Source organism: Triticum aestivum, chromosome 6D (genome assembly GCF_018294505.1).
Source record: "Triticum aestivum cultivar Chinese Spring chromosome 6D, IWGSC CS RefSeq v2.1, whole genome shotgun sequence".
In the NCBI taxonomy this organism is placed as follows: Eukaryota; Viridiplantae; Streptophyta; class Magnoliopsida; order Poales; family Poaceae; genus Triticum; species Triticum aestivum.
Window position 1 is genome coordinate 74,798,477 of NC_057811.1, and position 60,948 is coordinate 74,859,424.

A 60,948-nucleotide genomic window follows, 5' to 3' on the forward strand; every position below is an offset into this window, starting at 1 on the left:
CTTATGAGTGGCGGTCGGGGATGAGCGATGGTATTTTCCTACCAATCTACCCCCTAGGAGCATGCGCGTAGTACTTCGTTTCGATAACTAATAGATTTTTGCAATAAGTATGTGAGTTCTTTATGACTATTGTTGAGTCCATGGATTATACGCACTCTCACCCTTCCACCATTGCTAGCCTCTCTAATACCACGCAACTTTCACCGGTATCATACACCCACCATATACCTTCCTCAAAACAGCCACCATACCTACTATTATGGCATTTCCATAGCCATTCCGAGATATATTGTCATGCAACTTTCCACCGTTCCGTTTATTATGACACGCTTCATCATTGTCATATTGCCTTGCATGATCATGTAGTTGAAATCGTATTTGTGGCAAGCCACCATTCACAATTTTTCATACATGTCACTATTGATTCATTGCACATCCCGGTACACCGTCGGAGGCATTCACATAGAGTCATATTTTGTTCTAAGTATTGAGTTGTAATTCTTGAGTTGTAAGTAAATAAAAGTGTGATGATCTTCATTATTAGAGCATTGTCCCAGTGAGGAAAGGGTGATGGAGACTATGATTCCCCCACAAGTCGGGATGAGACTCCGGACGAAAAAAAGAGGCCATAAAAAAATGAGAGAAAGGCCCAAATAAAAAAATGAGAGAAAAAGAGAGAAGGGACAATGCTCCTATCCTTTTTCCACACTTGTGCTTCAAAGTAGCACCATGATCTTCATGATAGAGAGTCTCCTATGTTGTCACTTTCATATACTAGTGGGAAATTTTTCATTATAGAACTTGGCTTGTATATTCCAATGACGGGCTTCCTCAAATTGCCCTAGGTCTTCGTGAGCAAGCGAGTTGGATGCACACCCACTTAGTTTCTTTTGTTGAGCTTTCATACACTTATAGCTCTAGTGCATCCATTGCATGGCAATCCCTACTCACTGACATTGATATCTATTGATGGGCATCTCCATAGCTCGTTGATACGCCTAGTTGATGTGAGACTATCTTCTCCTTTTTGTCTTCTCCACAACCACCATTCTATTCCACCTATAGTGCTATGTCCATGGCTCACGCTCATGTATTGCGTGAAAGTTGAAAAAGTTTGAGAACATCAAAAGTATGAAACAATTGCTTGGCTTGTCATCAGGGTTGTGCATGATTTAAATATTTTGTGTGATGAAGATAGAGCATAGCCAGACTATATGATTTTGTAGGGATAGCTTTCTTTGGCCATATTATTTTGAGAAGACATGATTGCTTTATTAGTATGCTTGAAGTATTATTATTTTTATGTCAATATTAAACATTTGTTTTGAATCTTATGGATCTGAACATTCATGCCACAATAAATAGAATTACATTGATAATTATGATAGGTAGCATTCCACATCAAAAATTCTGTTTTTATCATTTCCTACTCGAGGACGAGCAGGAATTAAGCTTGGGGATGCTTGATACGTCTCCAACGTATCTATAATTTTTGATTGTTCCATGCTATTATATTATCTGTTTTGGATGCTTAATGGGCTTTAATATGCTCTTTTATATTATTTTTGGGACTAACCTATTAACCAGAGGCCCAGTGCCAGTTTTTGTTTTTTTTTCCTATTTTAGAGTTTTGCGGAAGAGGAATACCAAACGGAGTCCAAACGGAATGAAACCTTCGCGATGATCTTTCTTGGACCGAAAGCAAACCAGAAGACTTGGAGTTGAAGTCTGGAATGCCACGAGGTGGCCACGAGGCAGGAGGGCGCGCCTAGGGGGGTAGGCACGCCCCCACCGTCGTGGGCCCCTCGTAGCTACACTGACGTTCTTCTTTCACCTATATATACTCATATACCCTAGATCGATCAGGGGGAGCCACTAAAGCACTTTTCCACCGCCGCAACCTTCTGTACCCATGAGATCCCATCTTGGGGCCTTTTCCGGCGATCTGCCAGAGGGGGAATCGATCACGGAGGGCTTCTACATCAACACCATAGCCTCTCCGATGAAGCATGAGTAGTTTACCACAGACCTTCGGGTCCATAGTTATTAGCTAGATGGCTTCTTCTCTCTCTTTGATTCTCAATACAAAGTTCTCCTCGATGTTCTTGGAGATCTATTCGATGTAATACTCGTTTGCGGTGTGTTTGTCGAGATCCGATGAATTGTGGATTTATGAACAAGATTATCTATGAATATTATTTGGTTCTTCTCTGAATTCTTATATGCATGATTTGATATCTTTGCAAGTCTCTTCGAATTATCGGTTTAGTTTGGCCTACTAGATTGATCTTTCTTGCAATGGGAGAAGTACTTAGCTTTGGGTTCAATCTTGCAGTGTGCTACCTCTTGAGCACTGCGTTGGTTTTCCCTTGAAGAGGAAAGGGTGATGCAGAAAATGTTGGGAATATGCCCTAGAGGCAATAATAAAATGGTTATTATTATATTTCCTTGTTCATGATAATTGTCTATTGTTCATGCTATAATTGTGTTATCCGGAAATCGTAATACATGTGTGAATACATAGACCACAACATGTCCCTAGTGGGCCTCTAGTTGACTAGCTCGTTGATCAACAGATAGTCATGGTTTCCTAACTATGGACATTGGATGTCATTGATAACGGGATCACATCATTAGGAGAATGATGTGATGGACAAGACCCAATCCTAAGCATAGCACAAGATCGTGTAGTTCGTTTGCTAGAGCTTTTCAAAATGTCAAGTATCATTTCCTTAGACCATGAGATTGTGCAACTCCCGGATACCATAGGAGTGCTTTGGGTGTGCCAAACATCACAACGTAACTGGGTGGCTATAAAGGTGCACTACGGGTATCTCTGAAAGTGTCTGTTGGGTTGGCACGAATCGAGACTGGGATTTGTCACTCCGTATGACGGAGAGGTATCTCTGGGCCCACTCGGTAATGCATCATCATAATGAGCTCAATGTGACCAAGTGTTTGGTCACGGGATCATGCATTACGGTACGAGTAAAGTGACTTGCCGGTAACGAGATTGAACAAGGTATTGGGATACCGACGATCGAATCTTGCGCAAGTAACGTACCGATTGACAAAGGGAATTGTATACGGGATTGATTGAATCCTTGACATCGTGGTTCATCCGATGAGATCATCATGGAACATGTGGGAGCCAACATGGGTATCCAGATCCCGCTGTTGGTTATTGACCGGAGAGTCGTCTCGGTCATGTCTGCATGTCTCCCGAACCCGTAGGGTCTACACACTTAAGGTTCGGTGATGCTAGGGTTGTAGAGATATTAGTATGCGGAAATCCGAAAGTTGTTCGGAGTCCCGGATGACATCCCGGACGTCACGAGGAGTTCCGGAATGGTCCGGAGGTGAAGAATTGTATATAGGAAGTCCAGTTTCGGCCACCGGGAAAGTTTCGGGGGTCACCGGTATTGTACCGGGACCACCGGAAGGGTCCCGGGGGGTCCACCGGGTGGGGCCACCTATCCCGGAGGGCCCCATGGGCTGAAGTGGGAGGGGAACCAGCCCCTGGTGGGGTGGTGCGCCCCCTTGGGCCTCCCCCTGCGCCTAGGGTTGGAAACCCTAGGGGTGGGGTGCGCCCCACTTGGCTTGGGGGGCAAGCCACCCCCTTGGCCGCCGCCCCCCTTGGAGATGGGATCTCCCAGGGCCGGCGCCCCCAGGGGCCCTATATAAAGAGGGGGGAGGGCAGCCGCACCCAAGCCCCTGGCGCCTCCCTCTCCCTCCCGAGATCCCCGCTGCTTCCACCACCACGCCGTCGTGCTGCTGGATCTCCATCAACCTCTCCCTCCCCCTTGCTGGATCAAGAAGGAGGAGACGTCTTCCCCAACCGTACATGTGTTGAACGCGGAGGTCCCGTCCGTTCGGCGCTCGGTCATCGGTGATTTGGATCACGACGAGTACGACTCCATCAACCCCGTTCACTTGAACGCTTCCGCTCGCGATCTACAAGGGTATGTAGATGCACTCCTCTCTCTTGTTGCTAGATGACTCCTTAGATTGATCTTGGTGATGCGTATAAAAATTTTAATTTCTGCTACGATCCCCAACAGCAAAGTAGCGTAAGTATTTCCCTCGGTTTTTCAGAACCAAGGTATCAATCCAGCAGGAGGCAACGCGCGAGTCCCTTGCACCTGCACAAAAAAAATAAATCCTCGCAACCAACGCGATAAGGGGTTGTCAATCCCTACACGGTCACTTACGAGAGTGAGATCTGATAGATATGATAGGATAATATTTTGGTATTTTTATGATAAAGATGCAAAGTAAAATAAAAAGCAAAGGAAATAACTAAGTGTTGGAAGATTAATACGATGAAGATAGACCCGGGGGTCCATAGGTTTCACTAGTGGCTTCTCTCAAGAGCATAAGTATTTTACGGTGGGTGAACAAATTACTGTTGAGCAATTGACAGAATTGAGCATAGTTATGTGAATATCTAGGTATGATCATGTATATAGGCATCACGTCCGAGACAAGTAGACCGACTCCTGCCTGCATCTACTACTATTACTCCACACATCGACCGCTATCCAGCATGCATCTAGAGTATTAAGTTCATAAGAACAGAGTAACGCCTTAAGCAAGATGACATGATGTAGAGGGATAAATTCATGCAATATGATAAAAAACCCATCTTGTTATCCTCGATGGCAACAATACTATACGTGCCTTGCTGCCCCTACTGTCACTAGGAAAGGACACTGCAAGATTGAACCCAAAGCTAAGCACTTCTCCCATTGCAAGAAAGATCAATCTAGTAGGCCAAACCAAACTGATAATTCGAAGAGACTTGCAAAGATAACCAATCATACATTAAAGAATTCAGAGAAGATTCAAATATTGTTCATAGATAAACTTGATCATAAACCCACAATTCATCGGTCTCAACAAACACACCGCAAAAAGAAGATTACATCGAATAGATCTCCACGAGAGAGGGGGAGAACATTGTATTGAGATCCAAAAAGAGAGAGGAAGCCATCTAGCTAATAACTATGGACCCGAAGGTCTGAGGTAAACTACTCACAATTCATCGGAGGGGCTATGGTATTGATGTAGAAGCCCTCCGTGATCGATGCCCCTTCCGGCGGAGCTCCGGAACAGGCCCCAAGATGGGATCTCGTGGGTACAGAAGGTTGCGGCGGTGGAGTTAGGTTTTTGGCTCCGTATTTGATCGCTTGGGGGTACGTAGGTATATATAGGAGGAAGAAGTACCTCGGTGGAGCAACAGGGGGCCCACGAGGGTGGAGGGCGCGCCCTAGGGGGGTAGGCGCGCCCCCCTACCTCGTGGCTTCCCTGTTGGTTGCTTGACGTAGGGTCCAAGTCTCCTGGATCATGTTCGTTCCGAAAATCACGTTCCCGAAGGTTTCATTCCGTTTGGACTCCGTTTGATATTTTTTTTCTACAAAACTCTGAAATAGGCAAAAAAACAGCAATTCTGGGCTGGGCCTCCGGTTAATAGGTTAGTCCCAAAAATAATATAAAAGTGAATAATAAAGCCCAATAATGTCCAAAATAGAAGATAATATAGCATGGAGAAATCAAAAATTATAGATACGTTGGAGACGTATCAAGCATCCCCAAGCTTAATTCCTGCTCGTCCTCGAGTAGGTAAATGATAAAAACAGAATTTTTGATGCGGAGTGCTACTAGGCATACTTTCAATGTAATTCTTCTTAATTGCGGTATGAATATTCAGATCCGAAAGATTCAAGATAAAAGTTCATATTGACATAAAAATAATAATACTTCAAGCATACTAACTAAGCAATTATATCCTCTCAAAATAACATGGCCAAAGAAAGTTCATCCCTACAAAATCATATAGTTTAGTCATGCTCCATTTTCGTCACACAAGAATGCTCTCATCCTGCACAACCCCGATGACAAGCCAAGCAATTGTTTCATACTTTAGTAATCTCAAACTTATAAACCCTCACGCAATACATGAGCGCGAGCCATGGATATAGCACTTTGGGTGGAATAGAATATGATGATGGGGGTTATGTGGAGAAGACAAAAAAGAAGAAAGTCTCACATCAACGAGGCTAATCAATGAGCTATGGAGATGCCCATCGATTGATGTTAATGCAAGGAGTAGGGATTGCCATGCAACGGATGCACTAGAGCTATAAATATATGAGAGCTCAACAAAAGAAACTAAGTGGGTGTGCATCCAACTTGCTTGCTCACGAAGACCTAGGGCACTTGAGGAGGCCCATTGTTGGAATATACAAGCCAAGTTCTACAATGAAAAATTCCCACTAGTATATGAAAGTGACAAAACAAGAGACTCTCTATCATGAAGATTATGGTGCTACTTTGAAGCACAAGTGTGGTAAAAGGATAGTAACATTGTCCCTTCTCTCTTTTTCTCTCATTTTTTTGGGCCTTCTCTTTTTTATGGCCTTTCTCTTTTTTTATTCCTCACTTGGGACAATGCTCTAGAAAATGATGATCATCACACTTCTATTTATTTACAACTCAATGATTACAACTCGATACTAGAACTAGGTATGACTCTATATGAATGCCTCCGGTAGTGTACCGGGATATGCAATGAACCAAGAGTGACATGTATGAAAGAATTATGAATGGTGGCTTTGCCACAAATACTATGTCAACTACATGATCATGCTAAGCAATATGACAATGATGAACGTGTCATGATAAACGGAATGGTGGAAAATTGCATGGCAATATATCTCGGAATGGCTATGGAAATGCCATAATAGGTAGGTATGGTGGCTGTTTTGAGGAAGATATAAGGAGGTTTATGTGTGGAAGAGCGTATCATATCACGGGGTTTGGATGCACCGGCGAAGTTTGCACCAACTCTCAATGTGAGAATGGGCAATGCACGGTACCGAACAGGCTAGCAATGGTGGAAAGGTGAGAGTGCGTATAATCCATGGACTCAACATTAGTCATAAAGAACTCACATACTTATTGCAAAAATCTACAAGTCATCAAAAACCAAGCACTACGCGCATGCTCCTAGGGGGATAGATTGGTAGGAAAAGGCCACCGCTCGTCCCCGACCGCCACTCATGAGGAAGACAATCAAAGAACACCTCATGTTTCAAATTTGTTACATAACGTTTACCATACGTGCATGCTACGGGACTTACAAACTTCAACACAAGTATTTCTCAAATTCACAACTACTCAACTAGCATGACTTTGATATTATTACCTCCATATCTATAAACAATCATCAAGCATCAAACTTCTCTTAGTATTCAACACACTCATAAGAAAGTTTTTACTAATCTTGAATACCTAGCATATTAGGATTATTTTTAAGCAAATTACCATGCTATTTAAGACTCTCAAAATAATCTAAGTGAAGCATGAGAGATCAATAGTTTCTATAAAACAAATCCACCACCGTGCTCTAAAAGATATAAGTGAAGTACTAGAGCAAAAACTATATAACTCAAAAGATATAAGTGAAGCACATAGAGTATTCTAATAATTTCCGAATCATGTGTGTCTCTCTCAAAAGGTGTGTACAGCAAGGATGATTGTGGTAAACTAAAAAGCAAAGACTCAAATCATACAAGACGCTCCAAGCAAAACACATATCATGTGGTGAATAAAAATATAGCTCCAAGTAAAGTTACCGATGGAAGTAGACGAAAGAGGGGATGCCTTCCGGGGCATCCCCAAGCTTTGGCTTTTTGGTGTCCTTAGATTATCTTGGGGGTGCCATGGGAATCCCCAAGCTTAGGCTCTTGCCACTCCTTGTTCCATAATCCATCAAATCTTTCACCCAAAACTTGAAAACTTCACAACACAAAACTTAACAGAAAATCTCGTGAGCTCCGTTAGCGAAAGAAAACAAAAGACCACTTCAAGGTACTGTAATGAACTCATTATTTATTTATATTGGTGTTAAACCTACTTTATTCCAACTTCTCTATGGTTTATAAACTATTTTACTAGCCATAGATTCATCAAAATAAGCAAACAACACACGAAAAACAGAATCTGTCAAAAACAGAACAGTCTGTAGTAATCTATAACTAACGCAAACTTCTGGAACTCCAAAAATCATCCAAAATAGGAAGACCTAGGCAATTTGTTTATTGATCAGCAGCAATTTGAATCAGTATTTTATCACGTTCTGGTGATTTTTAACAATTGTTCTCGTGAACAGAAAGTTTCTGGAAATTACAGCAAGATCAAATAACTATCATCCTAGAAGATCCTATAGGTTTAACTTGGCACAAACACTAATTAAAACATAAAAACACATCTAACCAGAGGCTAGAACAAATATTTATTCCTAAACAGAAGCAAAAAAGCAAAAAAACTAAAAATAAAATTGGGTTGCCTCCCAACAAGCGCTATCGTTTAACGCCCCTAGCTAGGCATAAAAGCAAGGATAGATCTAGGTGTTGCCATCTTTGGTAGGCAATTCTTCAATAATAAATCTATCACCCTTAAGAGTTTCTTTATTTTTATAAGTTATCAAGCTTCTAGGAACAAGATCAAAAAATTCATTTGTAGCAAATGGTTCCTTAATGATAGCAAAAAGATTGGGATGAATACTTATAGATTTAAGATCCGCAGTTTCCTTACTAGAGGATTCACCCTTATTTTTAGGAACATACATAAGCTTGGCAATTTTAGTTGGAGGACTAGGAGCATTTTTTACGGAAGAAAAAGCGGTTCCCAAGTTGGTAATAATACCCTCAAGTTTATCGATTCTAGTAGAATCCTGATTTATCCTTTCATTAACTATGGGTTCCTTCTCCTTAATATTTTTCAAAGTGACTCCTACTTTAGATCCGTATTGGGTAATTTGGTTGTGGATCTTTTTATCCAAATTTTCAATTAGCTCTACGGTAGCAACTTTATTTTCAATGATTTCAAGTCTTTGCATTACATGCTCCAAAGTTAAAATAGTTCCATTAACCAAGAGAGGTGGTGAGCAAAATAAATCTATCATAGCATTATAAGAGTCAAAAGTATGGCTACCCAAGAAATTCCCTCCGGTAATGGTGTCAAGAATATACCTATACCAAGGATTAGCACCTATATAAAAATTGCGGAGAAGAACGGAAGTAGATTGCTTCCTGGTAGATCTATTTTGAGCATTGCAAATTCGATACGAAGCGTCTTTCAGATTTTCTCCCTCCCTTTGTTTAAAATTGAGAACTTCATTTTCGGGAGACAACGGAGAAGATAAAGGACTAGCCATAACGACAAGCAAACGGAAAAGAGGCGAACGAAAAGGAGAGGGCGAATAAAACGGCAAGGGTGAAGTGGGGGAGAGGAAAACGAGAGGCAAATGGCAAATAATGTAATGCGGGAGATAAGGGTTTGTGATGGGTACTTGGTATGTTGACTTTTGCGTAGACCTCCCCGGCAACGGCGCCAGAAATCCTTCTTGCTACCTCTTGAGCACTGCGTTGGTTTTCCCTTGAAGAGGAAAGGGTGATGCAGCAAAGTAGCGTAAGTATTTCCCTCCGTTTTTGAGAACCAAGGTATCAATCCAGTAGGAGGCTACGCGCGAGTCCCTCGCACCTACACAAAACAAATAAATCCTCGCAACCAACGCGATAAGGGGTTGTCAATCCCTACATGGTCACTTACGAGAGTGAGATCTGATAGATATGATAGGATAATTTTTTGGTATTTTTATGATAAAGATGCAAAGTAAAATAAAAAGCAAAGGAAATAACTAAGTGTTGGAAGATTAATATGATGAAGATAGACCCGGGGGCCATAGGTTTCACTAGTGGCTTCTATCAAGAGCATAAGTATTTTACGGTCGGTGAACAAATTACTGTTGAGCAATTGACAGAATTGAGCATAGTTATGAGAATATCTAGGTATGATCATGTATATACGAATCACGTCCGAGACAAGTAGACCGACTCCTGCCTGCATCTACTACTATTACTCCACACATCGACCGCTATCCAGCATGCATCTAGAGTATTGAGTTCATAAGAACAGAGTAACGCCTTAAGCAAGATGACATGATGTAGAGGGATAAATTCATGCAATATGATAAAAAAACCATCTTGTTATCCTCGATGGCAACAATACTATACGTGCCTTGCTGCCCCTACTGTCACTGGGAAAGGACACCGCAAGATTGAACCCAAAGCTAAGCACTTCTCCCATTGCAAGAAAGATCAATCTAGTAGGCCAAACCAAACTGATAATTCGAAGAGACTTGCAAAGATAACCAATCATACATAAAGAATTCAGAGAAGATTCAAATATTGTTCATAGATAAACCTGATCATAAACCCACAATTCATCGGTCTCAACAAACACACCGCAAAAACAAGATTACATCGAATAGATCTCCACGAGAGAGGGGGAGAACATTGTGTTGAGATCCAAAAAGAGAGAGGAAGCCATCTAGCTAATAACTATGGACCCGAAGGTCTGAGGTAAACTACTCACACTTCATCGGAGGGGCTATGGTGTTGATGTAGAAGCCCTCCGTGATCGATGCCCCTTCCGGCGGAGCTCCGGAACAGGCCCCAAGATGGGATCTCATGGGTACAGAAGGTTGTGGCGGTGGAATTAGGTTTTTGGCTCCGTATCTGATCGTTTGGGGGTACGTAGGTATATATAGGAGGAAGAAGTACGTCGGTGGAGCAACAGGGGGCCCACGAGGGTGGAGGGTGCGCCCTAGGGGGGTAGGCGCGCCCCCTACCTCGTGGCTTCCCTGTTGGTTGCTTGACGTAGGGTCCAAGTCTCCTGGATCATGTTCGTTTCGAAAATCAAGTTCCCGAAGGTTTCATTCCGTTTGGACTCCGTTTGATATTCTTTTTCCGCGAAACTCTGAAATAGGCAAAAAAAAGCAATTCTGGGCTGGGCCTCCGGTTAATACGTTAGTCCCAAAAATAATATAAAAGTGAATAATAAAGCCCAATAATGTCCAAAACAGAAGATAATATAGCATTGAGCAATCAAAAATTATAGATACGTTGGAGACGTATCATAGTGTCCTTTCCCAGTGACAGTAGGGGCAGCAAGGCACGTATTGTATTGTTACCATCGAGGATAAATAGATGGGGTTTATATCATATTGCTTGAGTTTATCCCTCTACATCATGTCATCTTGCTTAATGTGTTACTCTGTTCTTATGAACTTAATACTCTAGATGCATGATGGATAACGGTCGATGTGTGGAGTAATAGTAGTAGGTGCAGAATCGTTTCGATCTACTTGACACGAACGTGGTGCCTATATTCATGATCATTGCCTTAGATATTCTTATAACTATGCGCTTTTCTATCAATTGCTCGGCAGTAATTTGTTCACCCACTGTAATACATGCTATCTTGAGAGAAGCCACTAGTGAAACCTATGGCCCCCGGGTCTATTTTACATTATATTAGTTTCCCGTTAACTTGCCAATTTCTGTCGCCGTTCTTTTTATTTTGCAATCTTTACTTTCCAATCTATATAACAAAAATACCAAAAATATTTACTTTACTATCTTTATTAGATCTCACTTTTGTGAGTGACCGTGAAGGGATTGACAACCCCTTTATCGTGTTGGTTGCAAGGTTCTTGATTGTTTGTGCAGGTACTAGGTGACTTGAGCGTTGCCTCCTACTGGATTGATACCTTGGTTCTCAAAACCTGAGAGAAATACTTACGCTACTTGGCTGCATCACCCTTTCCTCTTCAACGGAAAACCAACGCATGCTCAAGAGGTAGCACCCCCTCTAGTCGTCATCTAGATCATTTCACTTGTATCACTTGGAAGACAAATAACTGGATCGATTACGTAAAACACTTTTTTACTAATATTTTTATGCAAAATTATCAGTACTACTATCAAAATTAATCTGGTAGAATATATCATTCTCATGCATATATTACCTTGAGCGAATAATATGTCTTGTGTCATTGTGGGGCTGCTTGCTGGATATGGCCGCCACCATCCATCAATCCTCTTATGTTGGATTAAGCCCCTTTTCTCTCTCAAGCCTATGGGAGATGGGATTACAGAGGACCATAGAAAACAATATGGAATCAAATCGAACCGAATAGAGAGAAAGCAACAACCTTACCTCGTTGAGCCGATGCACGAATCACCGCCGTAGGAAACACACCCGCCTACAAGGCTGCCCACTTCACCACTCCCACGACTGAGGTGAGTTGTAGGCTACCTCTAGTCGCACTGATGGAAGTTCCGCCATGACTTACATCCCCGCTATCGGAACAAGGGCGTGCAACGACATAAAAATAAACCAATGTTGATGCTACCAGTAGTGGTGATGCGCACGCACGCGTGCACGCCCTTTGGCTCATGATCTATATCAAGATCGACGTGACCTAATGGCAATTGAGACGGCAGAGAAAGCAAGAAGAAGCTTGCCGGAAAGAACAAGCAAGGAGATGGTGTGAAGTGGCCCAAAGGTTTCTGGTTTTATCAGAGTTTCGACAAAAGTGCACACAGAGACAAACATGTGTGCATTAGAAATATTACAAAATGGAGAATGCTCCTACCCCTTTTGAAGTTTTGGCTCCTTGTTCGCTGTTGTCTTTTGCTTGTTCCCCGAGTTATCTTCTAAGCTCAACCACACACAAAGTCAAAGAAACAAAAGCTGATGTAAAGACATGTTTTCGAAATACATTCATTGATATTCGCGGGGAAAAGTGTCTTTGACATTACAATTATACATAGTTATTTCGAATTTTCGGAATCCTACAAATCACGCAGGCTCATCACCTCGAAATCCAAAACATTCAACACAAAATCCATGAACATCAGCTCTCACTGCAATAAAAAAACCTACAACCTCTTGGTTACTTTCAAGACAAATTTCCAAGACTTCCAGTAAAACAATATTTTGTCGAGGTCAAACTAAATTAATTACTCAAGTTCATGTTAGGTGAATAAATAATTTGGATAAGAATTACATAGCCGGTTTATTATATGACATTTGGATTTGAAATGAAACTAATTTGCTACTTGGTGTTTGTAGAAACTCAATATGAAATATTAAATTACTATTTTTGGTATAAACTATATCAAATTCATGTTAGGTGAATAAATAACACAACTCCTTTAACATGAAAGTTGAAATAAGAAATAATAGGAAATAAAGATATTTATGTTTTTGTATGAACTCTTCATAAAGTTCGTAAATAGTTATAGTTCTCCCTCTGTCCCAAAATAAGTGTCGTTGACTTGGTACAATTTTATAGGGAGTGTTTTTTTAGTTGTACTGGAAGAGAAAATAACACTTGGCTCATAAATAAAATTCAACCTACGGCGTACCGAGACATATAATAAAAGATAAAACAAAGTTAGCATTTTGATTACCATGTGATGACGTGAAATATGTAAAGAAATGGGCCATGTTAGCATCCTTAAGATATGTGACAACGAAAAAGCTAGGAGATTGTCTAAAGTGGCCTAAGGTTTTTGGTCCCTGTTAGCCAATCCGAATATGTCAGTATATTTGGTTATACCCTGCCATGTTCAGAGCTTGATATCTTGCATGTAATCAGGCCATTATGGTTAGGATTTGTACAGATTGTTTCCCTGTATATCTTGTAATTGTCTATATACTCCCTCCGTTCCTAAATATAAGTCTTTGTAAAGATTCCACTATAAACCACATACGAATGTATATAGATGTATTTTAAATGTAGATTCATTCAATTTGCTTCATATGTAGTCCACCTAGTGAAACCACTAGAAAAACTTATATTTGGGAACGGAGGGAGTATATGACATAGCAGGAAACCCACTGATTGTGTGGTCAATCATTCTCTTCCTCTAATTCTATCATGGTATCAGCCAAGCGATTTGCTTCCGCCCCTCTCCACTACCGCCGCCGCCCCAGGCTCCCACGCCGCCCCTCCTCTCCCGCCTCCGCCGCCGCAGCCATGTCTGGCGCCGGCGATCTTCCTCATCCCCACGCCGCCCTCTGGGCTCAGGCCACTGCCATCCAAAACGTCAAGAGCCTGATCCCAGTCACCCTCGACCTCAAGGCCGCAAACTTCACCAAGTGGCGTCGCTTCCTCGACATCGCCGTCAGCCAATACGCCCTCGCGGATCACCTCGACGCGGCGCCTCCTTCGGTCGACGAGGAATGGCAGCGTATGGACTCCATCGTCCTTCGTTGGCTGTACGGCTTCATCGCTCCCGACATCTCCGACATGGTCATGGCGGCGGGCACAACGGCCTCCGCCATCCCCGGCGCCATCACCGCCCTCTTCCGCGACAACCAGCAAGCCCGTGCCGGCTATCTTGGCCAGAATTTCCGCAACATCGAGCAGTTGGACAAGAGTGTCACCGCCTATTGCCTTGAGTAGAAGACGGTCACCGACGCCCTCGCCGACGTCAACGCCCCCGTCTCCGACGACGCCTTTGTGTGGAACACCATCAAGGGCCTCAACGACCACTACAAGGGCATCGGCAACCTCGCTCCCCTCCTCACGCCGTTTCCTACCTTTCTTCAATTTCGCAACATGCTTCTTCTCCAGGAGCTTAAGCCGTCGAACACGAGATCGTCTTCACCCTCGGCCTTCTACACCGCCCCCCTGCTGGGGGGCTTCACGGCGGCCCTGCTCTCTCGCCGCAGCAGCCTCACGCCGGGCGCTCCAGGTTTGGCGCTCCTGCACCCTTTGGCGCCCCCTCCGGCAATGGTTCAGGCCGCAAGGGCAAGAAGAAGAACAACGGGGGTGGTGGCGCCCCCGCCTTTCCCAGCATGCAGCACCCCTGGACTGGTGCCATCTATGTTAGCAGTTCTCTCCACTCTCCCACGTACTGCATGCATCTACCCACGATCACATGCACGTACTAGCACTACGCGCTCTCTCTCTGTTGTACTGGCGCTCCGCGCCCCTGTTGTACTGGCGCCCCGCGCCTATATATTCTTGGCAATGGCAATGGCAGCACCCAAGGTGCTTTGCTCTCCCTCTCCACCGATCCACATGGTATCAGACGTGGGTTTTTTCCTTCGTCGCTGAACCACTCTTCCGCTGCCTCTCTGACTCCCCATAACCGCCATGGCATCCCACACTCCACCACCTCCCCCCCCCCACCTCCTCCTCCCGGCACCGGCTCTGGAACCGGCGGCGCCCCACGCACACCTGCCACGCCGGTCTCCTCCTCCTCCACCCAGACACTGCTGACGCCGGGTGCGCTCGCTCGCGGGCCGCTCTTCCTGCCGGACCCGACCGCGTCGTCCTCCACGGGTGTCCGCGACCTCTCCCCCCTCGCCGGTGTCTTCATCAACCAGCAGGTCCCACTCGTCCTCGGCCTCAGCCCGCCCAACTTCTCCCAGTGGCGCACTCTGTTTGAGGTCACCTTCCAGAAGTACGCCGTCCTCGACCACATCTCCGGCGCGGCTCGCCCCACTGATCCGGTGTGGCTGCAAGAAGACGCACACCTCGTTTCGTGGCTCTACAACCGCATCAGCCCAGAGGTGTTTGGCCTCGTCCACCAGCGCGGCGCCACCGCCGGCGAGGTCTGGGCCGCCATCTGCAGTCTCTTTCTGGAGAACCGCGAGCATCAGGTGGTTTTCCAGGCCACTGAGTTCCGGCGGATCGAGCAGGGGTCCTCATCGATCCTCACCTACTTCGCCCGGCTCGAGGAGTGCGCCGACCGCCTCGCCGACCTCGGCTCTCCTGTCGACGATCGTGATCAGGTGCTCAACATGATTCGTGGCCTTCACCCCCGTTTCCGCTATGCCGTGCCCATCCTCACCATGCAGAGCCCATTCCCCTCCCTCCTTCGCTGTCGTGCTTTCCTCCTCCTCGAGGAGGGCCGACAGTCCGCCGACCACAACACGGAGACCGCGCTCCACGTCGGGCGCACACCGAGCACCCACAACGGCAGGGGGCAGGGCGGTGGCGGGCGCTACAAAGGAAAAGGCAAGGGCAACTACTCCGGCGGGGGATCCTCCTCGCACTCCGGCGGGGGCTCCGCCCCTCATCCAGGCGGCGGGGCTCCTCCTCGCCCCTCTGCTCCGGCGCCCGCGCCCTGGACTGGCATGGTCCATGCGTGGCCAATGCCATGGCGTCCACACGCCCCTGGTGCGGGCATACTTGGCCCTTGCCCCGGTGGCGCGTCCCCCTTCGCTGGTGTGGCCGCGCATTACGGCCCCAACGCGTCCCCGCCACCCCCATCCATGCCGGCACACTGGACAGCTGGAGCGGTGCCGCCGCACCCGCTGTATGGTGCCCTCGCTGGTGGAGCGCCCAACTCCAACGCGCCTGCCTGGGACCAGAGCGCCCTGGTACAGGCGCTCAACGCCATGACCCTGCAGCAGCAACAACCGCAGCTGTCTGGCTCCGACTGGTACATGGATACCGGCGCCACCACACACATGGCGTCGTCCCCCGGTATGCTCTCCTCCTCTGCTCCCTGTTCTTCTACCTCCATGGTAGTTGGCGACGGATCCTTGCTCCCCGCCACGCACATTGGCCACGCCACCATTCCTACAGCCCAATCACCCCTTTCTCTACAACACGTTCTAGTCTCCCCGCACATCATCAAAAACCTTCTGTCCGTCAAAGCCCTCGCTCGCCACAACCCTGTTAATGTCGAGTTTGATGACATTGGTTTTTCTGTTAAGGACCGAAGAATGAAGAAGGTGATCCTCCGATGTAACTCCGACGACGACGAGCTCTACCCCATGTCCACCACGTCGCCACCGAACCGCACCCACCATGCCCTGACTGCCGTCTCCCGTGATCTATGGCATCAACGCCTTGGGCATCTAGGCGCTGATGCTTTGGACCACACTCTCAAGAGCTCGTCGCTGGATCATGTTGCTAGCCCCAGCACCGTTTGCCAAGCGTGTCAATTAGGCAAAAGTGTTCGTCTACCATTTAGCACTTCCGAACATGTGTCGTATTTTCCTTTCCAGCTTGTACATTGTGATGTGTGGACATCTCCCGTGCTTAGTATATCTGGTTATCAGTATTACCTTGTTCTACTCGATGATTACAGTCACTTTGTATGGACGTTCCCGCTTTGCCGCAAGTCTGATGTGCTACCCACTCTCCGCGTCTTCAATTCATCCACAACCACTTTCGTCTATCCATGCTCACTATCCAAACTGATAATGGCAAGGAGTTCGACAATCATGCATCGCGCCAATTCTTCTCCTCGCTAGGCATAGTGCTCCGCTTATCATGCCCCTACACATCGCCGCAGAACGGACGCGCCGAGCGCATACTCAGGACACTCAATGACATCACCAGATCACTCCTTATACACGCACATATGCCGTTTCCCTACTGGGCCGAAGCCCTCAATACCGCCACCTTCCTCCTCAACCGACGTCCATGCCGGCCGCGCCACAACCAAACACCTTTCTTCCTACTTTACGGTGTTCACCCCACCTACACCACCCTGCGAGTCTTCGGTTGCCTGTGTTTTCCAAACCTAGCAGCCACTGCACCACACAAACTCGCGCCTCGATCGGCCCCCTGCGTCTTCCTAGGGTACACCGCAGACCACAAAGGCTACCGATGTCTCAACCGTGCCACTGGCCGCGTCATCACATCTCGCCATGTCGTCTTCGATGAGCGTAGCTTTCCCTTCCATGCCGAACAACCAAGCCCAGCACCGGTCGCTGATCTCCTCGACGACCTCCCTACCATATCCACACGACCCCGTTCCCAGCCCTCACTAGTGCCCGCATCTGCCCCGGCCACCACCTATACCACGCCTGTATCCCAACCCCCGTCCAACCACACTACGCCAGTCCCTCCCACCCCAGACCATGTCATGCCGGACGCCTCCCCGCCAGCCCAGTCTTCACCACAGTCCGCCACGGTCACCCCCCCCCCCTCGCCACCACAGGCGCCACGACGCCAACCCCCTCCTGCACCTACACACAAAATGCAGACAAGAGCTCAGGCTAGCAAATTCTTCCCCAATCCCAAGTATGAACAGCACCACGTTACTACTGCTCCATCCAACATCTCACCCATCCCTAAAACTGTGCGTGAGGCTATGCGAGATCCTCGTTGGCTTTCTGCTATGCAGGTAGAATACAGGGCTCTCATGGAGAACCGGACGTGGCGCCTCGTCCCTCGACCCCGCGGCGCCAACATCGTCACCGGGAAATGGCTCTTCCGTCACAAACTCAAGTCCGATGGTTCGCTCGAACGCTACAAGGCACGCTGGGTGGTGCGCGGCTTCTCACAGCGCCCCGGCATCGACTTCGACGAGACATTCTCTCCGGTGGTCAAGGCGGCCACAATCCGCGTCGTGCTCACCATCGCCGCCACGCGCCAGTGGCCAGTGCACCAGATGGACATCAACAACGCGTTCCTCCACGGGCATCTCTCCGAGCAGGTCTACTGCCAGCAGCCGGCCGGCTTCGTCGACACGAGTCGCCCTGAGCACGTGTGTCTGCTGGACAAGTCCCTCTATGGGCTCAAGCAGGCGCCGCGGGCGTGGTTTGGTCGATTCGCCACATTCGTCCACAGCCTCGGCTTCACCAGTTCGCGGGCGGATCCGTCGCTCTTCGTGCTCCACTCCGACGCCGGCACTGCCTACCTCCTGTTGTACGTCGACGACATTGTGCTTACTGCCTCGACGACGGCGCTTCTTCGACACCTCCAGCAGCTCCTGTCGACCGAGTTCTCCATGAAAGACCTCGGGCCTCTACACTACTTCCTCGGGATCGCCGTCACTCGCACCGCGGATGGCTTCTTCCTCTCCCAGAGCAAGTACGCCGACGAACTACTCGAGCGCGCCAACATGCAGGGCTGCAAGCCGGCGCCCACGCCGGTCGACACGCGCGCCAAGCTGTCTGCCCATGATGGTGCCCCCGTCTCCGACGCTTCCGAGTACCGCAGCATTGTCGGCGCACTCCAGTACATGACCATGACTCGGCCCGACATCGCCTACGCCGTCCAACAGTGCTGTCTTGTGATGCATGATCCCCGCGACGTCCACCGTGCGCTGGCCAAGCGCATCCTGCGCTACCTACGTGGCACTACATCGCATGGGCTCCATCTCCGGCGGTCCGGCCCCCTCGACCTCGTCGCCTACTCCGACGCGGACTGGGCCGGCTGCCCAGACACGCGCCGGTCGACGTCCGGCTACCCTGTGTACCTCGGCGACTCGCTTGTATCATGGTCGTCCAAACGACAGGCGACGGTGTCTCGCTCGAGCGCCGAGGCAGAATATCGCGCCGTTGCAAACACGGTTGCTGAGTGCTGCTGGATACGTCAACTTCTTGGCGAGCTCGCTGTACCTCTACCTCGCGCCAGCGTCATCTTCTGCGACAACATCTCGTCCGTCTACATTGCGGCCAACCCCGTCCACCATCGCCGGACCAAGCACATCGAGCTCGACATCCACTTTGTACGCGAGAAAGTGGCATTGGGTGAGCTGCGCGTTCTCCATGTGCCAACCTCCCAACAGTTCGCCGACGTGCTCACCAAAGGACTGCCCACGGCGGCGTTCCAAGATTTCCGGTCCAGCTTGTGCGTCCGGCCGCCGGACGCTCAAACTGCGGCGGGGTGTTAGCAGTTCTCTCCACTCTCCCACGTACTGCATGCATCTACCCACGATCCCATGCACGTACTAGCACTACGCGCTCTCTCTCTCTCTGTTGTACTGGCGCTCCGCGCCCCTGTTGTACTGGCGCCCCGCGCCTATATATTCTTGGCAATGGCAATGGCAGCACCCAAGGTGCTTTGCTCTCCCTCTCCACCGATCCACAATCTACATGCACCCGATGATGGGTCACGGAGGACCCGTCTACGACCAAGCTGGCCACACCAACGGCATCCTCGGGCCGCGCCCTGCCGCCCCGCCATCCCGCCCGGCTCATGGCTACATGGCCTTGACTGCCCCGGCGTACGCACCTCCATCGCCACATTCACTTACAGCGGCTACCCTACCTACGGCTCCCCCTCGACACCGACATGGGACCCGTCCGCCCTTGCGAGCTACTTCAACACCATGAGCTTGCAGGCTCCCACGGAGTGGGTCATGGACACCGGAGCAGCCGCTCACATGTCCTGGGACGCCGGTAACCTCAACTCTCTCTCTTCCAATCCTCCACATAAACATATCATGGTCGGAGATGGTTCCTCTATTCCTGTCTCTCACTCCGGTCATGCATCTCTCCCTACTTCCTCTCGTTGTCTTACTCTTTGTGATGTCCTTGTCACTCCCCGCATAGTTAAAAATCTAATTTCTGTTCGTCAGTTTACTATTGACAACTTATGTTCGGTGGAATTTGACCCTTGGGGTTTTTCTGTGAAGGATCTCAGGGCAGGGGTCGTGATTCTCAGGTGCAGTAGCTCGGGTGATCTCTATCCGGTCACCTCCTTGCCGCACGCCCTCACCACCATCACCGCCGACTCCACTCTTTGGCATCGGCGTCTTGGTCACCCCGGCGCTGACGCATTCCGGCGCCTCGTTTCGTCGTCATCGCTCCCCATAAATAAAGTGCTCAAGGACTCTAGTTTATGTCATGCATGTCAACTTGGCCGTCATGTTCGTTTACCATTTTCAGCTTCTACTACTCAAACTCATAGACCTTTTGAATTAATACACTGTGATTTGTGGACTTCACCTATTCCGAGTCTCTCTGGCTATAAATACTTTCTAGTCATTTTAGATGATTTCACTCATTATTTGTGGACGTATCCCCTACGCCAAAAATCTGAAGCTTTCTCTCTTTTATCTAACAGTTTTGCTACGTCTCAGTCGACTTAGACTTCGTTATGTCTCAGTCGATGTTATATTCCATTGATCTTGCATTAAGATTCGTAAAAAATGTCTTTTCAGTTTTTTCTTTTTCTTTTCATATACTATATCACTTGAGTGAGACTTGGTTAAGTCTCAGTCGACTGAGACCTAGACACACCCTTTATCTAACTTTCGTGCTTATGTCGCCACACAGTTTTCCCTTTCTCTTCAAGCCATTCAGTGCGATAACAGACGTGAATTCGACAACCACGCTCTTCAGGAACTCTCCGTCAAACACGGGATTCTCCTACGCTTCTCGTGTCCATACACTTCCCCACAAAATGGTAAAGCTGAACGCATAATTCACACTGTCAACGACATAGTATGCACACTCTTATTTCAAGCGAGCATGCCTGGCAAATTTTGGGTAGAATCTCTTCATGCGGCCACCTATCTTCTCAATAGACTACCCACCAAAGCTCTCGCCGCACCTTGCCCCTACTTCGCTCTTTTTTCCAAAACACCCGACTATACTCTCCTTCGTACGTTCGGTTGTTTATGTTACCCAAACCTCTCCGCCACCATGCCTCACAAACTGTCGCACCGTTCGACAGCGTGCGTGTTCCTCGGTTACCTCTCTAATCATCGTGGTTACTGCTGCATGGATCTCGAGTCTCGTCGCATCATTATTTCTCGGTATGTGATTTTTGACGAAACTCGATTCCCTTTCGCACCAGATTTTTCTGTCTCTAACCTGCAGCAGCCGTCGTCGCCTCCTCCGACCGATGATCCAATTGATGTGCTCGCCCCAGTTCCCGTGCCACCCATGCACGCTGGACCGCGTCGGTTTGCTGGGCCGCGTCGGTCCGCTGGACCGCGCTCAGCCTCCTCAGCGCCTGCTCCAGCGACGCCGCGCACGCCGGTCCATGCACCGGCTTCACCGGCCCATGCCCCGGCTGCGTCGGCCGCCTCCTCGCCGGTCACACCGGCCCACACGCCGGTCTCCCCGGCCTCGCCCGCCTCCTTGGCTGGGCACACGCCAGCCCATGAGGTTTCGCCCACGACCGCGTCTCCCAGCGACGCTAGCGATGACGCAGCCTCTGGCTCTGCGTCTCCCGCGTCCAGCTCGATCACAACCACGCCACGGCCATCGCCCCCGCCTCCTGTCCGTCAGATGATCACCCGCTGTCAGGCTGGAAAGATCATTGGTCCGCGTGAACGCCTCAACCTGCACGTCGCTCCCATCGCCACTCCATCGCTAGTCCCCAAGTCCGTTCATGGTGCTCTCAAAGACCCGAACTGGCTGGCGGCTATGACTGACGAGTACGGGTGCTCTCCCCCCCACCACCACCACCAACCCCCCCCCCCCCGGCAAGTGGGTCTTTCGTCACAAGTTCAAACCCGACGGCAGCCTCGACCGCTACAAAGTGGGTGCTGCGTGGTTTCTCCCAGGAACACGGCATTGATTTCGACGAGACCTTTAGCCCGGTGGTTAAACTAGCTACCATCCGGGTTATCCTCTCTGTCGCTCTCTCTTCCAACTGGAAGATTCGCCAGCTCGATGTCAAGAACACTTTTCTCCATGGGCATCTTGACGAGGTGGTATATTGCCACCAGCCCACTGGCTTCGTCGACTCCGCTCGCCCTGACCATGTGTGCTGCCTCAACCGCGCACTCTATGGTCTGAAGCAAGCCCTTTGTGCGTGGTACCATCGCTTTGCGACCTTCATCACTACTCTCGGCTTCACCTGCTCGAAGTCTGACACCTTGCTCTTCATACTGCATGGTACGCTCGGCATGGCTTACCTGCTTCTCTACGTCGACGACATCATCCTCACGGCGTCTACCTCGGCCTTGCTCGAGCGTGTCATCGCTGCCCTCAGCGCCGAGTTCGCCATGACCGACTTGGGTGAGCTTCATCACTTCCTCGGCCTCGCCGTTCGACGTGATTCTCGGGGGAAGTTTCTCTCACAGACTCAGTACGCTCTCGAGATTCTCGAGTGTGCTGGCATGAGCTCCTGACACTCTGCATCGACTCCCGTGGACACTTCGCCTAAGCTCGCCGCTGCGGCTGGCCCCCCGTTGCTGATCCTTCGGAGTACCAAAGTCTTGCTGGTGCCCTCCAGTACTTGACGTTCACTCGACTGGACATCGCCTACGCCGTGCAGCAAATATGCCTCCACATGCACGACCCGCGCGACCAGCACTTGTCTCTGGTCAAACGAGTTCTTCGGTACGTCAAGGGTACGCTTCACCATGGCCTTCAGCTCGTGCCTTCTTCCATGGATCGTCTCGCCGCCTACACTGACGCAGACTGGGCTGGTTATCCAGACACACGTCGCTCCACCTCCGGCTACTGTGTGTTCTTCGGCGACAACCTCATTTCTTGGTCTTCCAAGCACCAGTACACTGTCTCCCGTTCCAGCGCTGAAGCCGAGTATCGAGTTGTCGCCCACGCCGTCGCTGAAGCCAGTTGGCTCCGCCAACTTCTCCAGGAGCTTCACCGACCTCTGCCCAGTGCTACTGTTGTCTTCTGTGACAATCTTAGTGCTGTCTACATGTCTATGAATCCGGTTCAGCATCAGCGCACCAAACACATCAAGGTCGTGTTGCGTTGGGGCACATTCGAGTTCTTCATGTGCCATCGTCTCGACAATTCGCGGACATATTCACCAAAGGTCTACCATCACCGTTGTTCTTGGACTTTCGATCCAGTCTCAGCGTCCGAGAATCTCCCGTTGCGACTGCAGGGGGATGTTAGGCAATCCGAATATGTCAGTATATTCGGTTATACCCTGCCATGTTCAGAGCTTGATATCTTGCATGTAATCATGCCATTATGGTTAGGATTTGTACAGATTGTTTCCCTGTATATCTTGTACTTGTCTATATATATGAGATAGCAGGAAACCCACCGATTGTGTGGTCAATCATTCTCTTCCTCTAATTCTATCAGTCCCAACATGGAGTTTCGACAATCAGACACACAGACAATGCGCGTGCATTATAAAGAAATCCTACAAAGTGGAGAATGCTCAGCCCCCTTCCAAAGTTCCAGCTCCTTCCTTATTCTACGCTGTCGTTTGTTTCCCGATTTATCTTCAAAGTGCAACCTCACAAGAAAACTTGATGTCAAGGTCTGTTATGGAAGACATCCAGGTCTCTTTGATATTCCCCCTCAAAGAAAAATCTATTTGACATTGCAACTATACATGTATTAATTTCTCGGCGTTTACAAAATCACACCAACTCTCAACCGGAACTAAAAAAAACATGGTTAGAACTTTCAGCACAAAATACCAAGACTTCCACTAGAACAATATCTTTGTAGAGTCAAACTAGATTAACTGGTTAAGTTCCCCCAAATACAAAACACAACAAGTTGCATGGAAAGGGAAGGAAGGGAACAAAGAATGTGATAGATCATGAAAACAATACAACAATGGGCAAAGAGGAGGAAGCCACTTGCGTGGTAGGTTGTGGCTGCCTTCGATGCTCCACGCCGCACCTACTCTCGTTCCCAATTTGGAAAAGCATCATGTTCTTTCTAGAAGAAGGCTTCAAGAGGTGCGAGAAGTAAATATTGAACATAGAACATTCCACCATGTTTGTTACCAAAAACGTCAGTATTTTATATTTAACTTTTTATTATTTTTATTTTATTGTTTATCCGGGTGTATCCGAGCTTGTAACATGTAATCCCCGCCGGTACAAAATTTGCCAGAAGTAACAATTCATCGCAACACAAAAACAAGCTAGTGTCAATGCTATCAGTAATGATGCGCACGCACACACAATCCCTTGGGCTCATGATCGAACTGAGGTTGACCTGGACTCATGGCAGATGAGACAGCAGAGAAAGCAAGAACAAACTCGCCTGAGATACGGAAAACACACACAAGCAACGCGAGTGCATTGGAACTCGTACAAAGTGAAGAATGTGCTCAGACCCCTTCCAAAGGTCGGGCACCTTCCATATTCTACGCCGTCCTGTGCTTTTTCCCCGGATCTATCTTCAAAGTTCAACCTCACAGGAAAACTTAATGTCAAGTTCTGTTATTGAAGACATTCATGCGGATATTCCCTTTTGCTCCTACGTGCATATGCACCCATTGTCGAAACACACATTTTGAAAAGTTGAAAAATTCGGAACAAAAATCCCGCGTGTATATCCGGACATTTTTATGTCCGTTCACAAGGTTTCGGTGAAAAACGACGTTTTTTGTGGCTTGTGTAAAAAAGACAATTTCTGATGCTTCCTATGAGCAAAAAAGCCGCGTCCATTTTGCAACCAAGTTTCCAAGGCTTTCACTAAAACAATATTTTGTCAAGAGTCAAACTAAACTAACTATACTTAAGCCCCCCTAAAAACCAAAACAAAAACAAGTTGCATGGGAAAGGAGGTCATGAAAACAATAGCATGGCACATCGAAGAGAAAGCCATACCACACTCACGGGGTAGGTAACCAAAGCTACGTACTCTCGTTCCTGATTCCGGAAAGTACCACGTTTTAGTCTAGAAGAAAGGCGCCACCGGAAACGGCTTGAACACATGCTCCCCCATATACGTACCGTTCATAAATATACTAGCAAGTAGTACACGTTCGCAGTACGACCTTTCTATCGTTGACCTCATTTTATATGCTGCTGGTGCACAGGAACGGAAAGAACAAGCACGCGTATACGGTGTGAAAACCACAAACCAGCACCAACTCTACCGAAATTTCTTCCCAACAGAACGAAGATAGGAGCATTAACATGGCCCAGCCTGGTCAGGTCCCGGCTCCCTGAATTGCTGGTACAACCTGTGGTCAGGTCTGGTCAATCATCAATGTTGCCAACTCTCAAGAAGGGACGAGGAGGCGGATGCAGAGTTTTTGCTCCCGAGCTCAAATGTGCTCGGTTGAACAGTAAAATCGAAATAAAATAAAATAAAACTCAAAAAAATAGGAAGAAACATTGACAAAAGTTTTATGTAAAAATTCGTCATGAAATCACATTCCTAGAAAGTGGCAAAAAAAATCGATACTCTAAAAATGTTACTTTCAAAAGTATTTGAAGCACTAAATTTGTTTTTTTTGCCACGCCTTACAGGAATGTGATTTCATGACAAATTTTTGCAAGAACTTTTGTCAATGCTTCTCCCAAAAAAATGGATTTTTTGGATTTTTTTGGTTTTACTGTTCACCGAGCTCATTTGAGCTCGGGAGCAGAAAGGCACTTTCGCGAGGAGGCGGCGTTTGCTCGGCAGAGGTAGAGCAAATGTCGTGGACGGCAAGGCCTAGTTACTACTCCCTCCATCCGAAAATACTAATCGGAAAATGTAAAAATGGATGTATCTAAAATTAAAATATGTCTAAATACATTCATTTCTCCGACAAGTATTTCTGGACGAAGCTTCATCCGTGTTTATTATAGGATGCTGTGGAATTTTGTGAGCAGTTTGACTCCAAATTTAATTGATAATTCATGAGCCATAAGACAAAGTTTTGACCATTGAACGCTTCTTTAAAGTACGAATCCAATGATATATGTTTGTTTTAGCATATAATAATTCATATGTTCTTAATCAATTCCTGATCAAATTTTCCCCGCAAACAAAAAAATATTTGATCAAATTTAGGCTCAAATTTCAGATGAATTAATGGAGCTGGAGGAAGTGTTTGCTAGCTGACGCATAGTGGTGCGGAGTGCATGTGTTTGACCAGCTTGAAGCAAATTCCGCTGCTAGCTTTTTTTTCTTTAGAAATACAACACAGATATTTTTTTTCAAAACAGAGGTAAAAGCTTTGCCTCATCTCATTAATAAAGAAGAAGAGAGTTGTCCGGTTAGTTAACAGAAAACCGTTACAACACGTCCACACAGGACACACAAGGCGACCTGGCAACCCACACAAGAACGCACACACATCGCAAAGGAGAGAACACCGTCGAGGTTGCAACCCGGTGCCATCGTCATCACACCTCCACGAGGGCGACTCCGACTCCACCATCGACGACCATCGATGTAGCCCACACCTGAAGCAAACGCCGAGGCCTGCGTCGGCCAAAGCCAAACAGTCAACCACACGCGTCGGCAACCGGCAGCTCCGACTCCGTCGACAAGCATTGCAGGAGAAAAGCACTGAGCCAGCGCCAGAACCGACCACCTGCCTCATGTCATCGTCGCCGCAAGGGCCCCTCCTCAGCAGTTCCGACTCCATAAAGACAATGTGAGGCTCAGCAACGCCTCGAACACGCCGGATAAGACCGACTACCAAAACTCAGCTGAGGGAGTCCTGGATTAGGAGGTCCCCCGGCGTCCGGGCTACATGACGTAGGCCGGACTGATGGGCCGTGAAGATACAAGACGGAAGGCTTTCCCCCGTGTCTGGATGGGACTCTCCTTTGCGTGGATGGCAAGCCTGGCGTTCGGATATGAAGATTCCTTTCTCTGTAAACCGACTATGTACAACCCTAGGCCTCTCCGGTGTCTATATAAACTAGAGGGTTTAGGCCGTAGAGGCAATCATAATCATACAGGCTAGACATCTAGGGTTTAGCCATTACGATCTCGAGGTAGATCAACTCTTGTAAGCCCTATACTAATCAAAGTCAATCAAGCAAGAAGTAGGGTATTACCTCCATTAAGAGGGTAAACATCGTGTCCCTGTCTCTTGTTACCTTCGATCCTTAGATGCATAGTTCGGGACCCCCTACCCAAGATCTGCCGGTTTTGACACTGACATTGGTGCTTTCATTGAGAGTTCCACTGTGCCGTCGTCGAAAGGCTCGATGGCTCCATCGACCATCTACAACAATGCTGTCGTAAAGGAGATTTTTTCCCCGGCCAAATTTTTGTATTCGGCGGCTTCGCACTGCGGACCAACTCGGTTGGCCACCTAGAGCAGATCGACAGCTACGCCCCTGGACGTCAGATCAGTTTTGGAAATCTGAACTATGTCGCTGATATCCGAGGAGACTTGATCTTCCAGGGGTTCGCGGCCCCAACCACCGCTCTGGCCTTAGATCCGGAGCACGTCACCAGGTCCGAAGACGGGAGTCTAGAGCCCGCCGGACTCTCTGCAGCTATAGAGCTTGATACTGGAGAACCAAAGGGGATAGCATCACCGGCAGGCCCGGAGTTACTTCAGGCTCCCTCTATCATCATAAAGCCGGGCTCTTCTCCGGACACTAGCTCCTAACCCTCGAAGTCCGCGTCATGTGAGCTCGGTCAGGGAACTTCTATCCCGCCCAACTCCATGGACTCTCGCTTCCCCGTCCAAACCTCGCTCTTAAACGAGGCTTTGGACTTAATGCAATCCCTTGCCATCACAGAGGAATCGCTTCCGAATTGCGCCCAGCTCGGACTAGGGGCTGAAAGCAGGGAATTTTACTTCCCACCCACCACCCACTTCATAGCCACTGTCGAGGATTTAACCGACATGCTCGATTACGCCTCTGAAGACATCGACGGTATGGACGACGATGCCGGAGAGGAGCAGGCCCAAAACCCGCCGTTCACCGAACGATGGACGACCACTTCCACATATGACGTGTATATGGTGGACACACCTAAAGAAGGCGACGGCGATGATGAGAAGGATCCAGTCGAGGACGAACCTCCAGAGATACCACCAAAGCGTCGACGTCAGCGGCGCCGCTCTAAATCGCGTCGCGGAAAAGATAGCAATACCGGCACCGGAGACAATAATACTCCGGAGAACGCCGAAGACAAAGAAGCCCCCATCGAACCAACATCTGAACAGGATGATCGGGAGGACGGGCAAGTTGACCCTGACGAGCCAGCAGGGAACGAGGACTCGGAGGATAGCAACTATCTACCACTCTCCAAGGACGACGTGAGCCTTGGCGACGAAGATTTCATCGTGCCAGAGGAACCCCTTGAACAAGAGCGCTTTAAGCGGTGGCTAATAGCCACTGCAATAAGCCTGAAAAAGAAGCAGCAGCAGCTTCAAGCTGATCAAGATCTGCTCAATGACAAATGGACTAATGTCCTGGTAGCCGAGGAATACGGCCTCGAACGCCCAACTAAGAGTTACTCGAAGCTCAAGCTGCTACCCCAATTCGACGATGAGGCGCTGGAGCCCATACCACCAGCGCATAACGCTACTAACGGACCTGACCGACCACAACGTGGCCGGGACAGAACGACAACTCAAGCCGAACACCAGCCCGCACCACCTCGCCGTCAGAGAAACAACAGCTCGGGGATACACATATGACCTACGACAGGACCTGGAAAATAGAGCCGATTAGACCAGATCAATCTATGGATCACGGGGGCGTGCCCCGGCGCGAGAAGACGGCTATCAAGCCTGGCGCGACAAGCATAACCACGCTCGGGCCGAAAACCGCATACGGACTTCATCCGAACTGCGTCGCGACATGGCCCGATACAGAGGCGCCGCACACCCCCTATGCTTCACCGATGAGGTAATGGAGCACCAGTTCTCAGAAGGGTTTAAACCCGTGAACATCGAATCGTACGACGGCACAACAGATCCCGCAGTATGGATCGAAGATTTTCTTCTCCACATTCCACTACTAGGGAAAACCCTAGCAGTAGCGCGGGAATAATGCCTATCAGTAGCGCTGGGTGCGGCGCTACTAGTAAGGCGCTACAGCTAAAGGTTAGCAGTAGCGTCTGTCAACCCACGCTACTGCTATATCGACTTAGTAGTAGCGCTTTCACTAAAGTACGCCACTGGTAATTACTAGTAGCGCTTCTCTCAGCCCGCGCTACTACTATTATTCCGTATTTCACTTTTATTTCATGTTGTATTCATACACCTTTTACAAGTTTTCATACAGCAACAATTTAGAGATTGTTTTTACATCATAATGAGTTATTACATCACAGGGTGAAAGAATCGTTGACTAGTTTCAAGTGGATGGACATACACTTGAAACTAATCCGCGGTTCTTTCACCCAATAATATAATAAAAATCATCATCATCATATCATTAACAACTTATCATCATAATACATCATTGTCATATAAAACCTCCTCATGATCATTGTTTTCATCAATGAGACATCACATAGCAAGTTGGTCACTAGTCATAATCACAACTACTCCTCATCATCAACTCTAACACATTGTACCACATAATAAACATATTCTACCTCATATGACCTACTACATTCTCTTAGGACCTACTATATTTTCTAAGGTAAAATATAAAAAACAAGATAGCCCCTGACTCTCCATTATGGAGAATGGAGATTATCCTGTCTCCAATTCTTGCCTTTCGCTTAATGTTGCTTCCAAGAACCTCCTTACGACTGTCCAAACATTTTTTTTCCATTCTTTGATTAGCATGTGTTCACCGGTTTTAGAAATCCGATATGCACAGGTGAGATCCGCAGGATGACCTGGCTGTATGTTCAGAACATCAAGGCGACCATTCTGATACATCAGATGAGGCACACAATCCATCGGGATTTTCTGTTGAAAAACATAGTAATAACTTCGTAGTTAGCAATGATGTACTAGTTTTAGAAGTATGCAAAAGATGCACGGATGTCGTAATAGTAAAAAATCTTTCCAGGGTATCTCCATAGAAGTTACCGTGGTTCCACACGTGCACTAGTGGCACGTATTCACCATAATTTGGAGGAGTTCGATAATAGGTATTGTAATTCTCAAGATCAGTACAAAATGCGATCAGATGATTTTTCTCCTTATAAGTTAGTTCGGAGCCATCGGTGTAGTGGGTTCTGTCTACCATCTTCCGCACATTCTTTGAAGAATGAAAATAAGCTGTCAATGGAAATAAGCTGTCAACTATTTTGAAATAAACAATATAAATTAGTTAATAACTATGTTTGAGAAACTCACATAGCGGTAGAATCGAAAGCGTATCAACAAGGACCCAAATGTCCATATTGCCTTGCTCGATGTCAGGATCACCAAGATCCATGTTGACAATCATATCCTCATAAAAACCATACATTTTGCAAAGTGCTTCCCAATTTTGGCAACCAAAATGGGTTACGCTCTGAGAATTGTACAGATTTATTTCAAAATCTATATCATGATGGATCCTTAGGTGTATTTTCTTTGTTTCAAAATTTTCATGGTCTTCAAAACCCATCCTCTCCAAGACATAGCGTCTTGCATGGCATGGGATAAGCTAGTCGAATTGTAAAAGATGAAAATTAGACGTTGAAATAGTTAAAGTCGTGCTTAATTACGAAAAAAACACTTGTCGTCGTTGCGTACCGTTTCAACATTGAAGGTCTCCTCGAGCTTAATGCTGAAGCGCCGATCTTCATGCAGGTGAGGCCTGTCGCACAGACCTCGATCATCGTGGCACCAGCTGCACTCCCCCGGGAGACTTTCGTCGTCCGAGTACGACATTTCCTAGGTTCATAATTCAAAGATTAAACTTGTACAATTAAATATATGTACTAAAAAACCTAAATTAGATCATTATTATTCATCACGGGTTGACTATCGGTTTGTCGAAATGTCGTTTAATTATTTTTCGAGAAACTCCAGGCCGCTCGATATTTCCTACATATTCTAGCACAAGTCATGCCAGAATTCACGGAAAAAACCGGCATGAACTTTGGTAAAAAAGGACATATCGAGCGCCTGAAATTTGCCGGAACAGAAATTAATCAACACTCCGGCAAAACATAGGCCACTCGGAGGTGTAACCTGAACATGACCGGCCACTTGGGCAACCACATATCCTATTTGAGCAACTCAAGATATACATGTTTTTATCTACATCATATCTTATAGGACTCATATTGACATGGAGATTTGGCTGGTCTCACCTCGAGGTCGGAGGGGGTCGGTGACGGGGACGACGGCGGGGATGATGGAGGGGCTCTTTGATTTCTGAAAAACAAAAACCCTATAAGTTATCACTAATACATCCCGAATAATTGCTTAAACTAAAAAAATAACAACAAATATGACATGTTCAACTAGTTCTATTAATTCAACTAGTTCTTACTAAATATAAACTTACTATAAATATGAAAAAAAACTAGTTCTTTCTAAAAATAAAGGAGTTCAACTAGTTATATTAATTTTCTTACTAAAAATACATTAGTTCTATTAATTCAACTAGTTTATTAATTTACTTACTAAACTAGTTCAACTAAAACTAAACTAGTTCAACTAGTTTATTGTGAACTAGTTTATTAATTTACTTACTAATTATTTTAAACACTTACTAAAAACGGTAAAAAAAACTACATTATACAATAGTAAAAAAAATCTACTATTAACCATACTGCCCTAGTTAACTAGTACCATCACTACTACTAATTAACATCTACTACTAGTAAAAATCATTATCTATGAACCCTAAATTAACATCTACTACTACTAAAAAACATCTACTAACTAAGAAGAGAGAGAGGGGGGGTGGGGGAGGGGTGGGGGGCTTACAGAGAGGGGGGAGACGGTGGCGGGGAGGTGCTCGGCGACGGAGGTAGGGGCGGCGAGGGCGGGCTCGGGATCGGGAGGCGGCGGTCCTGGGCGGGCTCGGGCAGCGGCGGCGAGGTCGAGGGCGGCGGCGGTGAGGTCGAGAGCGGCGGCGGGCGGCGGCGGTGAGGTTGAGGGCGGCCTCGGGCGGCGGCGGTGAGGGCAGGCTCGGGCTCGGGTGGCGGCGACAGAGGAGTAGGGGAGCAGGGGGAAAGGAGGACTTAGCAAAATTTTGAGCCCGCGGGTGGTTAAGTCGAACTAGCAGTAGCGCTCTTAAGGAAACGCGCTATAGCTAATTTAGCTATAGCGCGTTTTAGAGAAAAACGCTACTGCTAAAGGAAGCAGTTATTTCTTTTGTTTATCCCAATATCAAAAATATACATTGGTCATCATTGATCTTTTTGTGTAGAATCTAAATAGTCAACATGAATCTTCACCGTACCTGTATAGGCATAGGCGAAGATTCATATTGCAGCCACAAATCCTACACATATAGTTCAATGAAGACCAAGTGCTCGAGATAGTTTGAGAAGTAACATATTTAAGATGGTAAACACCTTGTTCTCTTAGTAGTATGAGACTAAACTTAATTAGTTGCGGTGATACTTAGTAGCAGCGAGTTTTGAAGAAAATGCTGCTACTGAGTACTTTAGCAGTAGCGCGTCCAGGAGAAGGGTGCTACTACTATATCTAGCCTAGAGGCAACGCCGTGGCAATTATAGTAGTAGCGTTTGTTTCACCTAGGGCGCTATTGCTAACGGGATGTTAGTAGCGCGGTTTCCTGGAGCTCGCTACTGCTAATTAGCAGTAGCGTTTGTTTTTAAACCACGCTGCTGTTAAGATTCTGTATAAGGTTTTTCCTAGTAGTGTTCACATGGCTCGCGGTGATGATCTACATGCCATCAAATACCTCCCACTAAAACTTAAGGGACCAGCTTGGCACTGGTTAAACAGCCTCCCAGAAAACTCTATCGGAAGCCGGGAAGACTTGGAAGACGCCTTTAGAGACAACTTCCAAGGCATGTATATTCGGCCTCCGGACACCGATGACCTCGGTCACATAGTCCAGCAGCCCGGAGAGTCGGCCAGGAAATTCTGGACCAGATTCCTAATCAAAAAGAACCAGATTGTCGATTGTCCGGGCGCCGAAGCCCTAGCGGCCTTTAAACATAGCATCCGCGACGAATGGCTCACCGGACACCTCGGCCAAGAAAAGCCGAAGTCCATGGCAGCCCTTACAGCACTCATGACCCGCTTTTGCGCGGACGAAGATAGCTGGCTAGCTTGTAGCAGTAACAGTACCAGCGACCCTGGCACTTCCGAAGTCAGAAACGGCAACGCCAGGTCCCGACGCAACAAACACAAGTGTCGAAGCAGCAATGACAATACCGAAGATACGGCGGTCAACGCCGGATTCAGTGGCCCCAAGTCCGGTCAACGAAAAAGGCCATTCAAAAGAAACAAGGATGGTCCATCTAGCTTGGACCGAATACTCGATCGACCCTGCCAAATTCACGGCACCCCCGACAAGCCTGCCAATCATACCAACAAAAGTTGTTGGGTCTTTAAACAGGCCGGTAAGTTAAATACCAAACATAAGGAGAAAGGGTCGCTCAGCGAGGATGACGACGAGGAGCCTCATCCACTGAACACAGGCGGACAGAAGAAATTTCCCCCCGAGGTCAAAACGGTGAATATGATATACGTTACTCACATCCCCAAGCGGGAGCGCAAGCGCGCACTAAGGGACGTCTATGCGATAGAGTCAGTCGCCCCAAAATTCAACCCATGGTCAGCCTGTCCGATCACTTTTGATCGCAGAGACCATTCGACCAGCATCCGTCATGGAGGTTCGGCCGCACTGGTCCTCGACCCAATTATTGATGGATTCCACCTTACGCGAGTCCTCATGGACGGCGGCAGAAGCCTTAACCTGCTCTATCAGGACACAGTCCGCAAGATGGGTATTGATTCATCAAGAATCAAGCCCACTAAAACTACCTTTAAAGGAGTAATACCCGGTGTAGAGGCCCGCTGCACGGGCTCAATCACATTGGAGGTCATCTTCGGTTTGTCGGACAACTTCCGAAGCGAAGACTTGATCTTCGACATCGTCTCTTTCCGCAGTGGCTACCATGCACTGCTCGGACGAACCGCGTTCGCTCTCTTCAATGCGGTCCCACACTATGCCTATCTCAAACTCAAGATGCCTGGACCACGCGGTGTCATAACAGTCAATGGAAACATGGAACGCTCCCTCCGTACTGAGGAGCACACCGCGGCCCTGGCAGCGGAGGTACAAGGCGGCCTTATCAAGCCAACTATTACATCGGCGGCCAAGCCCCCGGACACTATCAAACGAGTCCGGACTACCCCGCAGCACGACAGTCCAGCTCATCAGGAGCTCGATTAGCAATTCGGCCTTCGTCTCAACCCCAACCAAATGCGACATATGTACAGCACGTACATAACTACGCACTAAAGATACCATGGGCAAAGATGGAGGCATAGTAAAGATAAAGTCCACAATACGGCTAGACCCTATCCGGACCCTTATATTTCTTTTTTCTCCTATTTTTATTTTTCCAGGTTCCTTGCAACCCACATCACATTTCGACGATACGAAGGGCCCTTTTCTGGGCCCATCATGAAAACCCGCTCGTTGATCCTTTTGAAGGATAACACGCCAAGGAGAAAAGCAGCGTACACGCATGGCAGGGTATCTACAGGGTCTTTAAAGATCACCTCGTCCGTTTTCAGGACCCGTACACAGCTTTCCCTTGTGCTCGGCATGTAAAATAGCCTTGTTGCTTATCGCATTATTTGTACAAATACGTTTTGACGTATCAATCAGACTATAATGGAAACAATTTCTAGCCCAACCTATACGGCACTGGCTTATTTCTTAAATCTGCATTTCCCTGTTTTTCGTCCGATTGCCATGTACACCTCGGTACGACTTAAATCGCCAGGGACTCTATTGAGCCACGTACATTTCTTAAATATAAAATAAGTCCGAACACTTTTATAGTACAATTCGGCGTCCCGAATATAGCATTATATGCATCGGCTCTGAATCATGTCTTTGGTCAATAGTTGGCTTGCCCGGCTCCTGTGGTTACTGCCTTACGTTCCGCTTGTTCGGCTAAGGTAGTAAAGGAAGAACTTCTGTGATTGTGTTTCCGGTTCATCCGGATAAACACCTCAGTAGAGAAAGCCGAAAACTAACTATCACGATGCGGCGAGAGCTGGTCAGCTATTCGGTGACTAAGTATAAATCTTTTGCGATTTTTTCCGCATCACGCGACAGACCGGCCTTCACCCGGTCGGGCATTTACAACACCCAAGTTCGGATAATCGAATAATACTAGAGGCTGTGCCTACACTCCCATTGTCAAACTCCTTTGGCTAAGTGAGAGTGATAAAGCCACACAGTCCGATTGCCTGGTTCGCCGCACTAACACCTCCTTCAAGGACCAAGTCGTTGGGTCAAGTGTGTTTAGATGCTATCTCGAACACCCTCTTACTACCTACGTAGGGGCTGAAGCCGATGACTGGCCAACTCTCAGATACCGTAAACGGCCGCACGGGAGGAAACATTTTAAAGTAAAACAAGCAACATATCATACATAAGCCTTGTTTCATAATACAAAGATTGGACAACATGGATACATTCATTCAAAAATAATGTCCTTTGAACACTAGCCCTCTACAATGCGGGATCCTTCCAGGATGTCCTCGAAATACCGCTCCGGCGTGCGGTGCTCTTTGCCTACGGGCGGTCCCTCGGTTGCAAGCTTGACGACGTTCATCTTCGCCCACTGCACCTTGACACGGGCGAAGGTCATCCGCACCTTCGATACAGACCGACCGCTTCACGGCATCAAGCCGGGGGCAGGCACTGACCAGCCGCTTCACGAGCCCGAAGTAGCTGCTGGGTATGGGTTCGACAGGCCAAAGACGGATTATAAAATCCCTCATGGCCAATCCGGCCACCCTATGCAGTTCGGTCAACTGCTTCAGCTGATCGCTGAGGGGCACGGGATGCTCTGGCGCAAGGTACTGCGACCAGAACAACTTTTCCATCGAGCTCCCCTCCTCGTCTCGGAAGAACTCCGCGGCATCGGCAACACTCCGGGGCAGGTCCGCAAACGCTCCTGGAGAACTCCAAATCCGGGTCAGTAAGATATACTTTCTTCTCACAAATTTGCTCTGCATGTTAAAGGCCTTACCCGCCGCAATCTGCTTTGCCTCTTGGATCTCCCGGCAGGCGCTTTGGGCTTCAGCCCGGGCCTCCTGTGCACTTTGGAGGGCCTTAGCAAGTTCAGAATTTTGATCCGAAATCCTGCGCTCTAAGGACTCACATTTGCTTATAGCATCCTTGAGCTCTTGCTGGACTTCCTCCACCGTTGATTCATGTTTCAGGCGGGCGGCTCGTTCCTCCTCCGCCTCCTTCTTGGCCTCGGCCAGTGCGCTCTTAAGGGTCTCGACCTTAGACGCGTCAGCTATGAGCATAATTATAACACTCATTCAGATAATAAATAATAGTTGATATCATTTCAGACGCGTTTTCGGTATCACATACCTTGCTTTTCCTCTAACTTCCGCCTCAGCTCGGACGCTTCAGCGGCATGGGAAGCTGACGCCTGCATTGCAACCTGTTTGTTCAAATAGATATGTACGTTAATCTCCTGCGCGAGTTATTAGATCCTCTGTTCGGCCTTTCTTTGCGAACACCGAACAGAGTCTCAGGGGCTACTATCTATAAACATGCATTCTTCTTATATAGTTAAAAGGCATTATATCACATTCCTCAAAGCCTCTCAGAAGGCTAGTGTAGGCCTCGTTCAATCCGCTTTTAGCGGACCGAACCTTTTCAACCACCGTACCCATAAGGGTACGATGTTCTTCCACAATGGTGGCACTCTCAAGCGCTCCCACCAGTGTGTCCGGCGCCTCCGGATTGACAGAGGTCGCCGGTGGAGTGGGCGCGCCCCCTTCTTTTGAAGGAGGCTGCTCATCTGACTCCGGAGCCGTGTGGGTCTCCGGAATGACATTTGGTTGGGGGGCAAATTGGACATGGCCCCCGTCTCCAGTCTCCATGGGGGTCGGTTCCCCATGTTCTCGGCAGCAGGGGTATCACCCTTTGGCGCCGTCTTGGCGGCCTCCCGCACCTCTCCCTGTCCCAGAAGGGTCCTTCAGGACAACACCTCGGTGTTATCCGTAGCAGTGGGGGGAGGCTCGCGGCGGTGACTCGCTCTCCATCGTGTTCGGACCCAGCGAATTCCCAGAAGATGAGGATCGCTGGGGTAGGTCACGAGCCAGACTGCAGCACACAATTCAACTTGTTAAAACCATAAGGCGATAAGCCGGATATATATACAGTACCTTTGAATACTTACGATTCGGCCAGGGGCTTCGACCTGGGGCGCCACTCATGGATGTCATCGGCGTTCGTCTCGGAATCATCCATAAGGGAGATTCTCCCTTTCTTGGACGCCTCTGTATCTAGCTCCACGGAAGCCAACCTCTTCTTCTTTCCCCCCTTAAGGGGGGAATTGCGCTCTTCCTCCTCCTCTTCATCTTCATCATGAGAGGAGAGAGTTTTGGTGTCTTCGGACACTACGTCCGAAGCGCCTTTACGGCGGAGGCCACCCTTGGCCGCCTTGCTCTTCTTCTTGGCCTTCTTTTCCAGTGCCTGATACGGCGCCGGAACCAGCATCCTCGTCAATAGAGGAATGGTCGGGTCTTCGGGTAGCGGAGCCGGACAGTGAATCCGCTCCGCCTTCTTTGTCCAGCCCTGCGTGGAGAACGGAAAGCTCAGTATACTCCTTGGATCTATAAATTAAGGCCATCGGAGAACTTACGGGAGTCGCTGTGTGAGTGCAGTCGAGGCCGAGGTCTTCGGTCGTTTTTGGCCACGTCTTTTGGGTCTTGAATAGCAGCTTCCACATGTCTTCGTGCTTCGTGCCGAAGAACCGCTGCAGGGTCCGGGGACTGGCCGGGTCGAACTCCCACATATACTGAGTCTGGCGTTGGCAAGGGAGAATCCGGCGAAAGAGCATTACCTGGATCACGCTGGCGAAACACTAGTGACTATTTTTATAGGAGAGACGTCTAGTTAAACTTCTACCCTACACAAATAAGCACCGGTGCTTAAGAAAAATCTGGTTTATTTTTCCACGCACCTCTCCTAAGCACCTTACATTGTACAAGGCCTTAAACACCGCCAACTTAAGTGCGTAGATTACTTTCCGTAGAATCTGCCCGTAGGTCTAGCAAAGTTCTTGGCAAAAACATCACCTCTCCCTAAAAGAAAGAATATTCCGACTATATGAGACACATATTCATCGAACATGGGGTTTGATCTCTGATCGTCTTGCAATACAACTACCCTCCTAATCGTCGAACCACATGTCGGCTTTCAAGGCCACTTAGATAGATTCCACGAGAGACATGATCCGTGAGTAGAGTTAAACAGTTTTCCTTTTTTAACAATGATATTATCACGCTAGATTATAAATTTATAATCACAGTTCTACAAGGAAAAAACGATAAAAAACAACCGGTTGATTTCTCCTTCACGTAAACCTCATCGTGCTCGAATCACGTGTCCCTCTGTGGACCCACATCGCTCACCTCTTCCCATCTTATCTCTTTCCATAGCCGCACTCTTCCTCACTCGGTCTATCTCTCGCATCTCATTCTCTCCACTGACGAAGCATCCCCATTACCGCCGCAATCCGCCGTCGCCTTGCATCGCAGCACCAGTCGCTTTCGATGCTGCATCACAGCACCCGCCGTAGCTGACGGCGCTGCACCGCGCACATCCGGTGCTGCATCGCAGCTTTTCGCCATGGTCGTCACCGCTGCATCACAACTTTTCGCCATGGTCGCCGCCGTCATCTCGCACTGCGTCGCAATACATGTCTCCGGCAACATTGCATCGCAGCATCCGCCATGGCCACCGGTGCTGCATTGCAATATCCCGCGCTGCATCGCAGCTTTCGCCGTGGTCGCGCGCGCTTTGTTGGAGTTTCCGTCATGAACGTCGTGCTGCGTCGCAGCACCCATCGCCGCCAACGCTGCATGGCAGCATCCGCCATGGTCGCCGGCGCTGCATATCAGATTCTCAGCTTCCGCCGTCTTTGCCGTGCGCTGCGTCGCAGCACCCGTCGCCGCCAATGGAGCTTCGCCGGTCGGTCGCGAAGAAGCTCCGTCGAGGCCGTCGAGTGCTTCAATGTAGCTTCGCCGGAGGGCCAGCAGTGCTGCAATGGAGCTTCGCCGGTGGCCGCCGGAATTGCGATGAAGCATCATCGAAGCGGCCGGTGTTTCAATGGAGCATAGCCGCCGGTGTCGGGTGCTGTGATGGAGCGCCACCGCGCTGATGTTGTCGTTGCAGTGAAGCGTCGCCGGCGCCTCCCCAGGCTCCTGTGCAGCAGCTTGCCAATGACTCCGGGTGCTGCGAGATCGAAGGAGAGAAGGGGGGCTGTTGTGCGATGTGCGGAGAAGATCGTGCGAGCGTAGACCATTCAAACCGGCTGGAGAGGAAGGATCCGACGGTGCGGTGGGAATGATCATACGGTCAGCGAGGTGGCTTAAATCTTCCCGGCATCAGCCGGTTGATTCGTAGCACTGGCCGTTCTACAAGGAACAATTCCAGCCTAGCCCCCGCGTGCACGAATTAGCAAACCAGCACCGCCGATTCCGACTCCCCAATCCTCTACTTTCTCGGGGTTCCCAAACGGGAAAAGTACCACGTTCTAGAAGAACAACATGAAACTTGCTTTCGCCGCGCTCTTCAATACCGTTGATAAAACAAGTGCATGTTCACAACGAACCTTTGACCGCGTTTTCATACATACTCTAGATGCTCATGCACACAAACGGAAAGAACCAGCACGCGCATACGTAGGGTCGGGCCCAGCTAGCTCCCCGGCAACTCCCCTCGTGCAACCCGTGGAACATTTCCTCTCAAGCAGCCACCAACTTCGAACGGAATCTCCTTCCTCAAACTCAAATCTTTTGACCCGGAACGGTCGATGGATACTTGGATCGGTCAATCCATGGCTGTTTCCGACGGAGAATGCTCGGATTTTCTAATAGATTATCCAAACTCGCCGACTTGTACTGGCCCGGGAATAACAAACTGCGGTAATCTGCGAGACAGGATCAGCTCGGACGGACGGACGGACGCATGCACAGCCCTGCAGAGCTGACCCGGAAATGCAGCGGCGAATTTGACGAGTTCAGAGTCCAGAAAGGTCAATTTATTTTACTGCTAGCAGTAGATTATCCAAACTCACCAACTCTTAAGTATTAACTGATGACTAATCTACACCAAACCGTTGGTCTCGGGTGAATTAGCTGACTAATTTACAGGGCAGAACAGATGGATTCACAATCGGCAGTAAACTATAGGGTGCGTGCAGTAGCTGGAAATTGACAAGTTCAGGGTCAAGAAAGCACGCGATTTTATATTTACACACCAACAAGAACCAGCAGTCTGACCGAATCTCTTTTTTTCGGGAGCGTGGAATCTGACAAAAGAACGAATTAACCAACTAATTTAATTTGATTTGATTTATCGTGGCATCAGCGGAGCCGGGGATGGGACGGGATGGGATGGCTAGTACGGGTGGTGCTTGGGGCGCAGCGCGTGCGCGGTGGCGAAGAAGCCGACGATAGCCGGCCGGTAGGGCAGGTACGACGTTTTCGTCGTCGTCCTCTCGCCGCCGGGGCCGGCCGCGGCTCCGGGCTTGCTGTAGAAGAGCCGGTGCGCGGTGGCCATGTCCATCTCCGTCGGAGCCGCGGCGGCGCCCTTCTTCTTGCTCTGCTTCTGCTGTGCCTGTGTCTTCTTGGCGGCCGGCGCTGACGGGGTGGACAATGCGCTGGTCCTGGACTTGGGCTTGGCGGGGGTGGGCTGGAGGAAGAGGAACTTCTCCTTGCCGTCGCTGTGGGAGCGGCCGCCGGAGCCGAGGATGTCGCGGAGGCGGAACCGGCGCGCGGCCTCGCCCGTGCCCGTGGACGCGCTCTTGGGGAAGGCCGCCGGCTCGCGCGCGGGCGACCCCGGCGCGGACCGCGGCGCCCACGCGCAGTACGTGTCCGGCGAGGGCGGCGCCGTCGCGGAGGTGACCGCGGCCGAGGCGTCGTCGTCGTCGTGGGCCTGGCGCCGGTGGAAGACCGGGTAGGCCGGGAGGATGCGGCCGTGCGCGAAGAGGTCGTCGGCCAGCGCCTCCCCGCCCGCCGGCGCCAGCGGCCGCGCGAACGCGAACTCGAAGCTGTCGCCGCTGGCATCGGACGCCGCGTCGTCGTCGTCGTCGTCGTCGTGTTCTTGCTGGTAGTCCTCCTGCGGCTCCGGGAAGGCGCCGGCGCCCTCCTCGGCGCGGTCCCCGAAGCTGAGGATGGTCGCCAGGCGCGCCATTGCTGTGGCTAGGTGCTGGACTGGTGGTGTGGTGGCGGCAAAGAGGGATGAAACCGTGTGAGCGTGACTGGTGTGTGGCGGGCGGCGTCGCCCGCGTTTATAAAGGAAGGCGAATGCGCGTGGGGAGGAGAGAGAGCGGAGGGGCGACGCGTCCGGGGGGCGTGGGCGTGAGGAGCAAGGGAAAGCGAGGCCGAGGCGTGTTGCTTGGACGCGAAGCCGCTGGTGCTGGCCACGCACGGGCGCGGCACGCGGGGCCACGGCACCGGTGGCGTAGGCGCGCAGGCCGTGGCCCCGACAGCGACGCGGTCTTTTACTTTTTTTTTGAGGGGCACGCGGTCTTTTACTATGCCCGTCCGTGGTCGTCGATCGTTCTGCTTGGGCCTGCCTCGTCCGGTCCCGGCGGCCGGCTGGGCTGCGCCTCCTCAACGGCATCGCTTGGATTCTTCCCGTTTCTTTTCTTTCGCGAAGGCGTGGATTATTCACGTTCCTCCGTTTGCCACGAACAGCCCAGGAACTTCCCTCCCGGGTCCAAACATCACGCACGCTTCTAGACGGGGCCACCGTGCGAGGGGCACTACATAGTCCAAAATTACGCTCTGGAAACCAAATTCTGAAGCACCGACCGCGCAGCCGACGGCCGAGGATCGCGACGCCGACGGCGCACACGGGGAGGTGGAGCGAGGACAAGTGGAATCCTCTTTGGCACCTCATCGGTCATCGGATGAGGGATGAACAGAAAAGGGATATATGGAAGACAGTTCAGACCCCCCTAGTCGTGTCAAAATCAAGGCTTTTGATGCCGCCGTTCCTTTTGCTTTTGCTCGGTGCCAACTTCTGTTAGCCGTGCAAAGCGGCGGGGTGCTTTGAATTGATCGGTTCGCCGTTTCTTGCTTTTTGTGGCATGTTCTAATCTTTTTTTTTTTTGAGGATAGTGGCATGTTCTAATCTGCAGAGGTAGTGGAGCCGGAAAGGAAAATTTAAAGCAAAATAAGTATACGGTACTTGTTAGACTTCGTATTGTAGTTCTACTGTGTAAACCATATCTTATTGATATTGGACTTGTATGTCATCATTATATATATATATGTGATAGGCCACCCTTTTGAGGGTTGAGCCAGTTCCCCCAAAACCTACGTTTTACATGGTACCGAGTCTAACCTAGGTCCTCTACCTCCACCCCACCCGCCGCCGCCGCCGCACCAAAACCCTAAACCCTAGGGCTGCCGCCGCCGGCGCCATGACCGCTTCCGCTTCGGGCGCCGCCAGCTCCGGGTCTATCTCCGCGTCGCTTGTCGCCCTCCTCAACCTCCCACCTCGCCCCTGGCTCCGTCAGTGCCTCAGTTCTTCGGCACCACCGCCGCCGGCTCCCTGTTTTCAGCGCCGATCCCACCGTCACCACCCGCGACGGCCTCCGCACCAGTCGCGCCGCCGCCGCCCGCGATGGCCTCCTCTGGATCCTCCTCGACACTCGCCATCATCCCGGCGACCTCGGGGGAGACGCTGCCCGAGGAGCCACCCGCGGCCTCGCTCACGGCCGTGATCCCGATCGTCCCCGCGCCGCCACCCGCGGCATCGGTCGCGGTCGCGGATCCTGTCGTGGCTCCGCCGCCAATCGTCCCTGCTGCTGGCGCAATCACGCCCACCGGGCCGTTCCACTTCGACAACTTGATCGCCATCCGACTCACGCCGGACAACTACTTGTTCTGGCGCGCCAAGGTCCTACCGCTGCTATGCAGCCGGTCTCTCCTCGGGTTTGTTGATGGTTCGCTACCGTGTCCTCCGCAGGTCATCCCTACCATCCGCAGTCCAAGCCCTGATGGTGCAGCAGGAGCAGGCGATCCTCTCTGCCATCCAGGGTTCCCTCGGCGACGGGGTCGCTGGCCTTTGTCTCTTCGCCGCCACCTCCATGGACGCCTGGACGACCCTGGAGCACGCCTTTGCCCAGGTCTCTACCTCCCGCTCGATGGCCCTTCGCAGCGAACTCGCCGACATCAAGAAGCTAGACTCCTCCGCTACGACCTACTTCAACAAGATGAAGGTGCTGGCGGACACGCTCACCTCTATTGGTCGGCCGCTTAGCGACGAGGAGTTCGCCAACTTCGTCATCAAAGGCCTCGACGCCGACTACGACAATCTCGCCGAGGCTGTCCACAACGCCAAGTCAGCGATGCCTCCTCACGAGCTCTACTCACGCCTCCTCTTCACCGAGCAACGCGTCGAGGCTCGTCGCTCCTCCGCCACCATCACTGCCCAGCCGGCGGCCTTCTGGGCCTCTCGTGGCCAGCGCCCACCTGCCCCGTCACCTGGCAAGGCAGCCCCGCCCCTGCATCGACCCTGGGTGGGGGCGCTAACACTAGGGTGGTGTGCCAGCTATGTGGTTGTGAACGCCATGTCGCCTCCAAGTGTCATCGCCGCTTTCAAAGGAGCTTCCTTGGCATCGGCAACGGCGACAAGGGCAACGAGTGCTAGTTTGCCATGGCAGACTTTGGTCCTCCCGCCGCCGCCCCGGCTGCCCACATCGCTGCCGCCCCGTCTGCCCACATCGCCGCCAAGGGCAAGGACCCGCGTGTCGAGCAGGGATACACACCATCCTACCCTGTTGATCCAGCCTGGTACATGGACACCGGCGCTACGGATCACACGACGAACGAGCTCAACAAACTCTCCACCTACCAGCCCTACTACAGGCACGATCAGGTTCACACCGCCAATGGTGTAGGTATGCCCATCTCTCATATTGGCCAAGCATCTCTTTTAACTAGTCATCCCTCTAGGCAGCTCCATCTTCGTAATGTTTTACGGGTACCATCGGTAACTCGTAATCTTTTATCTGCCCTAAGCTCACCCTTGATAATCATGTCCTATGTGAATTTCACCCTTTTAATCTTTTTGTTAAGGATCGAGCAACCCGGGGCGTTCTGCTTAGTGGCCGGTTGAGCCAAGGCTTGTACCGTTTGGAGGATCCATCCACCTCGTGTGTCTTCAGCGGTGTTCGTGTGTCGCCTTCCCAGTGGCACTCTCGCTTTGGTCACCCCGCCACACCCATTGTTCGCCACATAATCCACCGTCATGAGCTGCCATTAGTGTCTAGCAATAAAGAGATGTCCGTGTGTGATGCCTGTCGGCAAGGCAAGAGTCATCAGCTAGCTTTTGTTTCATCTACTAGAGAAGTAAAGAACCCTCTTGAAATTGTGTTTTCTGATGTGTGGGGTCCGGCACAAACATCTGTTAGTGGTCACAACTATTATGTCAGTTTTGTTGATGCCTATAGTCGCTTCACTTGGCTTTATCTTCTTAAGCGCAAATCTGATGTGTTTGATATATTCATACAGTTTCAATTGCATGTTGAACGTCTACTCAAGCATAAAATTATCCATCTTCAATCAGGTTGGGGGGGCGAATATCGCAACCTCAACACCTTCTTTAATAAGCTTGGGATCTCTCATCGCTTATCATGCCCGCATACACATCAGCAGAATGGCGCTGTTGAGCGCAAACATCGCCATATAGTTGAGACCGGCCTCACACTTCTTGCTCATGCTTCTGTACCCTTTCGTTTTTGGAGTGATGCTTTTGCTACCGCGTGTTTTCTCATTAACAGATTACCTACGCGTGTTCTTAATATGAAAACTCCGATTGAGCTTCTCTTAGGTGAAACTCCTGACTATACCTTTTTTAAGGTGTTCGGGTGTGCCTGCTGGCCTCATCTTCATCCTTATAATGATCGCAAACTTGAGTTTCGCTCCAAAAAGTGTGTGTTCTTAGGGTATAGTTCTCTCCATAAAGGCTACAAGTGTCTCCATGTCCCAACCAATCGAGTCTACATATCTCGGGATGTTGTTTTTGATGAGACTGTCTTTCCCTTTTCTGCCATGCCTCAGTCATCCACCACAACACCTTCTATGCATTCAACTCCTCTTATGCCTGGCCAATTTGAAAATGTTGCATATTCGCCTGTGTTGTTACCTAATCATGATGCAGGAATTGGACGTGGAGCTCGCCTGGAACTCCTCCCTGACGGACCCGCTATGTCGCCTGTGGTGCACGTCGATCGGCCGGTGCATGCACCGCCTCCCGCTCTCGACCCCACACCGGGCGCCCCGTCTCCAACCGCGCCTGGGCCGAAGCCCATGTTGGCTACTGCGACCGGGCCTCCTCTGAGCAGTCTCCGTCGCCACCTCCTCGCCCGGACTCCCCTCCATCGTCGCCCTCGCCATCTGCACGGGCGTCCTTGGTGCCTACTTCGCCCGGGTCTACAGCGGCTCACACGCCGCCGGGGCCTACGTCGACTGGCCTGCTGTCGCCTCGTCCGCCGTCGCCCGGTCCGACGTCACCCGGTCCTTCTTCGCCGGAGTCCCCTGGACCAGCCTCACCTGCTCCGGACATCCCGCCGGCCCCGGTGTTTGCTCCCCCGCGACGTCCACACACTCGCAGCCGCAGTGGCATTGTTCGTCCCAAGGAGCGCACCGATGGCACAGTCACCTATCTTGATGCTTGCCTGGCTCATGCTGTGGATGATCCAACCGCCGAACCACGCAGTTATCAAGCCGCTATGAGTATTCCACACTGGAGGGCTGCTATGGAACAAGAATATCATGCTCTTATGAAGAATAAGACCTGGACACTTGTTCCCACTTCGTCTCGCGTCAACATCATTGATTCGAAGTGGGTGTTCAAGGTGAAGAAACATGCAGATGGTTCCATTGAGCGCTACAAAGCACGCCTCGTGGCTAAGGGCTTTAAACAGCGTCAGGGCTTGGACTATGAGGATACATTCAGCCTAGTTGTCAAGCCTACCACTATTCGACTTCTTCTGTCTCTGGCAGTTTCTCGCGGATGGTCTCTCCGCCAGCTCGATGTGCAGAATGCTTTTCTTCATGGATTGCTTGAAGAAGAGGTTTACATGCGGCAGCCACCTGGATTTGTTGATCACACTCAGCCTCATCATCTCTGTCATCTGACGAAGGCCATATATGGACTTAAGCAGGCTCCCCGTGTCTGGCATGCTCGCCTGGCTTCAGCTCTACGCACTCATGGGTTCATTCCTTCGACGGCTGATACTTCACTGTTCTTGTTTCAGCGACCGAGTGTGACCATGTACCTCCTTGTGTATGTGGATGATATTGTCCTGGTGAGCTCATCTCCGACGGCTGCTGATGCTCTTGTGACTGCACTTGGTCGTGATTTTGCAGTTAAGGATTTGGGACATCTTCATTTCTTCCTAGGTATTGAGGTCGCTCATCAGTCTCGTGGCAGTTTGGCTCTCACCCAGAAGAAGTACTCTCTTGATCTCTTGCGCCGTGCTGGTATGCTCAAGTGCAAGCCATCGCCTACGCCCATGTCCTCCACTGACACCCTTTCTGCTGCTGATGGTGCTCTTCTCTCTCCTGAGGATGCTACTGAGTACAGGAGTATTGTTGGTGGCCTGCAGTATCTGACGATCACGCGTCCTGATCTCTCCTTTGCGGTTAACAGGGTGTGCCAGTATCTTCATACTCCCACTGATGTACACTGGTCTGCTGTGAAGCGCATACTGCGTTATGTGCGTCTCACTGTCTCCTTTGGTCTTCACCTGCGCCCCAGTTCCTCCGGAGTTCTGTCTGCATTCTCTGATGCTGATTGGGCTGGGTGTCCAGATGATAGGCGATCTACGGGGGGACATGCTATGTTCTTGGGTCCTAATCTGATCGCCTGGAGTGCACGCAAGCAAGCCACTGTTTCCCGCAGCAGCACAGAAGCTGAGTACAAGTCGGTTGCCAATGCAACTGCTGAACTTATATGGATTGAGTCCCTACTTCGAGAGCTAGGAGTTGCTCAGCCACATCCTTCGGTCCTTTGGTGTGACAACATCGGTGCTACGTCTCTGTCGTCAAACCTGGTGTTCCATGCACGGACTAAACACATTGAGATTGACTATCATTTTGTGACGGAACGTGTTGCACAGTGATACGTCTCCGTCGTATCTACTTTTCCAAACACTTTTGCCCTTGTTTTGGACTCTAACTTGCATGATTTGAATGGAACTAACCCGGACTAACGCTGTTTTCAGCAGAATTGCCATGGTGTTATTTATGTGCAGAAACAAAAGTTCTCGGAATGACCTGAAACTCCACGGAACGTATTTTTTGGAAAATATTAAAAATACTGGAAGAAGAATCCACATCAGGGGGGCCTCCACCTGTCCACGAGGGTGGGGGGCGCGCCTGCCCCCCTGGCGCACCCCCCTGCCTCGTGGGCCCCCTGACGCTCCACCGACCTCAACTCCAACTCCATATATTCGTGTTCGGAGAGAAAAAAAATCAGAGAGAAGGATTTATCGTGTTTTACGATACGGAGCCGCCGCCAAGCCCTAAAACCTCTCGGGAGGGCTGATCTGGAGTCCGTTCGGGGCTCCGGAGAGGGGAATCCGTCGCCGTCGTCATCATCAACCATCCTCCATCACCAATTTCATGATGCTCACCGCCGTGCGTGAGTAATTCCATCGTAGGCTTGCTGGACGGTGATGGGTTGGATGAGATTTATCATGTAATCGAGTTAGTTTTGTTAGGGTTTGATCCTAGTATCCACTATGTTCTGAGATTGATGTTGCTATGACTTTGCTATGCTTAATGCTTGTCACTAGGGCCCGAGTGCCATGATTTCAGATCTGAACCTATTATGTTTTCATGAATATATGTGAGTTCTTGATCCTATCTTGCAAGTCTATAGTCACCTACTATGTGTTATGATCCGGCAACCCCGAAGTGACAATAATCGGGACCACTCCCGGTGATGACCGTAGTTTGAGGAGTTCATGTATTCACTATGTGTTAATGCTTTGGTCCGGTACTCTATTAAAAGGAGGCCTTAATATCCCTTAGTTTCCATTAGGACCCCGCTGCCACGGGAGGGTAGGACAAAAGATGTCATGCAAGTTCTTTTCCATAAGCACGTATGACTATATTCGGAATACATGCCTCCATTACATTGATGAATTGGAGCTAGTTCTGTGTCACCCTATGTTTTGACTGTTACATGATGAACCGCATCCGGCATAATTCTCCATCACCGATCCAATGCCTATGAGCTTTTCACATATTGTTCTCCGCTTATTTACTTTACCGTTGCTACTGTTACAACCATTACAAAACCCAAAAATATTACTTTGCTACTATTACTATTACTTCCATATTACTTTGCTACTAAATACTTTGCTGCAGATACTAAGTTATCCAGGTGTGGTTGAATTGACAACTCAACTGCTAATACTTGAGAATATTCTTTGGCTCCCCTTGTGTCGAATCAATAAATTTGGGTTGAATACTCTACCCTCGAAAACTGTTGCGATCCCCTATACTTGTGGGTCATCAAGACTATTTTCTGGCGCCGTTGCCGGGGAGCATAGCTCTATTCTTTGAGTCACTTGGGATTTATATCTGCTGGTCACTATGAAGAACTTGAAAGACGCAAAAACAACAATTTATCCCTCAACTACGAGAGGAGGTAAGGAACTGCCATCTAGCTCTGCACTTGATTCACCTTCTGTTTTGAGTAAGCTTGCGACACCTAAACCTGCTTCTGCTATTCATTCTGATATGTCGCATGTTATTGATGATGCCACTTCTGCTATGCATGATACTTATGATGAAACTACTTCTATGCTTGATACTACTGTGCCACTTGGTGAATTTCTTGATGAACAACTTGCTAGGGCTAGAGAGAATGAAATTATTGAAACTGATAATATTGAAGATAGTGATGATGAAGACTCTCCCCCTAATAAATATGAATTGCCTGTTGTGCCTGAGGGTTATGTTATAGATGAAGAAGCCGCTAGAGCTATTCTTGCTTGCAATGATAGATATGATCTAAAGAGGTTATTAGCTAAATGGAAGCAGCAATCTCTTAATGCTAGAATGAAACCTGACCCTGCTTTTGCTACTTCACCTATCTGTATTACTGATAAGGATTATGAATTCTCTGTTGATCCTGATATAATTACTTTGGTTGAATCTGATCCTTTTTATGGCTATGAATCTGAAACTGTAGTGGCACATCTTACTAAATTAAATGATATAGCCACCCTATTCACTAATGATGAGAGAACTCGCTACTTTTATATCCTTAAAATATTTCCGTTCTCATTAAAGGGTGATGCTAAGGTATGGTTTAATTCTCTTGACCCTAGTTGTGTGCGTAGTCCCCAAGATACGGTTTATTACTTCTCTGCTAAATATTTCCCTACTCATAAGAAACAAGCTCCTTTAAGGGATATATATAATTTTGTGCAAACTGAAGAAGATAGTCTCCCACAAGCTTGGGGGGGGGGGCTTCTCCAATTACTTAATGCTTTGCCCGATCATCCTCTTAAGAAAAATGAAATACTTGATATCTTTTATAATGGACTAACCGATGCTTCCAGAGATTACCTGGATAGTTGTGCCGGTTCTGTTTTCAGGAAAAGAACACCGGACGAAGCTGAAATTCTATTGAATAATATGTTGACAAATGAAAATAATTGGACACTTCCTGAGCCAACTCCTGAGCCTATTCCTAAACCAACTCCGAAGAAGAGAGGTGTTCTATTTCTCAGTCCTGAAGATATGCAAGAGGCAAAGAAATCTATGAAAGAAAATGGTATTAAAGCGGAAGATATTAAGAATTTACCTCCTATTGAAGAAATACATGGTCTTAATTTACCGCCTATTGAAGAAATATATTATCTTAATTCATCACCTATTGAAGGAACTCATGGTCTTGATAACCCGACACAGGTAGTAAAGGTAAATTCTCTCTATAGAATTGATGAAGGTGATATCCCTCGTTATAAGTCTGCTAGACAATGCTTAGATGAGTTTGACAATTTCATTGTTAAACAAGAAAACTTTAATGCTTATTTGGTAGACAATTGAAATATAATTCCGATATGCTTGAACACTTGGGTGATTATATGTCTAGAGTTAAAGGTGAACTTAAACTCATTAGTAAACATGCTTCTATGGTTACCACTCAAGTAGAACAAGTACTTAAAACTCAGAATGATTTGCTCAATGAAATGAATAATAAGAATAATGACTATGCTGTTAGAGTGGCTACTAGAACTGGTAAAATGACTCAGGAACCTTTGTATCCCGAAGGCCACCCTAAGAGAATTGAGCAAGATTCTCAGAGAAATAATATAGATGCACCTAGTCCTTCTAAAAAGAAGAAAAAGAAAAATGATAGGACTTTGCATGCTTCTAGTAAACCTATTGCTGAAACACCTGAGAATCCTAATGATATTTCTATTTCTGATGCTGAAACACAATCTGGCAATGAACATGAAACTAGTGATAATGTTAATGATGATGTTCATGATGATGCTCAACCTAGTAATGATAATGATGTAGAAACTGAACCTGCTATTGATCTTGATAACCCACAAGCAAAGAATCAACGTTATGATAAGAGAGACTTTGTTGCTAGGAAACACGGTAAAGAAAGAGAACCATGGGTTCAGAGACCCATGCCTTTTCCTCCCAAACCATCCAAGAAAAAGGATGATGAGGATTTTGAGCGCTTTGCTGAAATGATTAGACCTATCTTTTTGCGTATGCGATTAACTGATATGCTCAAAATGAATCCTTATGCTAAGTACATGAAAGAAATTGTTACTAATAAAAGAAAGATACCGGAAGCTGAAATTTCCACCATGCTTGCTAATTATACCTTTAAGGGTGGAATACCAAAGAAACTTGGAGATCCAGGAGTACCCACTATACCATGCTCCATTAAAAGAAACTATGTTAAAACTGCTTTATGTGCATCTTGGAGCCGGTGTTAGTGTTATGCCTCTCTCTTTATATCGTAGACTTGACTTGAATAAGTTGACACCTACTGAAATATCTTTGCAAATGGCCGATAAATCAACTGCTATACCTGTCGGTATTTGTGAGGATGTGCCTGTTGTGGTTGCAAACGTTACTATTTTAACGGACTTTGTTATTCTTGATATTCCCGAGGACGATAGTATGTCTATTATTCTTGGAAGACCCTTTTTGAATACTGCAGGGGCTGTTATTGATTGCAACAAAGGCAATGTCACTTTTCATGTTAATGGTAATGAGCATACGGTACACTTTCCGAGGAAACAACCTCAAGTTCATAGTATCAACTCTATTGGAAAAATTCCATCAATCATTTTTGGAGGTTTTGAATTTCCTCTTCCTACTGTCAAAAAGAGATATGATATTCTTATTATAGGGGATGTGCATATCCCCGTTGAGGTAACATAGTGTTATTCGAAATTTCTCCGGTTCCATGTTATTCGAAATGAGTTTGTTAACAAGACTAGATCAACCTTGTTAGTGGATTCCTTTTGACGAGCATGAGATGGATGAAGTTAGAAAGCACAACCTTCTGTACCCTCCTTTTACTTTCTGTTATTTAGTTGAAATAAAGTAAAAATAGTATTTTTCTGTCTGTTTTCTGAATTATCCGTGCAATATAAAAATACCCCGAAAATAAAAGTTCTCCAAATGCCCCGAAATTGAAATATGATTTTTTCTGGAATATTTGAGAATATCTGGCACTGAGAACACAGCAGGGGAGCAAGCACCTGGCCACGAGGGTCCAGGGCGCGCCCCCTGCCTCGTGGGCCCATGGTGGCTCCCCTCCACTTATTCCTGCACCCACACACTTCTTCTTCCTCCCAAAAAAATCACTATCCAGCTCAAGCACGAGTTCTAGCTCATTTTGCTGCGATTTTCGATCTCCTTGCTCAAAGCACCTCTCACAAAACTGCTTGAGGGGATTGTTCCTTGGTATGTGACTCCTCCATTGGTCCAATTAATTTTTGTTCTAGTGCTTTATTCATTGCAAATTTGTGCTGCCTAGGTGACCATGTTCTTGTGCTTGCATGTCAAATTTATATGGTTCCAAGTAGTTCTAATGCATGATATAGTCTCTAGGCACTTGTAGGAGTAGTTGCTATCAATTTGGTTGAGCTCTGTTCACTTTTATTTGAAGTTACTAAAAATTTCAGAATTTTTCAAAAAATAATGAAGAGATTTTTGAGGGGCTCATCGAGCCGAAGCTCGAAGGAAAGGCAAAGTGAGGAAGTAGAGAGGCCCAAATATAATCTGCCTCGCACTGCGGAGGTTCGGCTGTGTGAATGGCCTTCCGACGATTTCTTGAGAGCAGCCGGGATTTATGATGATTTTTATGAATTGGCTGAGAATGCAGGCCTCACCGACTTCCTCCACGACCAACGCGAACAGTATCTCTTACTCACCAATACTTTTGTGCAAAACTTATACTATTATCCTAAGGAATCACCTCCTTCAGTAGAGTTTCATTTATATGATGTGGTTAAGAAGATATCACTATATGAATTTTGCAGGGTTTGCAAAATACCTTTCGAGGGTAGCTTAGAGGAACCACATCGTAAAGATGTGGACGGGTTCATTGATACTATTGCTGTAGGGGAAACTAGGAAGGTTTTCGATGCAAGAATCACTAGCATACATTTTCCTGTTGTACGCTACTTTGCAATATTTGCTAGCCATTGCTTAATTGGTCGCGGAAACTGTGGAAACCTTAGTGTTTTTGATATTATCATTTTGTTCCATGGTTTATTCTGCGATAACATTGTTAGTATGGGCGGTATTATTGCTAAACGGTTAAGTTTGAACCGACAAAGGGACCCATCTTTGGAGGTATTTACGCTTCACGCTTTGCTGCACATTATAACATACCTATTAGGCACTATGAAAAAGAAGAAAAATTGCTGCCCACTGCTTATTTAGATTATAAGAGTATGGTAGCGCATGACTTTATTATTAAAAATAGGGAAGGGGCGCTTAAATACAAATTGTTCTTTGGTAAACATCACCCCGAGACTATTACCTTGCCTGCTCCTTCCTTGTTTGATTTATCTGCAGGTATTATCTCATTCCGCTGGCGGCCATTCACGCCAACCGGAACCCTATACCAGCCACGGAGCCGGAACCACAATTTGAACCTCCACGACAGTCTAATTACCAGTGGGATCCGGAGACGATTGCCAACCAGTGGCAATCAGAGTCTTCTTCATCTCAGTACAACCCTGGCTACAACTATGGATATCCGCCAGGCCATCCGTGGCAATAAACCAACTTAGGCCAAAAGCCTAAGCTTGGGGGAGTACATATTTCTCACCGACATTACATTCATGTTCACACATTGCTAGATGTCGGTGCTCATACTTTTTCACTGTAATATCCATGCTAGTTTATTTTATTTTTCTTGCTTTCTTCTTGCGTGTTTGTTAAATCTTAAGAAAAACAAAAAAAATTAGTGTAGCTTTAAGCTAGTTTATGTTTCTTGCTGTAGTAGTAATAATTAAAAAAAAACCCAAAAAGATTTCCTGTTCTTCTTTTGCTTGTTGGGAGCTTTCCCGTGTAAATAGTTTTTATTTCCTTTCTTTGGGGGTTGATAGGAGAAGACCATAATGAAATTGTCGAAGTGGCTCTTATATGCATTATTGTTGATCTAACCAAGAGCCCATATTGCCTTGTCTTCTCCTATTTATTGAATGCTCGCAGATTCCAGCTTAGTCCAATGCACGTGCACTCTTATTATTATTCACATCGTTCGGTCGTGCAAGTGAAAGGCAATTATGACGATATATGATGGACTGACTGAGATGAGAAAAGCTGGTATGAACTCGACTCTCTTGTTTTTGTAAATATGATTAGTTCATCGTTCCTGATTCAGCCTATTATGAATAAACATGTTTGCAATGACAATTAGAGATTAGAGTTGCTTGTGCCATGCTTGATTAGCTATGAGTTGGTTTACCTTGCGTGCCAACATGCTATTAAAATGGTTGTGATGTGGTATAGTGGGGTGGTATCCTCCTTTGAATGATTTAAGTGACTTGACTTGGCACATGTTCACGCATGTAGTTGAAACAAATCAACATAGCCTTCACGATATTTATGTTCATGGTGGATTATATCCTACTCATGCTTGCACTCAATGTTTATTAATTTTAATGCATGTTCACGACTGTTGTCGCTCTCTAGTTGGTCGCTTCCCAGTCTTTTGCTAGCCTTCACTTGTACTAAGCGGGAATACTGCTTGTGCATCCAATCCCTTAAACCCCAAAGTTATTCCATATGAGTCCACTATACCTTCCTATATGCGGTATCTACCTGCCGTTCCAAGTAAATTTGTATGTGCCAAACTCTAAACCTTCAAATGAAATTCTGTTTTGTATGCTCGAATAGCTCATGTATCAACTAGGGTTGTCCGTATCTTCCGTGCTAGGCGGGTTATTCTCAAGAGGAGTGGACTCCGCTCCTCACTCACGATAAAATGGTTGGTCATCGGGATGCCCGGTCCCATGCTTTATGCAAACTAAATCAAAATAATTGCAAACAAAACTCCCCCTGGGACTGTTGCTAGTTGGAGGCACTCGTTGTTTCGAGCAAGCCATGGATTGAGGCTTGTTGGTGGAGGGGGAGTATAAACTTTACCATTCTGTTTGGGAACCGCCTATAATGTGTGTAGCATGGAAGATATCGCCATCTCTTGGTTGTTATGTTGACAATGAAAGTATGCCGCTCAAAATATTATTTATCTCTATTTCAAAACCGAGCTCTGGCACCTCTACAAATCCTTGCTTCCCTCTGCGAAGGGCCTATCTATTTACTTTTATGTTGAGTCATCACCCTCTTATTAAAAAGCACCAACTGGAGAGCACTGTTGTCATTTGCATCCATTACTATTAATTTATATTGGGTATGACTATGACTGGATCTCTTTTACCATGAATTACAATGTTTAGTCAGTCCTTGATCTTTAAAGGTGCTCTGCATTTATGTCTTGCGGTCTCAGAAAGGGCTAGCGAGATACCATCTTGTTATATCATATTATGATTGTTTTGAGAAAGTGTTGCCATCCGAGATTTATTATTATTGCTCGCTAGTTGATTATGCCATTGACATGAGTAAACATGAGACCTAAGAGTTATTGTGAATGTGGTTAGTCACAATCTTTGCTGAAAACTTGAATGCTGGCTTTACATATTTACAACAACAAGAGCAAACAGAGTTTGTAAAAGTTTGTCTTTATCACTTTCAGTTTATCAACTGAATTGCTTGAGGACAAGCAAAGGTTTAAGCTTGGGGGAGTTGATACGTCTCCGTCGTATCTACTTTTCCAAACACTTTTGCCCTTGTTTTGGACTCTAACTTGCATGATTTGAATGGAAATAACCCGGACTGACACTGTTTTCAGTAGAATTGCCATGGTGTTATTTATGTGCAGAAACAAAAGTTCTCGGAATGACCTGAAACTCCACGGAATGTATTTTTGGAAAATATTAAAAATACTGGAAGAAGAATCCATGTCAGGGGGCCTCCACCTGTCCACGAGGGTGGGGGGCGCGCCTGCCCCCCTGGGCGCGCCCCTGCCTCGTGGCCCCCCTGACGCTCCATCGACCTCAACTCCAACTCCATATATTCGTGTTCGGGGAGAAAAAAATCAGAGAGAAGGATTTATCGCGTTTTACGATACGGAGCCGCCGCCAAGCCCTAAAACCTCTCGGGAGGGCTGATCTGGAGTCCGTTCGGGGCTCCGGAGAGGGGAATCCGTCGCCGTCATCATCATCAACCATCCTCCATCACCAATTTCATGATGCTCACCGCCGTGCGTGAGTAATTCCATCGTAGGCTTGCTGGACGGTGATGGGTTGGATGAGATTTATCATGTAATCGAGTTAGTTTTGTTAGGGTTTGATCCCTAGTATCCACTATGTTCTGAGATTGATGTTGCTATGACTTTGCTATGCTTAATGCTTGTCACTAGGGCCCGAGTGCCATGATTTCAGATCTGAACCTATTATGTTTTCATGAATATATGTGAGTTCTTGATCCTATCTTGCAATTCTATAGTCACCTACTATGTGTTATGATCCGGCAACTCCGAAGTGACAATAATCGGGACCACTCCTGGTGATGACCGTAGTTTGAGGAGTTCATGTATTCACTATGTGTTAATGCTTTGGTCCGGTACTCTATTAAAAGGAGGCCTTAATATCCCTTAGTTTCCATTAGGACCCCGCTGCCACGGGAGGGTAGGACAAAAGATGTCATGCAAGTTCTTTTCCATAAGCACGTATGACTATATTCGGAATACATGCCTACATTACATTGATGAATTGGAGCTAGTTCTATGTCACCCTATGTTTTGACTGTTACATGATGAACCGCATCCGGCATAATTCTCCATCACCGATCCAATGCCTACGAGCTTTTCACATATTGTTCTCCCCTTATATACTTTACCGTTGCTACTGTTACAATCATTACAAAACCCAAAAATATTACTTTGCTACTGTTACTGTTACTTCCATATTACTTTGCTACTAAATACTTTGCTGCAGATACTAAGTTATCTAGGTGTGGTTGAATTGACAACTCAACTGCTAATACTTGAGAATATTCTTTGGCTCCCCTTGTGTCGAATCAATAAATTTGGGTTGAATACTCTACCCTCGAAAACTGTTGCGATCCCCTATACTTGTGGGTCATCACACAGAAGCTACTACAAGTCAGGTTTATCTCTTCAAAAGATCAACTTGCCGACATCTTCACCAAGCCTCTACCTTCTCCCATGTTTGAGGTCTGTAGGCGCAATCTCAACCTCCTAGATATTTCAGGAGTGAGTTGAGATTGAGGGAGGGTGTTAGACTTCGTATTGTAGCCCTACTGTGTAAACCATGCCTTATTGGTATTGGACTTGTATGTCATCATTATATATATGTGATAGGCCACCCCTTTGAGGGTTGAGCCAGTTCCCCCAAAACCTATGTTTTACAATACTACATACTACTCCCTCCGTCCCAAAATTCTTGTCTTAGAAGGAGTACGTTCGTAGTAGAAAGATGCAGATAAGCCAAACTGTGAACATTGCCAAATTCAAAGCTTGGATATAAATAGTAACGTATTGCCATATTGCTACTATTCATAGTCTGAAAAATCATTTTGTTTTCAATAACCCCACCCAGCCCCTTTGTTTTCATCACTCTATCCCTCATTCGTTCCCTACATCCGCTACCTCCTAGGTCCAACGTCGTTGGTGCACCGCCCGCCGAGGCCTTGCCGGACCTCCACCGTTAGACCAGCAATGTTGTGGAACCACCCCTGACCCGATAGTCTCCCAGGTACCTTCTGCCACTCCAGATGTTGACACCATGCCCAACAAGTGTTCGGCCAAATGTCATAGCGAAAAAAATTGACTTCTTTTGTCCTTACTTTGAAGCAGACAGGATGGCTCCGGACACTGAGTACTTCTACGGGAACCTCATGTATTCATCCTCATCAGATGAGGACGAATATGAGAATGAAATGATGTAGTACTGAGTAAACACGAAGACAAATAACAACTAGGTAGAATGGATCGGAAAAGGAAGACAGAACGTATCTATAATTTTTGATTGTTCCATGCTATTACATTATCAATCTTGGATGTTTTATATGTATTTATATGCTATTTTATATTATTTTTGGGACTAACCTATTAACCTAGGGCCCAGTGCCAATTTCTGTTTTTTCCCCTGTTTTTGAGTTTCACAGAAAAGGAATATCAAACGGAGTCCAATTGACCTGGAAATTTACGGAGATTATTTTTGGAAAATATAAAAAATACTGGAACGAAAAGATATCGGAGAGGAGTCCCGGGGCCACCACAAGGGTGGAGGGCGCACCCCCCATCCTTGTCGTCGCCTCATGGGCCCCCGTAACTTGTTCCCGACGCCAACACCTCTTATATATCCCCAAACCTCCAGAACAGAACCTAGACCGGGAGTTCCGCCGCTGCAAGCCTCTGTAGCCACCAAAAACAAATCGGGACCCTATTCTGGCACCCTGCCGAAGCGGGGAATCATCACCGGTGGCCATATTCATCATCCCGGCGCTCTCCATGACGAGGAGGGAGTAGTTCACCCTCGGGGCTGAGGGTATGTACCAGTAGCTATGTGTTTGATCTCTCTCTCTCTCTCTCTCTCTCGTGTTCTTGATTTGGCACGATCTTGATGTACCGTGAGCTTTGCTATTATAGTTGGATCTTACGATGTTTCTCCCCCTCTACCTTCTTGTAATGGATTGAGTTTTCCCTTTGAAGTTATCTGATCGGATTGAGTCTTTATGGATTTGAGAACACTTGATGTATGTCTTGCATGTGCTTATCTGTGTTGACAATGGGATATTCACGTGATCCACTAGTTGTATGTTTTGGTGATCAACTTGCGGGTTTTGTGACCTTGTGAACTTATCCATAGGGGTTGGCACACGTTTTCGTCTTGACTCTCCGGTAGAAACTTTGGGACACTCTTTGAAGTTCTTTGTGTTGGTTTGAATAGATGAATCTGAGATTGTGTGATGCATACCGTATAATCAAACCCGCGGATACTTGTGGTGACATTGGAGTATCTAGGTGACATTAGGGTTTTGATTGATGGTGTCTGAAGGTGTTACTTTAGTACGAACTCTAGGGCTGTTTGTGACACTTATAGGAATATCCCAATAGATCGATCAAAAAGAATAACTTTGAGGTGGTTTCGTATCCTACAATAATCTCTTCGTTTGTTCTCCGCTATTAGTGACTTTCGAGTGACTCTTTGTTGCACATTGAGGGATTGTTATATGATCTAATTATGTTATCATTGTTGAACTTGCACTAGTGAAAGTATGAACCCTAGGCCTTGTTTTCAAGCATTGCAATACCGTTTTCGCTCTTTTGTTACTTGCAACCTTGTTATTTTTATATTTTCATATTACAAAAACATATATCTACTATCCATATTGCACTTGTATCACCATCATGTCGCCGAACTGGTGCACCTATACAATTTACCATTGTATTGGGTGTGTTGGGGACACAAAAGACTCTTTGTTATTTGGTTGCAGGGTTGATTGAGAGAGACCATCTTCATCCTACGCCTCCCACGGATTGATAAACTTTAGGTCATCCACTTGAGGAAAATTTGCTACTGTCCTACAAAACTCTGCGCTTGGAGGCCCAACACGAGTCTACAAGAAGAAGGTTGCATAGTAGACATCAAGCTCTTTTCTGACGCCGTTGCCGGGGAGGCTAGGTAAGCGACACTCACATCCCGTCAACGAAGCTCTTTTCTGGCGCCGTTGCCTTGGAGGTGAGTGCTGGAAGGTATATCTTTAGATCTTGCAATCGAATCTTTTAGTTTCTTGTTTATCACTAGTTTAGTTTATAAAAGAAAACTACAAAAAATGGAAATGAGGTTGCCACATATAATTCATCTTTATCATGTCTTTCGTGAAAATGATGGAAAGGAAAATTGTGCTCAAGTGTTAGAAGAAGAAGTCTATAAATGTTTGGCACTAAGTCTTTGAATGATAAGCATGATTGCAATGTTGTTAGTATGAATTCTTTGAATATTCATGATGCTAATGATATGCAAAGCTACAAGCTATGGGATGCTATGTTTGATGAATATGATATTTTTAGTCCCCCAAGCTTTGATGAGAATATTTATTATGATGAAAGCATGCCTATTATTTATGATGATTATATTGATGAAAGTGCGTTTGGAAGAGTGTCCACTTTAGAAAGTAATGATCCCACTATTTTGGAGGGTGCTGAATCTTATTGTGATAATTATGAAAGTGGATTTTGAGAGGTCGTGACTTTATTTAGTGATGAATCCACTATTTTGGAAGAGGTTCCAATTGATTATGAGAACAAAGTTGCTATCTATGATGATTGTTGTGATGACATGTATGCTATAATGAATAATGATAACCATGAAACTTGCCATCTTGATTTTAATTTTCGATTGGATTATGCCTCACATGATAGTTATTTTGTTGAGTTTACTCCCACTACTATTATGAAGGAGAATAAATTTGCTTATGTGGAGAGTAATAAAATTTCTATGCTTATGCATCATGAAAATAATGCTTTATGTTATGGTTATATGGTTGAATTCATTCATGATGCTACTGAAAATTATTATGAGGGGGGAACATATGCTTGTAGGAATTGCAATAATATCAAGTTTCCTCTCTATGTGCTTAAAGGTTTGAAGTTATGCTTGTTTTGCCTTCCTATGCTAGTTGATTATTGTTCCCATAAGTTGTTTGCTCAAAAAATCCCTATGCATAGGAAGTGGGTTAGACTTAAATGTCCTAGTCATATGCTTCATGATGCTCTCTTTATGTTTCACTTCTTCTCTTTTATGTGAGCATCATTGACATCATCATGCCCAGCTAAAAAGGCATTAAAGAAAAGCGCTTGTTGGGAGATAACCCAATATTTACCCTTACTATTTTTGTGTGTTCACATGATTATGCTACTGTAGTAATCATGTTTTATAGGTTTTGTTTCAATAAAGTGCCAAGTAAGACCTTTAGGA

At 47.6% G+C, this 60,948-nt stretch overlaps 1 protein-coding gene across 1 annotated transcript; it reads right to left on the bottom strand.

Moving 5' to 3' along the window:
* Positions 1-40,585: 40,585 nt before the first annotated feature.
* LOC123143628 (histone-lysine N-methyltransferase 2D) lies at positions 40,586-41,635 on the bottom strand. The gene has a single exon (XM_044562566.1). It carries the CDS (start codon positions 41,550-41,552, stop codon positions 40,758-40,760), a length of 795 nt encoding a protein of 264 aa, XP_044418501.1. The 5' UTR covers positions 41,553-41,635; the 3' UTR covers positions 40,586-40,757.
* Positions 41,636-60,948: the final 19,313 nt, after the last annotated feature.

Excerpts from the sequence above, each read along its gene's own strand:
- LOC123143628 (XM_044562566.1), bottom strand. The coding sequence starts at position 41,552 with ATGGCGCGCCTGGCGACCATCCTCAGCTTCGGGGACCGCGCCGAGGAG.